The following is a 72,089-nucleotide window of genomic DNA, read 5'->3' as shown; positions in this document are numbered from 1 at the left end:
AAAGGGCAGCGCAGAGAATTGAAAAGTGCCTCGATCCGGCCTTGAACCCGAGGTATTTTCTGCATTCCTGCCTGATGGGAATGTGTAAATATGCCTCCTTTAAATCCACAGTTACCATCCACGCATCTTTGGATAGCATTGGAAGTAGCTGCTGAAGAGTAAGCATCTTGAATTTTGGAATTTCTAGAAAGGTGTTCAGTACTGACAGATCCGAATGGGTCTCCATGAGTTTTACTTCCTGGGAACTAGAAAGAGCCTCGAGTAAAAACCTTGTCCCTTCTCTGCAAGTGGAACCAGTTCTATGGCTTTCATAGCCAAAAGTGCTTCCACCTGGTTTAAGGCCTCTGTCCATTGATGTTTTGGAAGGTCTGGCCATCCGCTTGGTCTTGGCAGGGTATGAAAATGGAATTTGTAACCTCTTAAAACCACATCCAGAACCCACTTGTCTTAAGTTATATGAGTCCAATTTTGATAAAAAAAAAGAGAGTTTTCCTCCGAGGGGGGCTTCCAGGCAAGAAGTTCATGCAGCCCAACAGAGGGAGTCATTGAGTTTGTTTCCTATGAGTTTGTGACCTATCCTCTTCTCCCCTAGGGTGGAAGCAGTCCACTGTCTTGGTCTATAAGAGGCTTGTGTTTGAGGCCTTCCTCTGGAACGTCTATATCTACCCCTCTGAGGCCTGTCTGAAGTGGGAAAGGACCAATTTTTAGAAGGCCAATTCCTGCTAAATCTTGGTGGCTGTACTTGTAAGAAATCTTTAACTGTTTGCATGGATTTCGCCTTATCCTCCATCTTTTTAATCACCTCTTCAGCTTTTGATCCAAACAAAACATTATGCTGAACAGGAGCATCCAATAATTTAGCTTTTACTTGTTCCTTTAGCCATGCATGCCTTCTAATGACTGTACCAGAGGCAGCAGCCCTACAAGTAGCCTCCAAGGCATCAAATCCACAGTGTAAACCATGCTTTCTAACTTGTTCAGTGGCATGCAATAAGTCATGAAATTCCATATCATCTGCACAGGCAGAAATGGAAGTAAGCTTTTGTTTTAAAACCGACAAAAGAAATTGCTGGTATTTCAGCATATGAAACTGACAGTTTAAAGCTCTGATGGACAAAGTAGCAGAAGTGTACACTTTTTTGCCCCATCTTTCTAAAGATCTAGAATCCTTTTCAGTGGGAATGGGGTTTTTGGCAGAAGTGGCCTTAACTCCCTTAGGACCCTGAGAAATGGTTTCAAGGTCAGCAGAAGGGTTCTTGTATAAAAACTGGTGGGAATCAGGAACCCTGTAATATCTATCAGGCTTAACAGGAGCAGGAGGAAAAGAATCAGGGGTTAAATTAGCCTCCGAAAAGGCATCATCCGCAATATCCAAAACAGGAGGAATAGCCAGGGGTCTATGTTGGGGAAGAAGAAGAAAATCCCTTAGCCTTTTCTTAGATTCCGAATACTCTTGTCCTTCCCAGTGGAAATGTTCCCTCATTTCATGCAAAGTTTCCCCAAAAGAGAAATCCTCAGGGGGAGAAGCTGAAGGAATGGATTCCTCAGCATCAGAATCCTCATAAGGAGGGAAAGAATATTCCTGGTCAGAAGAAGAAACTGAAGAAACAGAAGCCTGATCAGAGGAATCATAATAAACATCCTGCCTTGGCCTTTTATCTGGAGGGGGCTGTGAACCCCTAATCATAGTAAGTAAATCCTCCGCCATCTTGAGTAACCGTTTCTGTGACTTGGGAGCCGGTTCAGAAGAGGCCTGTGTTGCAGTCTTTGGTTTTGAAGGAGTCTTTGCCTTTGGCTTTGCCTTTATAAGAAGCTGAGTAGGCCTGAAAACCCCTTCGGAAGCCGGTACCTGCACAGCGGCTCCGGACCCATCCGAAGGAACATCGTCCAAAGGTCCTGCCATTGAAATATTTAAAGGCCTGGTTGGCTCCTCATGAGAGTCCGTTTCGGCCATCGGTTCTGAAATGGCCGACAGGGGCTGCAAAAGCGCCTCACTGACGACGGCCGAACCTGAAGCTGGCTCGCAGCGCTATCATCAGATTTGGACCTCGGAGGCCTGTCTTTATCCTTGCGACATTTGTGAACTCCGGTAGCGGGACCCGTATCCAACGACATTTTGTAGTTAAAGCGCCTACCGAAGTAATGAAAAGCAAAATCGTACCTGCATTTAATTGTACGTTTATTAAATCTAGCACAAAACCGACAACTAACCTCGTCGTGGTCAGGGCCAAAGCAAGGAATACAGTAAGAATGAAAATCCTTATGAGGTATTTGCTTCCCACATGAAATACAATTATTAACTTTTTCTGACATCGGAGTGGAGCAAGAAAAAAGTTTCCCCAACGGGGTACTTAGCTTTGAATGGAGAATAAAGTCTTCAGACTGAAGTATATCAGGAAAAAATTGTCAGGAGTCAGCCGACCGGCACTTGCGAACTGCTATCACCACACGGCAAGAAAGACTGGAGAAGATGGCGTCAGCTGTCAGCTTTGTACTCCTGGTGCTCTGATGTCAGGGAGCATGGTTGAACAGCCGACACCGGACCCAGACTTTGGGATTCTGGCTGACGGAGGGCTGCCTGCCGGCAGGGGAGAACCCTACAGTCATGATTGCAACAGTGAAACACGATGATCATCAAGAGAGGGCCTAGGAGACCCCCTCTGTAGAAGCTCATAGTACCTCTTCTGAACATCAAACCCCTGATCACAGTTCCATTTGAAAAATTCCATCATTCTGGAAATAGTGTCACCAAATGAAATCTCCTGAAAAGGAGAGTCAAGACTGATGGACTCTTCTTCCTCAGAACCATAGTCAAGAAGGAATCTAAGAGGAATATGTCAGGGACTCTTCATCAGAATAATCCTGCTCCTTGGGCCTCTTAAGAGGGGTAGAAGACCAGGGAGGAGCAGGAAGAGAAACTCCCTGTGGTGGTTTAAGAGCCATAAGGGCATTAAGCAGGCCTTGAGTGAAGTTTTGCCAATCACTCTGAGGATCTTTCAGAGCATAGGAAATATCTTTAGTTTTCTGCTACAGCTTTGAAAAATTTTGGAGGCTCTGACCCCTGATGACACTCTATAATGGTAGTCGGAACCTTTTCCCTCACTGAAATCTGAGGAATCCCCCTAGGCCCTTCGGTAGTAACCAGCAGAGGTTCCTCCTGTACATCCGAAGCAGACGTCTGCAAAGTCTCCATGAACATGCATGGAGTCAGATCCATGCCAGTCTCAGAAGTGGTCACTGCAGAGGAATCTGAGGAAGATGCAGGCTTTCACCAGCATCAAGAGACACACCCAGTGGAGGCGGTGCAACCGAAGAATCAGACTGAGCTTTCTTAGCCGCTTTCTTTGCAGGCGGCTGACCCTCAGGCTGGGAAGATACCTCCATGGTGTCTTTGGCCAACAGTGTAAGTAGTTGGCTCTCTCAGTAAATCACAAGAGAAGAAACCAAACTTCACATCTTGGGGACAAAAGCTTGACAAATCTCACAAGACATAAGATCGTGAGAAGTGCCTAAACAGAATAAACACTGTTTGTGATGATCTTTATGGGGAATCTGTCTCCTGCACTGGCATTTCCCCTTTCTGGATGACATGAAACCCAACAACCAGAAACAAGGCCAAACAAAGATAAGAAAATCAAAAAACACCCAACTGGGCACTTACTTGAAAGCAGCAAAAATTAGCAGACTAATGAGCATTCAAGACCAACAATCAAAGATGGCATTTGGACTGGCAGCAAAGAAATTCTGAGGATGGTACATCCAGACATCACCTTTATGCCCTACATCATACACAGGGAGCATGTGTGATAATGGTGTACCCATTACAACCTAAAGGCTTTTGTATACCGTCCAGATGTTGGGCTGCTCTTGGCAGGGGATCTCCAATGTAAAGAATACTGCAACAGTGATATGCAAAGACATCAAATAGCAGCACCATGTACTGAATAGTCCAGAAATCCCTTGTACAGTTCCCAAACACTAATATGCTACCAGGTGTCTACCATCTAGAAGCCCTGCAGAGACAAAAGCTTCAAGGCATTAAAGGGGTCATGTGAAACTTCACAAAGCTAATGTGAAAGTTAAAAGAGCTCAGATTCAGAATCAGCTTTCCCTATTTCATAGAAAAAGGACACTGATGACATTAGGACATGAAAGAAATGGAAGCCTTACCCATTCTGCTTTTGGGATTATTTCAATGGCCCCTTTGTAAGAAAAGCTTGGTTGTGCATTGAGCCACTCCAGCAGCAGCTGGTCTGCATAAGGAGGATGTGTTGGGTTTAAGTGAGCAACTCTAGAATGTTTCTCTTCTGATGATGTACCATGTCTATCTGGCTCAGTAGATAGCTAACCAGGGTAGGGGTGACCTCAGAGAACCACACGCTTCCTACTAAGGACTACGAGTACTGGTTAAGAATGCTGGGAGGTGGCAGAGCTGAAGGCAGCAAGATTACCTTGAAGGCCTTTCCTGAACCATGGGAACAAAACAGTGAATAACTGCAGGAGGAAGAGGAAAAGAGGATTGCAGGTTTCCCCAAACAGAACCCTACCCATAGCAGGTACATCAAGTTTAGCCTTATGCAACAGCTTATGAGAGGACAACCCAAACCAGACTGCTTTGTACTGATTGCCACAGTTCAGGCAGTTGCACCTGCAGCATTAATGGGAGAGCAAGCCAAATGGAAGTCAGCCGAAGCTGTACTAACAACAACCTTCTTCTACATCCTATTGTCTATCATTTGAAATTGGCAGGCACTTTTTTCCAATTAATTCTCCAATGTGAAGCAAACCAGTGGGAATATAGAACAGATTATGTGGATCCATGGACAGAGAAATATCCTCCATTACAAATAAATTCTTCTAACAGGCCAGATATGGAATAACCCAGAGTTCCTCTTCCTTCTTCTTGAAACATCTTGGGGTCAAAATTGACAACTTGAAATTTGATATTCACATAGCCCAAACCATCAAAAAGGTTCACAAGAAAACAGGACTCTTGTATAGAAATAAACAATTTTTTTACAAGAAACACAAAAGCTACCACAGCTCACACACACCTCCTATCAACCCCTGCTTTATGCCTAACTAGTATTAACCAATCTCCGCAAAACTGACAATCCAACTTGAGTCTTGCTATAATAAAAATAGCAAGACTGACAACTGGTGCCTTACATAGCTCACATCACTGTACATCACTTAAACAGTTAAATTGGTTTGAACTCCTCCAGCTTCTAAACTTTAATCAACTAACCTTTGCCCAAAGAATTCTCCACCAATCTGATAAAACCCCTTCTCTCCATATCTCATTCAACCATAGACCGCTGCTTGATCTCTTCACTCCAGTAACCAACACCTTCTAGATATCACCAAAGCCAACAACTTAGCTGGGAAAGCTCTCTTCTCTAACTATATTCCTAAAATATGGAATAAGCTGCCAACCCCAATAACTTCCAACAGCACTATCACACAATTTAAAAAGCTCAAGCCACACCTAGTGGAAACCTGGATATCTTCTTGTAACTCCCCTGGACAGACCTTCCCTAGTTCCCTGACAAACTACTGCCCTTTATTTTATTTTACTCTAACAGCAAGTAGTAACTACATCTGTAGGTAAATAATCCTCTATCATTTTAAATGTATTTGTAGCATTATGATGTATAATGGAACTTCCTTCCATGTAAATAACTGTATTCTTCAACATTATACAACGGTTAGTTGCCTTCAATGTGGTATCTTGAAAGGTTTGTAAACTGCTGAGATGTCTGTAACTGGCACTCTCTGTATACTTTCATATGTTAACAATATGCCTATAACTGTAGCTTTTCTCACTGGGCTATCCACTTAGAAATGGTTTGCTTTGAAATGGCTTTCCCCTCTGCCCTTGCAGCAAAGCCAACTAGCAGCTGTTCAGATTTTCTGAGAGGCTTAGTCCTATCCAAATAAAATCTAAATTGTCTGTACACATCCAAAGAGTACAGTATTCGTTCTCCATTGTTTTGTGGATTCGGGAAAAAGGCAGGCAAATGAATGGACTGATTAAGGGCCACACTAGAAACCACCGTGGGCATAAAGGAAGGATTGGTCCTGAGGGAAACCCTGTCTGCATGGAAGCTAATGAAGGGCTCCACTGCCTTGAGGGCCTGTAATTCAGGCACTCTTCTTGCTGAAGTGATGGCTAGAAGGAAGGCTATTTTCCAAGAAAGGAATTTCAACTCTGCAGTTGCAGCTGGCTCAAAAGGAGGGAGAGTGTGCTTTTCCAATACAAAGTTAAGGTCCCAGGCAGGAGTAGGGACTCTCCCTGGGGGGTGTTAAATTTTTGGCCCCTCTGAGGAATTCCTTTAGCAAAGGGTGAGAGAAGAGGGGTGGTTCAGTATTATAATGTCCTGAAATGGCAGAGGCATGAATTTTAATAGACGAGAAGGATAGGCCCTTGTGGAGCATTTCTGTTAAGTACTGAAGAATGAGGCAAGCTGGTCACCATTGTGCTCATCCCCTGAGTCTGGCTCCAGGAACAGTGTCTTTTCCACTTTTCAGCATAGGATTTTCTAGTACTAGGCCTCCTTGCCTCCAGAATGACATCTAGCACCTGCTTACTGAGGGAAGCTATTGGTGAGCTCAAGGAATTAGCCAGGCTGCAAGGTTCAGGGATTGAAGTTGAGGGTGCAGAATCTGGCCCGCCTGCTGGGACAGCAGGGAAGGGATCTGAGGCAGGTGCCATGGTTCCAGCAGTGTCATACTGCGCAAGAGGGGGTACCCAGTGCTGGCATGGCCAGTCTGGTGCAATCAGTATTGTCCCGATTTGTCCTGTTTGATCTTTAGCAGAACCTTCGAGAGGAAAGGAAGAGGGGGAAAGGCATAAACTGAGAGGCTTTCCCAGTTTCCTTTCTTCTGCTGGAACAGGTTGAATAGCCCTGACACTTAGAAGAGAGAGAACCTGCTGTTGAGCATCCATTTTTCAAGCTTGACTGTGGGAAGTCCTTGTGCAGAATTTGTCCAATTGGTAGTTCTGAGTGGAGGCAACAAGGTCTATCTCTGGGGTCCCCCATTTGTTCCTCAAGAGGTTGAATATTTTTGGTTCCAGTTTCCATTCGTGTGGATCCATGAGATTTCTGCTTAGGTCTGCCAGTGAATTTAGCTTCCCTGGCAGGAATTGAGCTTGTAGGTGCACTTGGTAGCTCAAGGCTTGTTCCACAGAGCCATGGCTAGTCTGCAGAGAGGGTGCAAGTGGGTTCCCCCCTGCTTGTTTATGTACCACATAACCGTGGTGTTGTCTGTCTTTATCAATAATTGTCCTGGAAGGATGTGGTCCTTGAAGGCTGTCAGGGAATTCTGTACAGCTAACATTTCTTTTTGGTTGATATGAAGGTGCATCTGTCTCGGGTTCCATTTGCCCTGAATGCACTACCCTGCCAAGTGAGCCCCCCCATGCATAGTCTGATGCATCTGTTGTTACGGTTTGGGCGGCAGGGGGTAGAGTGAAAGGGAGCCCCTTGTTGTGGTAGTAGGCCTCTGCCCACCAAAGGAACTCTGTCTTTATACAAGGAATGATAGGAATCATTGATTCCGGGTCCTGAGAATGTTGACACCATAGACTTTTTAGATACCATTGCAGTTTCCTCATATGCAGTCATGCATATGGAATTAGTAGAATGAAAGACGTCATGAACCCCAGGGCATGCAGAATTTTCCTTGCAGATAGCTGGGTCTTTGTGGCCAGTAGTTTGAAGTAGGTTGCCAAACTTGTTTCTCTGGAGTGAGGAAAGCCATCTGGGAAGTTGTATTCAAGCTTACTCCCAGGAATACAATTTGTTGGCAGGGTACTAGGTGAGATTTCTTTTCATTTATGGTGTACCCCAGTGAGTTTAGAAGTTTCTTTACGAATGCCAGATGTTTTAAAAGCAATTCCTGGCTTTCTGCCGGAATTAGAAAATCATCCAAGTACGGGTATATTTGAATATTTCTCTGCCTGCAAAATGCAATGGCTGGAGCTAGACACTTTGTGAATACCCTGGGCGCAGTGGATAAGTCAAAGGGAAGTGCGGAGAACTGAAAGTGCATGGAGCCTGCCCTGAAGCGTAGGTATTTCCTGCAGGATTCCCTTACTGGAATGTGCAGGTAAGCTTAAGTCTAAGGTTGCCAAACAGGCATCTTTGCCTATCATAGGAAGCAGCTGTTGAAGTGTTAGCATCTTGAATTTTGGGATTACCAAAAAGGTGTTTAGAATAGAGAGGTACAGGATAGGATGCCAGGAGCTGTCTTTTCTGGGTACCAGGAAAAGTCTTGAATAAAAACCTTGTCCCCTTTCTTCTGCTGGAACAGGTTGAATAGCCCTGATACTTAGAAGAGAGAGAACCTGCTGTTGAGCCTCTGCCCACTGATTTGGGGGTAGGTCTGGCCAACCGTTTGGGGTTGGTAGGGTGTGATAGTGGAATCTGTATCCTTGGGAAACTCTATTCAAAACTCATTTGTCCTGGGTAATGAGTTCCCAGTTTTTTTGCATGCAGGGCGAGCTTTCCTCCTAAGGGAGCAGGCAGCTGAACAGGGCTTGGAGGGGTTAAGGTTAAGTCATTGTGCCATTTTCCCGTAGGGGGGTGTCTTACTACTCCCTGCTTTGGAAGTGGGAGCCCCCCACTGCTTAGGCCTGTGCATAGCCTGAGACTGTAACCTAGGTGGTCTGCTGTTCCTGGGTTTGGACTGAGAAGACCTGGAAGAGGCTGGAAATGACCAGTTCTTTGAAGGCCAATGCCTACTAAATCTGGGAGGCTGTACTTGCAGGAAATCTTTAACAGTTTGCATAGATTTAGCCTTTTCCTCCATTTTTGAGGATGACTTCTGCTTTGTTGCCAAACAGGCGGTCTTGGTTTAAGGGAGCATCCAGTAATTTAGCTTTAACATGATTTGGCAAGTTTTGTTCCTTAAGCCAAGCATGCCTTCTAAGTACAGACCCAGTGACAGCAGCCCTGCAAGATGCTTCTAGAGAGTCAAAACCACATTGCAAAGTATGTTTACCAACTTGTTCTGCAGAATGCATTAAATCCTGTAATTCTTTGTGTTCAGCATAGTCTGGAATCAACATAATTTTCTGTTTAAGTAGTCCCATTACATGCTGCTGGTACTTTAACATATGAAACTGGCAATTTAAAGCCCTAATGGCCAAAGTAGCAGAAGTATATACCTTCTTACCCCATCTGTCCAAAGCTCTAGAATCTCTATCAGAAGGGGTAGGGTTTTTGGCAGCAGTAGCCTTAATGCCCTTTGGTCCTTGGGAAATGGTCTCTGGATCCGCAGTAGGATTCTTGAAGAGGAACTTGTGAGAGTCAGGTACTCTGTAATACCGGTCAGGTTTTCTGGGAGCTGGAGGTAAAGTGTCTGAGGAAAGGCTAGATTCCAAGAAAGCATCATCCACAATGTCCAAAAAGTACAGTTGTGTACACTTACCATAAATGTAGATGTTAGAGTGTATTCACTGTTGCAGTCATTACATTTGGGTTATCTGCTTGCAGTAGCCCTCAATCGGCCTGATTAACAAAGTCTTGGGTCCTGCGTCAGTTGCTGTCCCTTCTTCCATGATGTCAGTTCGTCAGGGGTATAAAACGTGCAGCCGACACCATTACATCAGTCTTTTCCTGCCCCAGATGTCAGGTGCCCCCCTAATGGAAACCAATTAAATCTATAATACAAGGATATACCTCCAACAAAAAAGCAAATACACCAAAAAGCTTTTTGAGCATAGTAAGTGAGAGTAGAGGTATAGCCAAAAGAAGAAAGGGGGCTGGAGGTAGGGTAACCAGGACTGCAACAGTGAATACACTCCAACATCTATATTTATGGTAAGTGTACACAAATGTACTATGTTCTTAGTGTTTCACTGTTGCAGTCATTACATTTGGGTAGATTCCCAAAGCTAAGGGTGGGAGGATGAATTTAAATAGAATTAGGACCAACTATAAGGCCTTGCAAGACTGCAGTGGCAAAACCAGCTCTGGATTTAGAGAAAATTGGCAAATGATAATGCTTGATGAAAGTATGTACAGAAATCCAGGTAGCAGCTTCTAGGATGTCCCTTGTAGGGATACCCCTGAGAAAGACTGTAGAGGTAGATGCAGCCCTGGTTGAATCTGGTCTGATGCCCTGTGGAATAGGTTTTCCATGGCCTTATAGCAGAAATGAATGCAGTGGCCTATCCATTTTGAAATGGTTTGCTTAGAAATAGCTTTTCCCTCTGTCCTTGCAGCAAATGCCATCAGCAGTTGTTCGGATTTGAAGTTTAGTCCTGTCCAAGTAGAATCTAAGTTGTCAGTGCACATCTAAGGAGTGCAGTATCCGTTCCCCTTTGTTCTGCGGGTTAGGAAAGAAGGTAGGCAAATGAATGGACTGATTAAGAGTCACACTGGATACCACCTTAGGCTCCACTGCCATAAGGGCCTGTAACTCAGATACCCTTCTTGCAGAAGTGATTGCTAAAAGGAAAGCTGTTTTCCAGGAAAGGAATTTTAAATCTGCAGTAGCAGCTGACTCGCAAGGAGGAAGAGTGAGTTTCTCCAAGACAAAATTAAGGTTCCAGGCTGGAGTTGAAGCAATCCTCTGTGGTCTTAAATTTTTGGTCCCTCTAAGGAACTGCTTGAGCAGTGGGTGAGAGAATAGGGGAGGCTCTGTGCTATAATGACCTGAAACGGCGGAGGCATTTATTTTGATGGAGGAAAAGGACAAGCCCTTATGAAGCATCTCAGTCAAATATTGTAGAATCTGAGGTAAATTGGGCACTGCTGCGCTCATCTCTTGACATTGGTTCCAGGTACAAAAAATTTTGCAGCATAAGATTTTCTAGTAGTAGTCCTCCTAGCCTCTAAAATGATATCCATCACTGATTTACTGAGGGGTGGTAAAGAAGAGATTAGGTAATTAGCCAGGCTGCTAGGTTCAGGGTTTGCAGCTGAGGGTGCAGAATCTGTTTTCCCTGATGAGACAATAGGGAAGGAGTCTGAGGTAGGTGGCATGGGGCCAAGCATGACACTGCGCAGGAGGGGGTACCAGTGTTGGCATGGCCAATCTGGTGCAATTAAAATCGTCCTTGGCTTGTTCTGTTTGATCTTTAGTAGTATCTTGGAGAGCAGAGGAGGAAAGGCATAAACTGATAGAAGGATAGAGCATCCACTTTCCAAGCTAGTTTGTGGGGAATCCTTGTGCAAAATTTGTCCAACTGATGGTTTTTGGGGGAGGCAGACAGGTCTATATCTGGGCTCTCCCCATTTGCTTGTCAACATGTTGAAAATTCTTGGTTCCAGTTTTCACTTGTGTGGGTCCATGAGGTTTCTGCTTAGTCCATCTGCCAGTGTATTTAGTTTTTCTGGCAGGAATTGAGCTTGTAGATTCACTTGGTAGCTCAAGGCTGTGTTCCACAATGCCATGGCTAGTCTGCAGAGGGGGTAAGAGTGTGTACCCCCTGCTTGTTTATGTACCACATGACCGTGGTGATGTTCGTATTTACCATTAGTTGTCCTGGAAGAATGTGGTCCTTGAAGGCTGTCAGAGCATTCTGTACAGCTAACATTTCCTTTTGATTTATGTGTAGGTGCATTTGACTTGGGTTTCATTTGCCCTGAATGCACTTCCCTGCCAGGTGAGCCCTCCATGCATAGTCTGATGCATCTGTTGTTAAGGTATGGGTGACAGGGGGTAGAGTCCCTTGTTTTGGTGGCAGGCCTCTGCCCACCAAAGGAACTCTAGGCGTAGACAAGGTATGATAGGAATCATAGCTTCTAGATCCTGTGAATGTTGACACCATAGGCTTTTGAGATATCATTGCAGTTTCCTCATATGCAGCCTTGCATATGGAATTAGAAGAATGCAGGAGGCCATGAACCCCAAGGCCTGCAGTATTTGCCTTGCAGATAACTGGGTTTTTGTAGCCACTTGTTTGAAGTAGGTTGTCAAATGAGTCCATTTCTTTGGCGTGAGGAAAGCCATCTGGAAAGTTGTATTCAAGCTTGCTCCCAGGAATATAATTTGTTGACAGGGTACCAGGTGTGATTTCTTTTCATTTATGGTGTACCCCAGACAATTTAGTACCCTTTGAACAAAGGCCAGATGATTCAAAAGTATGTCCTGGCTTTCTGACTGAATTAGACAATCGTCCAGGTATGGATATATTTGAATATTTCTTTGCCTGCAGAATGCAATGACTGGAGCTAGGCACTTTGTGAATACCCTGGGCACAGCAGATAAACCAAAGAGCAGTGCAGAGAACGGATAAGTGCATGTCGCCTGCTTTGAAGCATAGGTATCTTCTGCAAGACTCCTAGGGATGTGCAGGTATACTTCTTTTAAGTCTAGTGTTGCCAACCATGCATCTTTGCCTAGCATAGGAATCAGCTGGTGAAGAGTCAGCATCTTGAATTTTGAAATCACCAGAAAGGTATTTAGAGTGGAAAGGTCCAGGAGAAGATGCCATGTAATGTCTTTTCTGGGTACCAGAAAAAGTCTTGAATAGAAACCTTGTCTCTTTTCCTTTTCTGGTACCATCTGAATTGCTCCCATGCTTAAGAGAGAGTACTTGATTTTGGGCCTCTGCCCACTGATTTAGGGGTAGATTTGGCCACCCACCTGGTGTTGGTTAGGTGTGAAAGTGAAATCTGTATCCTTGGGACACTATATTTAAAACCCATTTGTCCTGGGTAATGAGTTCCCAGTTTTTGGCCTGCAGACCAATCTTTCCACCTAAAGGAGCATTCAGTTGGGAAGTGCTTGGAAGTTTTAAAAGCAAACCACCAACGACCAGCAAAAAACGATAGTGAACACGCAGTAATGAAGAAATAATGATTATTTATAATTCCTTCAAATCCAGACCGGTTTCGGCTATTCAGCCTTTATCAATGAATACAATAAAGTTTTTTTGAATGAAATGAAGCAGCCTGCATTTATACTAGTCTCTGATTACCTGGAAGCAATATTACAGCACCACCCAGTGGCTGGAGTAACAAAGTGCATGTTCCATTCTTGATTAAAGCATATGACCAGTGACATAAAAATGCCAGAGGTGTAGATATTAAGTCATATTTTTAAAGATAAAAATCAAAGCTCTGGAAGTAAGCCATTATATGACATATATATTTACAAGGTAATAGACCAATACCATAGTCACTATTTGTGAATGCATATCATTGTGTAAAAAAGCAGAAAATATATACCACTAGTATATATATATTTTGAAGGGTGATAACCACAAGTTCAAAAGAACTGAATAATAATGAACCAAGTACTGATCATATAATATATTACAAAAATAAGGCAAAAAGAGTATAGTGGCCTCATTCTCAGCTATATTATAGATTATAATAAATTGAAATAATATGCTTGTAGATAATACAAGTTCAACATTGTAATTGTACAATACTCAATGTTTAACGCCAACATACCAGATCTGAATACCAAACCATACATATACATATTCGTATCCTGAACAATTTTTTATCATGCTTTATAGAGTATAATATGAGCGTTGGTAGGCCTAAGCACCATTGAATGGTTCGTACTAATTCTTGATCTATATGAATGTTTGTTGTTGTAACCATGATTATGAAATCCTCCAGTGTTCAGTGAAACTCACAGATGGTCATTCAGACCTGGGGGGAATAAACATCCAAGGTTGGTTATCCAATATTTTTCCTTGTGGTTTAAAATGGTGTGCCAACCCTGTTGGTTGTTCCCATCTCCCTGAATTTTGTCAATGATCATGAACATAAACTGGGCATTGGGATGTTGTATCGTGTGTCTGTATAAAGCATTTGTTTCTTTTTTGTTCCTCATGTCACTACAATGTTCTGTCATCCTTATTCTAAGAGACCTAGAGGTTTGACCAACATAAAAAGCTTTATATTTTTGTTCCTCATGTCACTACGATGTTCTGTCATCCTTATTCTAAGAGACCTAGATTATATGATCAGTACTTGGTTCATTATTATTCAGTTCTTTTGAACTTGTGGTTATCACCCTTCAATATATATATATATACTAGTGGTATATATTTTCTGCTTTTTTACACAATGATATGCATTCACAAATAGTGACTATGGTATTGGTCTATTACCTTGTAATATGTATGTCATATAATGGCTTACTTCCAGAGCTTTGACTTTTATCTTTAAAAATACGACTTAATATCTACACCTCTGGCATTTTTATGTCACTGGTCATATGCTTTAAGAATGGAACATGCACTTTGTTACTCCAGCCACTGGGTGGTGCTGTAATATTGCTTCCAGGTAATTAGAGACTAGTATAAATGCAGGCTGCTTCATTTCATTCAAAAAAACTTTATTGTATTCATTGATAAAGGCTGAATAGCCGAAACCGGTCTGGATTTGAAGGAATTATAAATAAATAATCATTATTTCTTCATTACTGCTTGTTCACTATCGTTTTTTGCTGGTCGTTGGTGGTTTACATTGTTGGCTTGACCCTGCATGCCATCCTTGGTTGTTTGCTGAAGTTTTAAAAGCAAGTCACTGAGATAGTTTTCCATAGGGGGGAGGTGCGGAAACCCTCCACTGCTTAGTCTTGTGTGTTCCCCCGGGACTGAAACCTGGGGTTTCTGCTGTGTCTGGGTTTGGCTTGAGAAGACCTGGAAGGGGCTGGAAAGGACCAATTCTTAGAGGGCCAGGGCTTACTAAATCTAGGAGGCTGAACTTGTAAGAAATCTTTAACAGTTTGCATAGGTTTAGCTTTATCTTCCAACTTTTTAAGAACTTCCACAGTCTTGTTGCCAAACAGGTGGTCCTGATTTAAGGGAGCATCCAACAATTTAGCTTTAACATGATCGGGCAAAGATTGCTCCTTAAGCCAAGCATGCCTTCTGAGCACAGACCCAGTAACAGCAGCCCTGCAAGAGGCCTCTAATGAATCAAACCCACATTGCAAGGTAGGTTTTCCAACCTGTTCAGCAGAATGCATTAAAATCCTGTAATTTGTTATTTTCCGCACAGTCAGGAATCAACATAATTTTCTGTTTAAGCAATCCAATAACATGTTGCTAATACTTTAACATATGAAACTGGCAGTTTAAAGCCCTAATGACGAAGGTTGCAGAAGTGTAAACCTTCTTACCCCATCTATCCAGCGCCCTGGAGTCTCTATCAGAAGGGGTAGGATTTTTAGCAGTAGAAGCCTTAATACCCATGGGTCCCTGTGAAATAGTCTCTGGATCCGCAATACGATTTTTAAAAAGGAACGTGTGTGAATCAGGAACCCTGTAATATCGGTCAGGTTTGCTGGGTGCAGGAGGCAAAGAATCAGGGGCAAAACGAGATTCCGAAAAAGCATCATCAACAATGTCTAGTACAGGAGGAATAGCTAAAGGCCTATGCTGAAGCAGGAGTAAGAAATCCCTAAGCCTCTTTTTTGAATCAGAAAAATCCTGTCTTTCCCAGTAGAAATGCTCCCTTAGAGTATGTAAGATTTCACCAAAAGAAAAATCTTCTGGAGGGGGATGCAGAGGGAATAGAGTCCTCTGCATCAGAATCCTCATAAGTAGATAAGGGCAAATCCAGATCATCAGAAGAATCAGAAAAATCAGAATCCTGTTCAGAAGATTCATAAACCACTTCAGTCCAGGTCTCTTAGAAGGGGGAGGTTGGCCTCCCCTGATTAGAGTTATAAGGTCTTCAGCCATTCTTATCATGTTGTTTAGGCATAGAGGCCTGAGCATGCGGCCTGGGTGCTGGTTTTTTAGGCATGGTTCGAGATTTAGGCCTAAATGAAGAAGGAGGCGTCTGTTTAATATGCAAGCGGCTCCAGACCCATCCAAGGTACAGACATCCTCGGGTTCCATAGTTGAAGCATCTCGCGGCATAACACTCAGAATGGGTCTCAGTAGAGGCCTGCGAATCAGAAGTAGCAGGTATCAGGGGCTGCGAAAGTGCCTCACTGAGTACCAGCGATCTGCTGACTGCTGTCATCGGCAGTTTTGGACCTCAGTGGCCTGTTTCTGTCTTTATCTTTGCGTTTTTTTAAATCCCGGTAGTTGAATGGCTAACCAATGACATTTATGGATTCTGGATTATTAAACAGAGAACCGAAATATTTAGATGCAAAAATATACCGACGGATAGTGTGCTGATTAAATAAAGCATAAAACCAGCAGCAAGGTACATCGTGGTCAGGGCCTAGGCAAGGAATACAGTACGAATGAAAATCTTTATGAGGTATTTGCTTTCCACAAGTAATGCAATTATTAACTTTTACTGACATCAGTAAGGATAAAGAAAAAGTTTCCCCAATGGGGGTACTTAGCTTTAGTTGAAGACTTTGGTTCTGAAACTTGAAAATGAAAATTTCAGGAGTCTGCTAACCGGCACTTGCAAACTGCTTCTGCTTTGGGCACCGCACGGCAAGAGAGACTGATGTTATGGTGTCAGCTGCATGTTTTATACCCCTGATGACCTGACATCATGGAAGAAGGGACAGCAACCGACGCAGAATCCAAGACTTTGTTAATCAGGCCGACTGAGGGCTACTGCAAGCAGATAACCCAAATGTAATGACTGCAACAGTGAAACACGAAGAACATCAGACAGGATAGCTAAAGGCCTGTGTTGGGGGAGGAGTAAGAATTCCCTAAGCCCCTTTTTGGAGTCAGAGCAATCCTGGCTTTCCCAGCGGAAAAGCTCCCTAAGAGTGTGCGAGGTTTCACCAAAAGAAAAATCTTCTGGAGGGGAAGCAGAGGGGGATGGAATACTCTGCATCAGAATCCTCATAGGTAGATATGGGCAAAGCCTGGTAATCAGAAGAAATAGAAATATCAGATTCCTGATCAGAAGAATCAGAAGGAAAATCAGTTCTAGATCTCTTAGACGGGGAAGGCTGGCTTCCCCTAAGTAAGGTAATAAGGTCTTCAGCCATTCTAAGCATTTGTTTTTTTAGGCATATGGGCCTGAGCATGCAGTTTGGACATCAGTTTTCTAGGCGTGGGTTGAGTTTTAGGCCTGGATGAAGAAGATGGCGTTGGTTTAAAATGCAAGTCTGTAGGCCTCAATACACCCTCAGAAGCCGGTGCCTGCACAGCAGCTCCGGACCCATCCAAGGTAGAGACATCCGCAGGTTCCATAGTCGAAGAAGCATCTCACGGCATACCAGACTCCAAATGGGTCTCAGTAGAGGCCTGCGAATCTGAAGTAGCGGGTATCAGGGGCTGCAAAAGCGCCTCACTGAGTATCGGCGGACTGACGACTAGCTTAACGGAAGCGTCGTCGGCAGTTTTGGACCTATGCGGTCCGTCTCGGTCTATCTTTACATTTTTGAATATCAGTAGTTGGATGGCTTACCGAAGCCATTTCTGGATAGTTATACAGAGTACCAAAATAATTTTCTGCAAATATAGATCGACGACGAATAGTTTGGGGGTTGAACAAGGCACAAAACAGACAGCGAGGGACGTCTTGGTTTGGGCCTAAGAAAGGAATGCAGTATGAATGAAAATCTTTATGAGGTATTTGCTTTCCACAGGTAATACAATTGTAAACTTTTATGACATCGGTTAAGAGCAAGAAAAAGGATCCCCAATGGGGTACTTAGCATTTTTGAAGACTTCGGTTCTGAAACTTGAAAACGAAAATTTCAGGAATCTGCCAACCAGCACTTGCGAAATGCTTCTGCTTTGGGCACCGCCTGGCAAGAAAGACTGATGTAATGGCGTCGGCTGCATGTTTTATACCCGACGACCTGAAGTCATGGAAGAAGAGCCAGCATCTGACGCAGGAATCCAAGACTCCGGTATTCAGGCCGGCTGAGAGCTACTTGCAGGCAGATAACCCAAATGTGATGACTGCAGCAGTGAAACACGAATATCATCTTGTCACTGAGTGTATGAAGGTCTGAAGACTGTCAAACATCACCTACACATGGCCAGCCACTAGATGTGTGTGTGTGTGTGTGTGTGTGTGTGTGTGTGTGGGGGGGGGGGTGATGTCAAATCAGTGGCCACAACTCAGACTTTCACTTACCTTGTGACCTACAGGTGTATTCTTTAGATAACTGCAGTGTCAGTCTGCTATTCCATGGAAGGTAATGTGACTAAGATGCCTTTTATTTCACTCAGTCAACAATACAAGGCTGTGGTACCCATGCAATCCACTTGCAGTCTGCAGAAGATATGTCACACAACAAACTCTCACTCAAAAAAAGTCCTAGAAGTAAGGAATCTATGACCAGCACTGTTATAGTACACTTTGTAACACAGCAGTTTAAGCTCAGACTTGGATAGTGAACTTGCATGCAGCCTATCATGCTTCTGCCTAAGACAATGAGAGGAGAACAACTGCCAGTCCCTGTGCAGGTCCCCCCCTTAGTCACTGTTAGGCTGCTGCCATAGAAGGCCTCAAGCCTTCAAAGTTGCTGGACAACAGTAATTCACAAAACTGAAGAACCACTATCTTTTAACAGTCACTCACCTCATGATCTGGACCTACATTTAAAAAGACATCTCCTTTCTGTGTCTTAGCTTGTGACCTGATGTCAACAGCCAGATAGAATGTATATGCATTTTAAGCAAATATGTAACTTTCAAACAATGCATTTTATATGATCAAAACTATGTGAGCATAAGAATGAATTGGGGATCCTATGAGTACACATGCTTCATAATTACAGTGTTGAAATGAAGCATATGAGCCCTACGTGTGGGAACTCGGAACTTAGAAAAGCCATGAAGGATGTCCAAACTCTTTCTTTGGGGAATGTTGTCAGTCCATTAGGTGAAACATCAGAAAGATCTGTAAAAGTAAAGGTTTTGATTTGTCAGGTCCATTGGAGTAGTGGAATAAAGTCCTGAGTATGACCTGGCAGGACTAATGTTGGGGGTGGGGGAGCAAGCTGGGCAACTGCTCGGGGCTCCAATACTCTTGGAGCTTCCAATTACTGGCAAACAGTGGTGATTACTCAGAAAAATTTGCACTGGTGTGTTTGAGGCAATCAGAAGCTCAGTTAACCAGAAAGAAGTTGTTTAGCATAATAAATCATCTTTGTTTCCTATCTGTACAAGCTTGTGGGTGACCTTGGAAAAAATCAAGTTGTTTCCAGAAGTCAAATGTAATGTTTCTCACTGTTTTCAGCCTTGCATCTACTGAGTATTGGGTCAGATACGATCTCTCTCAAGTTAGAAACCTGCAAATAATAAAGTGGGTAAATACAGATGGCATTAAAAAAAAAACAAAGAAAGGCAAGTCTCTAACTTGTCTGTATACACACAGGCAGGGCCGGTGTTAGCATTTTGGGGGCCCCCAGCAAATGTCAAGTTGGGGGCCCCCTAGGCACTTCCAGTATAAGCATCATCCTAACAATGCCATCCATCCTAAGCAACCTTTTATTTCATGCTGCAAACTTTTAGGAGCAGTATCCACAGACAGACCTGCAGCTACAAGCTTTTACATTACAACAGGCCTATGTATCACACTATCACTATGTTGAGCTGTCTAACAAAGGGGCAGTTAGAGTTACTGGCACTTAGTTGCAACAGTGATACATTGCAACAAGTCTATGTACAGGTCTGGACTTAAAGTGAAATGATGACTGGGCCTACATTTCAACACCCCCCACACACACACACACACACACACCAGTCCTCTCCTCTGAGTCCTTCTCCTTTTGGGCTCCCCATACCATCCATGTTACCTTTTTCTTCCTTATCTCACATTTTGCCTTACTCTAAGCTTTTTCAAGAAGCCATAACTTTCTATATGCTCTAAAGTGCATTTTACACAACCTTTTCATCCAATAATAGCTTGAACAGAAATTATGATTAAGGAAAGAAATTCACTGTTGTGGTTCAGCTTTAGTTTTCCTTGCATCCTTCAACACACCTTTCCTGAACAAGACAGCCCAGTAATAACCATTTAGAAAATAACTCAAGTCAGGGCCCAAGAAGCCACAGGTTTACAGATGGTCTGGGATGCATTTTAGAGCATTTTTTAAACATTTTACTCCAATGGTTGCCTAAATAAAAATTATGAAGAAAAAAATAATTTCAGTCTTATTTTTTTCTTTCAAGGCATAATTTGTGCCCAAGGCTTAATTTTCAAAGCTGACAAAATTGTAGCTTACAGTAAACTAACAAGCCAGTAGTTGTGAGAATATTTAAGTCTTATCTGGAAATACTGCCTACCTCCCTAACTCTCTAATAAAGACAAGTCACTGCCTATGCATCCCTCTGGTGTTAGACTGGGATAAAAGCAGAGATTTAAATTGCCTTTGTCATATATTTCAAGTGACTGATGATATACATATACATAGCATGTTCTTCACCCCAGCCGTCAAAGGTAGCCGCATGTATATGTGCCTAGTATGTGATTGTGAGAATGATTTCAGTAATATTCAAATTTGTTGCTCCTAGACAGTACACCTCTCTTACACAAGCTATAGTAACCTTCTTTGTATACCTCTGAGGTCTGTGAGAAACACTGCCCTCAGCTCAGACACAAGCTATAATGACTTCATGTGCACACCTCTAAGGTTTGACTGTGATGAAAATTAAAGATGTAATATCCACACAATCTCTAGCCCCGCATAACCTGTAGCAGCTTTATGTACGCACACATTTGAGCAGGGCTGGTTTTAGAATGGGTGTGGTTGTAAACAGAGGCTATTATTAGCTTTATCCTAAAAGGGTCATATATCAGCACCATTCAGGTTAAACAGCGTATTCAGAAAATTGATACATTTTTCTCCAACAAGCAACAGCTTTGGTGGGGGCCCCCACAGAGCCAAGGATGATAAAGGGAGTCCCCATTATCCATTTAGACAGTCTGGTGAGTGGGGGCAACCAGGCTCCAAGAATATCTAAGTGTCTGAATGTTCTGTGATATATGTTCTGTCTTACTTTCGAAATATAATTACTTGTTAGGTACATTTTTTACTGATACACAGAAGAATAATGTCTGTGTCCTGGCATTATTGGGTGCATGCACAGATAAAAATCATTGATGTTTTTTACACACACACACACACACACACACACACACACACACACACACACACACACACATACACACGCACACACACACACACACATACACACACAACATGCATGCATAAGCCACAGCAGTACTAGTTATGTACTTAATTTCAGCAAACAGCAATGCCTTGTGCAACATTGGTACTGCCACACCAGATTAGTCACTGCTGTTTAGCAGTCATCAAACAGCAGAAGCAGTAAGATTTATCCCATTGAGGAGTAATGCATACTTGTCACTGTCCCTACTTTCACAGACCTTCCCTGATTTTGTTCATACTTTTGCTTTATCCTTCGTAAAAGTCTGATTTGCTGGTAAATCATTCAGGATTACAAACAGTCAATTAATCCAGACATCTGAGTTTTATACTTATTGTCCAAAAATAGATGTTGATGCAAAATATGTTATTCTAGTAACTTTATAAGTGAATTAGATAAATATTTAAACATATTTATGATTCTGAGCATTTATTCTATTATTTTTGGGATTGTACTGAATTCTTAAGCAAAGAAATTGAGTTATATAATCAGGTGTTCTGGTATTAGTTATAAAACTACCTGAAAGAGAAACTATCCCTGATGATCGGAAGCATCAGCTCTTCTTAAAATCCAAAGTTTGCACTGAGGTAAGTCACTCTGGGCTGCTGATCCCTCTAGTGCTTATATTGTTCATGTTCATTATCATCTTCATCCTAACAGGGTCATATCACAGCCCTGTTCATGTTAAAGAGGATAATTAGGAAATTAATGCATTTTTCATTCCTCATTTTTCCCCAATCAGCAGCAGCTTTTGTGGGGCCCCCACACAGACAAAGATGATTAAGGGGGGCCCTGCAGCCATGGTTTTGCAGGGACTAAAAGCTGGCTATGTAGTTAGTTTTAGTGGAGCAAATGTCCGAAAGCAGGGTTTAACTAAGCCAGGAGCACTATGTCAGTAGTAAAATATTTAATGGCATTCTGATGCCTGCTACTTGACAAAACACCGTTACTACAACCAGAAATATCTTTGAATTTTAAGGGAGATATAAATAAGAGTTATTACCCTCATAGTTTATTAAGTATGCAAGACTGCTGCACTAGCTTTTGCTGGTTTTACAGATGTGACAAAATATCAGGATAAGATAACTTGCTGTGGTTGGGGGCCCGCAGGGAACAGGGGGCCCCCAGCGACCGCAGGGTTCGCTGGTGCCTAAAACCGGCTATGCACACAGGTAGGACACGCATCAAAAGTGTACAGCATGTGTCTCTCTCTTTGTGGAAAGATATCTGTGAGAGCCAAGGGCAATTAACATGATCACTGCTACATCTGTGGGGGAGGGGACATTCATGCCTCAGAGTACTATAGCCAAAAAATAAAAAGTTCCATAACAATTTGTTTCATACAGACATTTACTAGGACAGGGATTAAACATTAAAACTGTTAATTAACACATAACTTGCATGAACTGTACATTTCCTTGACGTACTTTAGCATAGATTCAACTGCTTTATAAAAACAGACTATCCTGGCTTTTGATTCTGGACATGTTATGTCACATCTTTACATGCCGAGAAGTGGATGAAATCATAATATACATCTTGTATAACCTGGTATTGGCTGTAGTTCCTTCTTTGTGAAGTCTGCATGCTCTCCAAGTGTCTATGTAGGATTTATGCAGGTGCTCAGTTTTTCTCTAATACCCAAAAAGACATTGTAGGCAAACTGGTGTTCATTCAATTTGCCTGTAGGTAAGAATGCAGTGTGAGTGTGCATATGTGCATCTTGTGGTGTACCTGGCTTGTCAGGGCAGTATCAGTATATGCATGCACATAAAAAATAACCACCAGTTTTGTATGTAGATACACATACACATGAGGGGTGCTACACATAAACCTTTTGGGGAGTAGTAAATAAAATGCCTTTCAAAAAATAAAACCTAAAATACATCACTGAACATCCAGATTATCAGAGCTTCTGGAGGTCTAGCAGCCCCCAGACCACCAGTTAGAGAGGAGTACTTTGAACTAAATTAAGTTGGGGCCACATCCACTCTAAAACTGCCCCAACCCGATCTGCCTTGGTTTGACTAACAGCTTAGGCATGGAGAGGATGAGTGTGTCCATCCTGGGAGGTGGGGTGCACTCCAAATAACAAGATGCCATGATCCCCTTGTAGGAGAGGTGAAGAAGTCCCGAGGCTTGTACTCTCAACTCACCAAATCAGAAATGATGTAGCCATCATTCTGGGTGTACTGCAGTATGTACTCCCATGGGGAAGGCACAGTGGCCACCATGGTCTTGTAAGGTTGCAAGTCCTCCATCTAGGTGAGGGGTAAAGGGCTATAACAAAGTCCTCATTGCTGGGATGTCAGCAAGGGCAAAGACCACCACCATGGCTGCCCAGATGGCCTATGGATGGCATTCAGCTGCATCCTGGGATACCTCATACAGGAAAATGAATGGTCTAAAGTCCAACAGGGGGAGACCTGATGGTCAGCAGGCATGGCGGTAAAAAGCAAACAGAAAAAAAAATTCCCATGTAGCACTTAAAATTCTTTTTGCATTAAAACACCACTGAAGCAAAACATCACTATACTTCAGCAGTGAGAACAGCCAAGAGAGACAGCAAGATGCAAGTTATGAAGACATTGACTTTGAAACGTGGCAGCTGGAGTGAGGGATGAAATAGGGACTGGGGAATCTTAGTATATTGGCCTGATGCATTCACTACCTGCTGCAAGAATGTCTTCAAAGCAAGATTTATGTGAATGTAATAGCAAAATGTAGAGGTCTCTCACAGCAATATTATGTGTTCCAAAAAGCCACATTACAAAAATTAAGTCTTTGAAGTTACACAATACATTTCTAATCTAATGTTGTTTATTTACCCCACCTCCTGACTGACGTCATACAGAAAAATCAGCATTTAAATGAGACATGAAAACATAGCTGTCAACCTCTTACCTCCAGAATCAGTGAAAAGCCAAAAAATAATCAGGCTCATTTTTTAAATATTAGCACTACTGACTTACAAAGTTGATAAATAAGAGGACTTGGATTACCATGTACTTTCTGAGGTAAATGAAGTCTGTAGCTTTAATAAGCATCATTATTTGTTGACTGCAATCCACCACATTTTGGTAAAGAACCACAAATTTAGAGAAAGTGAGAGAGAAAACAAAAATTTTGAGTCAAAATCAGTGACATTTTAAGAAGTATGCACAAAAGACACAACATAAGCATCAAAAGTACATAGAAAACAAGCACCAGATATTAACTCTACAAAAACAATATGTACACATACAAAAATATTCTTTAAATAACTATGCAATTATCATAATATTATTGCTAATCATATTATTAAGGTCAAAACAGAATCTCAGCTGTGCCTGAGACTCTTTAAATGCAGTAGTACTCTTTCAATAATGCACTTATCTTCTGAAGTAAAAAGAAAGCCAAAAGCTGTCGTCTCCCAAAGCAAAATAAAGCAGATACTCCTTTAGTCAACAATGCTTCATGTTTTTTTAATGTCCTTCCAGTCATTAAAATGTCCATACAACATGCTACAACTCCATTGCTTGGCAGAACTTTCTTCTAGGGTCTTTGGATAACAACTTGAAATTTACCTGAGGGGGGAAAAAAGTTAAACCATCAAGCTATACACATTATTGCTAGGTGGAATGCTCAGGATAAACAAAGATCTAACATTAATATCAATGGAACAAAACACAATGCACATCTGTTTTGGATGTTTTATGTACATTGTCTATGTGTGATTCCTTTTCAAACTTTTTTAGATGGTGTGTTCACGGGATAGACGCACTGGAAAACGATCTACTACAGACTTAGCAAGGTTAATGTAATTAATCTAATACAGAGCACCTAATACTGTGGGTTTATAGTGCTGTTAATTATGTAGCACATCAGAAGGCAAGAGGAGCCCAAAAAGGAGAGGATGAAGTTGTCCAAACCAAGATCACCTCTGCCTTTTTTGAAGCCAAAACTGAGAAGACCTCATTCCTCAGAACAAAACTGTACTGTACTTTTTCCACTTGTGAAATCTGTATATAGGAAGGCCTGTGTTTGTGAATGAAACTTTTTCTTCTGCGGAGAGTGAGAACAATATTGTCAGTGACACAAGTAGGACCACTCACCATTGGTGCTGAAAGATCATAAGCTGTGAGGTTCTTTGGTGAATAGAAGTAGGCACAGGGCAGATCCTTGTCAGACATCTACTGAGACTGGAAGAAAAGGAGAGAATTGGTTCTGCCATTTTACAGATTCTGATCTACTAGACAGGTAGCTGTGAAACCATGTAATGGTCGGTAAGGACACCTTATTAGGGAGTTTTTGATGTGAAATGATGTCAAAGGCCTTGGACTGCTCAAGGAATGTAACAAATGCAATTTGCCTGCATTCCTGTTTTGATTTAGTGTTTAAGAAGCAAAGTAAAGTTGCAGTTGTATTATGGGAGGGCCTAAAACCAAGCATAGTGGGGGATAGGAGGTTTCAGGTGAGTAGGAGGTTTCAGGTGAGTAGGTAGTTAAATAGCTATGAATGAAAACACTGAGTATTTTGGATACAGGAGGTAGGATGGCAATGGAGTAGAAGTTGGAGTGGTCTGCAGAATTTCCACCCTTGTGTAGGGGAACAATATAGGATTGTTTCCAGATGGAAGCATAAGATTTCTGAATGGATCTATTAATGAAAATAGATGCAAGATAAGCCAAAGCTTCTGCAGCAATGTTAATACATTCTGTTTGGAGACTGTTCACTGCAAGTGTTGTAGGTTGGGACACTAGACTGGAATACAGGGAACTGTATTGGTAGTTAGTGTCAGAAGCCAACAGGTCCCCCGGAAAAAGAAAGAATGTTAACAATGCTTTATTCAAGCATAGCCTGACGTGTGATGGAGCAGATTTCAGTTTTTTTTTTTTTTGTAATTGAAATATTGCCCCTTGATCCAAGTGGTGGTCCTGGGAGACTAGATTGGAGTACAGGGAACTGTATTGGCAGTTAGTGTTAGAAGCCAACAAGTCCCCTGGCTTGAATGATACTGTCTCTCTGGCACCAGTTTTAAAGCTCAGATCAGCTTCTTCTTTCGGCTTTTCCTGGTCAGGGGGTCACCACAGCAGATCACCTGTCCGCTCATGATTGGCAGTGGAGTTTTACGGTGTCGAGTTGCCAGCCCAGCACCCAACCTTCCACAGAAGGCACACACACACACACACACACACACACACACACACACACACACACACACACACACACACGCACGCACTCACACCTAGGGCCAATTTATTGTGTCCAATCCACCTACAGCAGGTCTTTGGGATATGGGAGGAAACTGGAGCACCCAGAGGAAACACACACAACCACAGGTAGGACATGCAGACTCCACACAGAAGGCACCCCAACCGAGGATCAAACCGGAGAACCTCTTGCTGTGAGGCGACAACACTAACTGCTGCACCACAGTGGCCGCCCACAGCTCAGATCAGCTAAACTTGTAACATATCTTGAAGAAATGTTCATAGTTTGGCCAGTAGATGGTAGTGTTGGGCAACTGAACAAGTGTCATACAGAAGAAGTGCTTTTTTATATTTTGTTTTTATTCTTAACATTTTTAATTATTTTTTATTACTAAATGTGTCCCCTTTGAGCATGATTATTTATAAAATGAATTGCGTTATACAACAGTTTTACCTATGATCTTATCAGTTATCTTAACAGTCATTTTACATCACTGAAATAACAGTTTTCTTGCACAATTGATTTTTTTAACTGGTAAATTGTAATTGGTTAATTGGTGAATTTGAGAGTCAAACCTACTTATTTAAGTTGGCTGTTTGATAAGCTCACAAAGTTTTTTAAGATGAAAATGCGGTGACAATCTTAAGCGTTTGTGTGTTTTATTTCTGTTTGGACTGTTAACACTATTAAAATTTGGATTTGGATCGTGGCTGTTCCTCCAGTGTGCCTTTTTTCATGTTTATCAGTATATAACCATTTGGCACTTTTATCCACTTCATTTATTCGGTTTTAGTTACTTTTGGTGGTTATGGAGGGACTTCTTGATTCAAACTTGGAGGAACAGAGAAAAGGAGTAGAAATGGGGGAAATTCGTAAGCTTATTGGCCAGCTGATCCATCTGCTGACCCCAGTGTGCCAATCCATAATCTCCTTGACGTCTAATGGATCACTGCCTGAAAATCAGGAAGCAAACAGAGGCAGACACGGTAGCTGCGGCAATGATGAAGTTCCTAGTGCGGGCAGAGCATATTCTGTCTGTAATCATGGATTTAATGACTTAATGACAGTCTTGATGGTTTTCTCAACATTTTAAGGAGTCAAATGAATGGCTAAAATGGAAGGAACGGTAATGCCCCTTGATCTAAGAGGAGGTCCTAGGGAGACTAGGGAACTGTATTGGCAGTTAGTGTTAGAAGCCAACAAGTCCCCTGGTTTAAATGATACTGTGTCTCTGGCACCAGTTTTAAAGCTCAGATCAGCTAAAATATATCTTAAAAAGAAATGTTCATAGTTTGGCCAGTAGATGGTAGTGTTGGACAACTGAACAAGTGTCATTATACACAATAATTCTTTTTTATATTTTGTTTTCATTCAAAACTTTTAATTTTTTCTTACTAAATGTGTCCCTTTGAGTATTATTAATTATAAGTTGAATTCTCTTATACAACAGTTTTAACTATGATCTTATCAGTTATCTTAAGTCATTTTACATCACTGAAGTACCACTGTGTTCTTGCACAATTGATTTTTTAACTGGTAAATTGTGACTAGTTAATTGGTGAATTTGAGAGTCAAGCCTCCTTATTTAAGCTGTCTGTTATTTGGTACACTCACATCTGATGAAATTTCTTAAGATGAAAAAGTGGTGACAATATTAAGCATTTGTGTGTTTTCTGTTTGGACTGTTAACACCATTAAAATTTGGATTTGGATGGTGGTGGTTCCTCCAGTGTGCCTTTTTTCACATTTAATCAGTATGTCACTGAGGGTACCGGAGATGGAAAAAATTGTTGTGCTTAGAGGTGAGGATACAGCCTGTAGCAGATTCTATTGGAAAAAAAAGTACAGTTGTGTACACTTACCATAAAATGTAGATGTCCGAGTGTATTCACTGTTGCAGTCATTACATTTGGGTTATCTGCCTGCAGGTAGCCCTCAGCCGGCTTGATTATCAAAGTCTTGGTCCTGTGTCGGATGCTGTCTCTTCTTCCATGACGTCAGGTAGTCAGGGGTATAAAGCATGCAGCCAATGCCATTACATCAGTTTTTCTTGCTCCAGATGTCAAGTGCCCCCATAATGGGAAGCAATTATAAATATAAGGTTACACCTCCAACAAAAATTAAATACACCAGAAAGCTGAAATTCACTAATCAAGAAGCAAGGTATAGCCAAGAGAAGTCAGGGGGCTGGAGGGAGGGTAACCAGGACTGCAACAGTGAATAGCACTCTTATTAACATCTACATTTATGGTAAGTGTACACAACTGTACTGTGTTTCACTGTTGCAGTCATTTGGGTAGATGCCCAAAAGCTACAGAAGGGAGGAGGAAGTTAGAGAGCCTTAGGACCAGTTATTAAGCCCTGCAAGACTACAGTGGCAAAACCAGCTCTGGATTTAGAAAAAATAGGCAAGTGGTAATGTTTGGTGAAGGTATGTACAGAGCTCCAGGTAGCGGCTTCTAGGATGTCCCTAGTAGGGACACCTCTGAGAAAGGCTGTAGAGGTAGATGCAGCCCTGCTAGAATGTGATCTTATCCCCTGTGGGGCAGGTTTTCCATGGTGCTTATAGCAGAAACGAATGCAATGGCCTATCCACTTAGAAATGGTTTGCTTTGAAATGGCCTTCCCCTCTGCCCCTGCAGCAAAGGCAACTAGCAGCTATTCAGTTTTTCTGAGAGGCTTAGTCCTGCCCAAATAAAATGCAAGTTGTCTTTGCATGTCCAAAGAGTGCATTATTCGTTCTCCTTTGTTCTGTGGATTAGGAAAAAAGGTAGGCAAATGAATGGACTGATTAAGGGCCACACTTGATACCACCTTGGGCATAAAAGGAAGGATTGGTCTTGAGGGACACTCTGTCACCATGGAAGATGATGAAGGGCTCCACTGCAATGAGGGCCTGCAATTCAGACATTCTTCTTGCTGAAGTGATGGCTAGAAGGAAGGCAGTTTTCCAGGAAAGGAATTTCAACTCTGCAGTTGCAGCTGGCTCAAAAGGAGGTAGAGTGAGCTTTTCCAATACAAAGTTAAGGTCCCAGGCTGGAGTAGGGGATCGCCTGGGTTTTCTTAAATATTTGGTCCCTCTGAGGAATTGTTTCAGCAGGGGGTGAGAGAAGAGGGGTGGCTCAGTACTATAATGTGCTGAAATGGCTGAGGCATGAATTTTGAGGAGAAGGAAAGGCCCTTGTAGAGCATCTCTGTTAAGTATTGAAGAATATGCGGTAAGCTGGGCACTGCTGTGCCCATCCCTTGAGTCTGGCTCCAGGAACAGTATCTTTTCCACTTTTCAGCATAGAATTTTCTAGTACTAGGCCTCCTTGCCTCCAGAATGACATCAAGCACCTGCTTACTGAGGGATGCTATTGGAGAGCTCAGGGAATTAGCCAGGCTGCAAGGTTCAGGGTTTGAAGCTGGGGGTGCAGAATCTGGCCCTCCTGCAGGGACAGCAGGGAAGGGGTCTGAGGCAGATGCCATGGTTCCAGTAGTGACATACTGCGCAAGAGGGGGTACCAGTGCTGGCGTGGCCAGTCTGGTGCAATCAGTATTGTCCTTGGTTTGTCTTGTTTGATCTTTAGCAAAACTTTCAAGAGGAGAGGAAGAGGGGGAAAGGTATAAACAGAGGCTTTCCCAGGTGATGGACAGAGCATCCACTTTCCAAGCTTGACTGTGGGAATTCCTTGTGCAGAATTTGTCCAACTGGTAGTTCTGAGGGGAAGCAAACAGGTCTATCTCTGGGTTCCCCCATTTGTTTCTCAAAATGTTGAATATCTTTGGTTCCAGTTTCCACTCATGTGGGTCCATGAGATTTCTGCTTAGTTCATCTGCTAGTGAATTTAGCTTGCCTGGCAGGAATTGAGCTTGTAGGTGCACTTGGTAGCTCAAGGCTGTGTTCCACAGAGCCATGGCTAGTCTGCAGAGAGGATACTAGTGGGTTCCCCCTGCTTGTTTATGTACTACATAACCGTGGTGTTGTCTGTCTAACAATAATTGTCCTGGAAGAATGTGGTCCTTGAAGGCTGTCAGGGAATTCTGTACAGCTAACATTTTTTTTTGATTGATATGCAGGTGCATCTGACTAGGATTCCATTTGCTCTGAATGCACTGCCCTGCCAAGTGTGCCCCCCATGCATAGTCTGATGGATCTGTTGTTAGGGTTCGAGTGGCAGGGGGTAGAGTGAATGTCAGTCCCTTGTTGTGGTAGCAGGCCTCTGCCCACCAAAGGAACTCCATCTTTGTACAAGGAATGATAGGAATCATTGATTCCAGGTCCTGAGAATGCTGACACCATAGGCTTTTTAGATACTATTGTAGTTTCCTCATACACAGTCTTGCATATGGAATTAGTAGAATGCAAGAGGCCCTGAACCCCAAGGCTTGCAGGATTTTCCTTGCAGATAGCTGGGTCTTTGTGGCCAGTAGTTTGAAGTAGGCTGTCAAATAAACTTGTTTCTCTGGCATGAGGTAAGCCATCTGGGAAGTTGTGTTCAAGCTTGCTCCCAGGAATACAACTTGTTGGCAGGGTACTAGATGAGATTTCTCTTCGTTTATGGTGTACCCCAGTGAGGTTAGAAGTTTCTTTACAAATGCCAGATGATTTAGTAGTAAGTCCTGGCTTTCTGCATGAATTAGACAATCGTCCAGGTATGGGTATATTTGAATATTTCTTTGCCTGCAAAATGCAATGATTGGAGCTAGGCACTTTGTGAATACCCTGGGCACAGTAGATAAACCAAACGGAAGTGCATGAAGCCTGCTCTGAAATGTAGATATTTCCTGCAAGAATCCCTTATTGGAATGTGAAGGTAAGCTTCCTTTAAGTCTAAGGTTGCCAACTAGGCATCTTTGCCTAGCATAGGAAGCAACTGATGAAGTGTTAGCATTTTGAATTTTGGAATTACCAAAAAGGTGTTTAGAATAGAGAGGTCCAGGATAGGACGCCAGGAGCGGTCTTTTCTGGGTACCAGGAAAAGTCTTGAGTAAAAACCTTGTCCGCTTTCTTCTGTTAGGACAGGCTGAATAGCCCTGATACTTAGAAGAGTGAGACCCTGCTGCTAAGCCTCTGCCCACTGATTTGGGGGTAGGTCTGGCCAACCATTTGGGGTTGGTGAGGTGTGGCAGTGGAATCTGTATCCTTGGTAAACTATATTTAAAACCCATTTGTCCTGGGTAATGAGTTCCCAGTTTTTTGCATGCAGGGCGATCTTTCCCCCTAAGGGAGCAGGCAGTTGGGCAGGACTTGGAAGGTTTAAGGTTAAGTCATTGTGATATATTTCCATGGGGGGTGTCTTACTATTTCCAGCTTTGGAAGTGGAAGCCCCCCCACTGCTTAGGCCTGTGAGTACCTTGAGACTGTAGCCTAGGTGGTCTGCTGTTCCTGGGTTTGGACTGAGAAGGCCTGGAAGAGATAGAAAAGGACCAATTCTTAGAAGGCCGATGCCTACTGAATCTGGGAGGCTGTACTTGCAGGAAATATTTAACAGTTTGCATAGATTTAGCTTTTTCCTCCATCTTTTAAAGGACTTCTACTTTGTTGCCAAACAGGCGGTCTTGGTTTAAGGGAGCATCTAGTAATTTAGCTTTAACATGATCTGGTAAAGTTTGCTCCTTAAGCCAAGCATGTCTCTGACCCAGTGACAGCAGCCCTGCAAGATGCTTCTAAAGAGTCAAAACCACATTGCAAAGTATGTTTACCAACTCGTCCAGCATAATGCATTAAATCCTGTAATTCTTTATTTTCAGCACAGTCAGGAATCAACATCATTTTCTGTTTAAGTAGTCCCATAATATGCTGCTGATACTTTAACGTATGAAAACTGGCAGTTTAAGGCCCTAATGGCCAAAGTCGCGAGAGACGTTGTGGTCTGGGCCTAAGCAAGGAATACAGTACGAATTAAAATCTTTATGAGGTATTTGCTTTCCACAGGTAATACAAGTACCCCATTTGTCCAAGGCCCTGGAATCTCTATCAGACGGGGGTTGGGTTTTTGGCAGTTGTAGCCTTAATGCCTTTAGGTCCCTGGGAAATGTTCTCTGGGTCCGCAGTAGGATTTTTGAGGAGGAACGTGAGAGTCAGGTACTCTAATACCAGTCAAGTTTCCTGGGAGCTGGAGGTAAAGTGTCTGGAGTCAGGCTAGATTCCAAAAAGGCATCATCTACAATGTCCAGGACAGGAGGGATAGCTAAAGGCCTGTGTTGAGGTAGGAGTAAGAATTCCCTAAACCTCTTTTTGGAGTCAAAGTAATCCTGGCTTTCCCAGCAGAAATGCTCCCTACGAATGTGCAAGGTTTCAACAAAAGAAAAATCTTTCAGAGGGGAAGCAGAGGGAATGGAATCCTCTGCATCCGAATCCTCATAGGTAGTTAAGGGCAAATCCTGGTAATCAGAAGAAACAGAAATTTCAGAATCCTGATCAGAAGAATCAGAAGGAAAATCAGTTCTAGGTCTCTTAGAGGGAGAAGGCTGGCCTTCCCCTAATTAAAGTAATAAGGTCTTCAGCCATTTTTATTTGTTTTTTAGGCATATGGGCCTGACCATGCAGTTTGGACGTCTGTTTTCTTGGCGTGGGTCGAGTTTTAGGCCTTGAAGAAGATGGCGTTGGTTTGAAATAAATCCATAGGCCTGAATACACCCTCAGAAGCCGGTGCCTGCACAGCGGTTCCGGACCCATCCAAGGTAGAAATATCTGTAGGTTCAATGGTCTAAGAAGCATCTCGTGGCATACTGGACTCCGAATGGGTCTCAGTAGAGGCCTGCAAATCTGAAGTAGAGGGTATCAGGGGCTATGAAAGCGCTTCACCGAGTACCGGCGAACTGGCAACTAGCTTAACTGAAGTGTCATCGGTGGCTTTGGACCTATGCGGTCTGTCTCTATCTTTATCTTTTTTTAGAATGTCGGTAGTCGGATGGCTTACCGAAGCCATTTCTGGATAATTAAACAGAGTACCAAAATAGTTTAATGCAAAAATGAATAGACAACGAATAGTACGAGGATTGAATAAGGCACAAAACTGACAGCGAGGGACGTTGTGGTCTGGGCCTAAGCAAGGAATGCAGTACGAATGAAAATCTTTATGAGATATTCGCTTTCCACAGGTAATACAATTGTTAACTTTTACTAACATCGGTTTAGAACAAGAAAAAAGGATCCCCATCGGGGTACTTAGCTTTTTTGAAGACTTCGGTTCTGAAACTCGAAAACGAAAATTTCAGGAGTTGGCCGACCGGCACTTGCGAAATGCTTCTGCTTTGGGCACCGTGCGGCAAGAAAGACTGATGTAATGGCATCGGCTGCATGCTTTATACCCCTGACTACCTGACATCATGGAAGAAGAGACAGCATCTGACGCAGGACCCAAAACTTTGATAATTAGGCCAGCTGAGGGCTACCTGCAGGCAGATAACCCAAATGTAATGACTGCAACAGTAAAACACAAAGAACATCAAAAGTTATGTGGTCACCAAATGCTAGATCTGTGTTGTCTGTCTCCATTCTTTCTTCAATGGATGGGACTCTGATCTGATCCCAGCTACAGCCACTTCCAAGCTTTGGATCTGGTGCTAAGGCTCCTCCCCCTACCCATAATCCCTGTGAGAAGAGTGAGCTACCTCAGACTGAGTTTACCTATCCAAAAAATGGTTTTGGAAATTCTAAAATATAGGTATGGGCAACCTAAGAATGCAGCTGGCTTAAATACTGATAACCTGTATAAGGATAGAGAGAGAGAGAAAGAAGGACAGGACCTTTAGAAGCCAAAGAAAGTTCAGTTACATCCATCTCAGAAAAAGTACATTGTATACAAATTATACTTCTATAAAAATAAGTAGGGGGATGGTGGTGTAGTTGAGGAAAGGACAGAAACAGACAAAACAGATCTATCTTTATGATGAGTACATAACTTTCATATCTGATATTGTCTTTTCTGTCCATTCTTCAATGGATGGGAGAGAGTCCCAAGCTACTTTTATACCTGGAAGGCCACATGGAAGGATATTCCAGAGCACAGCTGAACTAAAGAATGCCCTAGATCTGGACTGCATATCCAATTTGTAATGTGAGATGAAGGTATGAACAATGGACTACATACCTGCAGCGCCCAAGTCATCAATAGGAACACTGGAGAAGAAGGCTGTAGAGGAAGCCACTGATCTGGTAGAATAAGCTCTTGGGGATGGAAAGAGGCATTCCCTTTTTTTACTAAACAATAATGCACGGAGTTAACCAGGGTAAAAGAGTGACTTTAGACATTGATTTTACCAATTTAGCAGTGGAGAAGGACACAAATAACCGATCAGATTTTATCTAAATGTAGATTAAAACACAACTCACAATGAAAGGCCCAATGAGAAATTTGGGAAAAACCTGGAAGATTTATGGACTGAATGATTAATGGAGGATTCTGAAGCCACACTGGGGAGAAAAGAAGGGTTGGTTCTCAGAGACGATATGTCCTTATGAAAAATTAGGTCTTGAGGATAAAGCATGTAGCTTCTCCTGGTAGAAGTGATAACCACCAAAAATGAGGTTTTCTAGGATAAAAACTTTAGGTCAGCTTTAGCAGCAGGTACAACGGAAGGACCATTCAGGGCCTACAAAACAATTGTGATATTCCATAGAGGAAATGGATTCCTAAAAGGAGGCTGAAGTACACATGTACCTCAGAGGAAGGCCCTGAATAACCTAAGCAAAGCTATGAGGATGGGATTTTACCCTGTGTGGAAAGAGAAAATTGCAGCTAACTGTACTTTATTACTGGAATAGTTGGCACCACCTTGAAAGAGATGTACAAGAAGTCCATATTTTTTTCCACAGTCCAAATTAAAAGCCTTTTCCATTTGCTTTTATAAACCTTCCTAGTGGAAGGTTTCTGTGAAGAGATCAATATGTGGGCAGCTCAGTGGTGCAGCGGTTAATATTGTCGCCTCACAGCAAGAAGTTCTCCTGTTCAGTTCTTGACTGGGTTGCCTTCTGTGTAGAGTCTGCATGTTTCCACTGGGTACTTGTGTTTCCTCCCACACTCCAAAGACGGGTCTTGAGTGTTTTGCCCTGGACTTCTGCTGAAAATAGGCTCTGTCCTAGTCGGACTTTCCCAGTCAACAAATGTTAAATAAAAATAGAATAAATGTGGACATTTGGAGATGACAACTTGGACTGTTGAACCATCATTGGAATTGGAATTGGAGAAACCATGCAATTTGAGGGACTGAATGTTTCAGTAAGAAAACGCGATGGGTGAGAAAGTAAATTTGGATCTGCGCCCAGTACCCAAGGTGGGTGAATTAGAAGAGGCCAGAGGAAAGAAAACTACACACATTAAAGCCAGCAAAGGGCTATGAGAATCACCATGGCCTTGGTCACTGATGCCTTGTATAGGAACTTTGGAATCAGGGGTGTCCACAGAAAGGCATAACGGAGTCCTGGGAGCCAAGGCTGCATTAGATCATCCGGTGGTGACTCCCCCTCATACGGAATTAGAAAGAAGAAATTGTTGCACTTGCTGTTGTGGGGAGAGGCAGAGACACTGCATTAATGTCATCCCCAGCAGCTGAAAACCCACTCCATTACTGATGAGTTGAAGAACCATTCATGAGGAAGCAGGATGGATCTGCTCAACTTGTCTGCCAGTATGTAGGATTTCCCCAGGATATGCTCTGCAATTAGGAAAGTGTTGCCCATGACCTCATGACACAAAGGATAAGATCTGGTTCCTCCTTGTTTGTTGGTGTACCAAATGACTGCCATGCTGTCTGCCTGAATGAAAATCAGCCCTAAGGAGAGAGACAGAGTCCTGAAATGCCTACAACACAAGGACTGCTATCATCTCCAATATACTGATGTGAAGACTGGCCTGTCTGAGACCACATGCTTTGGACCGTCTTTCCCAGATAATGCCCCCCAGCACAGTTAGGCAGCATCTGTGGTCACTGGCTAGGGGTGAGGAAGAATGAATGGATGTCCCTGTGGAACTTGTGCAGATTCCGGCCACCACTAAATGTGGATTCTGCAAATGTTGAGTTGAGTAGACTCACTAGAAAGGATAAAGGTTGTTTTCTGATTGACCACTGAACTGCCACAGTCCACTGAAGAACACAAATGTAATATGTGGCCAGTAGTGACTGAAGCAGCCACAGAAGTTCAGGTATAGGAATACTCAGAAACCTTGTAATCATAGATGAGCTGCCACCATTGCTGTGGGGCTGTGGTGAGTCCAGAGAGTAATGCACTGAATTGGAAATGACAGTCTCATAGCAGGAAGTGAAGGTACTTCCTGGAGTGTCTCTCCATCTTTATGTGGTAGTACGTATCTTGAAAATCTATTCAACACATCCAGTCATCTTTCCTCAGCAAGGAAAGAAAGGGCTGAACTGTGACCATCCAGAATTGCGTTTGTAAAACAAACTTGTTTAATCAGCTTAGGTCCAATATTGGCCTCAGGTCCCTGCTTTTCTTTGGCACTAAAAAGAATCTTGATTAAATTCCAAATCCTTTCTGATCTGGAGGGACCTCAGATGACACAATTTTTTTTAACTTTCTTTACTTCTGTAGCAGCTGCTTCCCTTTGTTGGCATGAAACATCAATAATTTTTTCCTGAAATGATGGGAAAGTAAGAAAAGGTAGGACGTAGCCTCTGGTCACAAACCTCTGAACCCATTTGTGTTGAGTGAGAAGTGTCCAGGTTGCTGAGTACAGAGGCAAGACCCCCCCCCCCACACACACACACAGTCTCCAGAGTATGACAGTCAGGAGCACTGGAAAGGCTCATCTGAGAAAGAACCTGTGAAGCCTTCGTTTAGCAGACAACCTCTGCCTTTTGGGTGACGATAAAGAGAGATTCACCCTCTACTTTAGGGAGCTTTTTATCTAGAAATGTCTGACAAAAACCCTTGGGATTTCCAAAACCAAATTCTCTTATCTCCCTTCTGATTTCTGGAGAAGTTCTTTTGAGGCATAGAGAATTTAATCCATGTGGCACAAAGGGATTTGCCATCCTTGTCACTTCTGGATATAGTTTCTTTGACTTTGGGACTAAACATGGTTGCCCCATCATAAGGGGCTTTGATGAAGGACAGTTTGAAATATTCCACAAAACTGCAAAGCCACAGTCAGACAAGCTTCCCGATGGAAATGCCTCCACCGGCTGCTCTAGGTGCACCCTCTATAGCATTAGAGGTAAAGCACACAGGTATTGAAAAGTGATTGATGCATAGCCAGCTGTGAATCACCAGCTTACTTTTGATCCACAGATAAGGTCCCAGGGACAGATTTGGCAATCTCCTTTGTCAAATCTCTCTGAAGAAAAAAAAAAAAACGTGTGGCAGGTAATTCAGTGCTCCCACTAAAAAAATAGATGAGGTAAATACACACTTCCCAAATCTGTCAAATGCATGTGACTCCCTGTTTGGTGGATGGACAGAGGAGCTCTCTCTTCTGCAAGCTTCTTCTTACTGGCCGCCATGGAATCTACTGTGGGAACCTTGCCCCAGTAGGAAGAATATCTTTAAGGGGGTACCAAAAATTTATAGGACTTCTTGGGGAATAGGTTCTGCCATATCCGTCTATTTCAATCCTCAGGATGAGATCAGGTCTATCATCTAAGTCAGCAGGGGGACCACCCAAAAAGTAGATGGGCCAGAAAGTACGGTTGTTCATACTTATCATAAATGCAGATGTTTGAGTGCATTCACTGTTGCAGTCATGACTTGTGGGATTTCCTGCTGTGAAAGCCCTTGGCCGGCCTGACTACCAGAGAAAATTCTCCATCCTCCTACAGTGGGCAGACGCTCTGACCAAAGTCAGTTCATTCTGGTATAAGGGGAGTCAGCAGACATCATGATCACAGTTTTTTCTTGCCCCCTGAAGTTAGGGAGCCCTTCTAGATGGAAGCCAAAGTCAAGGGTCTTTGACAGAGAATTTAAGCAAGGAAAGGGGCAAGAGGAGAGACCTCGAGTAAAGATGAAGCTTGTTCAAGCCTACCCTGTAGGCTAGGGGGGGAAGGAGGGATGGAAAGAATACTGCAACAGTGAATACACTTGAATATCTACATTTATGGTAAGTATATACGTCTGTACTATATTCTTCATGTTTCACTGTTGCAGTCCTGACTTGTGAGGTGATTCCCAAAGCTGAGAAGAAGGGTGGAATGTGGATCAAGGTGAGGAAAGGATTCCCTGCAGAATAGCAGTGACAAATCTTGCTCTGGACTTGGAGAAGGCTAATAAGTGGTAATGTTTGATGAAGGTATGCACTGAAAACCAGGTAGCAGCCTCCAGGATGCCCACGGTGGGTACCACTTTTAGGAAACCAATAGAGGCAGCAGTTGCCCTAATAGAGTGCGTCTTGACAACATCAGGTGGCTTCTTACCATGATGGCTGTAACAGAAGATACAGCAAGAGATCCATTTAGAAATGGTCTGTTTGGAAACTGGTTTCCCTTCAGAACTGATGGCAAAGACCAGAAAAAGCTGGTTTGATTTTCTCAAAGTCTTTGTTCTGTCAAGATAGTAACAGAGTTATCTATGCACATCCAAGGAATGAAGAATTCTTCCTCCTGTGTTTTCTGGTTTGGGGAAGAAAGTAGGCAGATGCATGGCTTGATTTAAGGAGGTGGTTGTCTCCACTTTCAGCATAAAGGAGGGATTAGTCATGCGAGAGACTCTGGAAGATGAGGAAAGGTTCCACTGCCATGACTTCCTGCAGTTCAGAAACCCTTCTAACAGAAGTGATAGCCAACAAGAATGTAGTCTTCCATGTCAAGAATTTTAAATCAGCGGAGACGGATGGTTCAAATGGTGGAAGAGTAAGATTTTCCAAAACAAAATTAAGGTCCCAGGGTGGGGCTGGAAGCCTTCTGGGTAGCATGATGAGGATCACCCCCTACGAAAATATTTCATAACAGGGTGAGAAAAGATAGGGGGTTGAGCAGCAATGTGGGCCAAGTTTGCAGAGGCATGAATCTTTACGGAGGAGTAAGACAGGTCTTTGTCAAACAGACATGACAGATAGCACAGGATGACTGTGATTGGCTAGATGAGTATTTTGAGCATGTTGCCCACACCAAAGGGAGAAACTCTTCCATTTAGCCAAATAAGATTTCCTGTTTGTCCAGGATAGGATCCCTGCAAGATGTTAAGGCATCCTCCATTCTGATAATTTGAGAGTATGCAGGCTGGGGTGCACAAAGTTTCCATTGCTTTTTGTCAGAAGATCAAATCTCTGTGGCAGCTGCCATGGTTTTGCACTGGTTAAGCTGAGCAGCAGAGGGTACTACTGCTGCCCAGGCCTGTCTGAGGTTGTGTCAGCCCTGGCCCCCTTCCCTTATCTTTAAGAGCACCCTGGAGAGCAGAGGGATTGGAGGAAAGGCACAGATTAAGAGGCCTGACCATGGCAATGAGAACACATCTGTCTTCCAGGCTGAATTTGTGTCCCTGGAGCAAAACCTTTTCAATTGAGCATTTTCCCCAGTGGTGAAGAGGTCTATTTGAATCATTCCCCACTTTTTGGCTATGCTGAGAAAGGTTTCCCAATGCAGTTGTCACTCATGGAGGGTCTGACAGACTTCTGCTGAGGTGATCTGTTAGTTGGTGTGCACACCTGGCAGTTACTGTGCCAAAAGGTGCAACTCCATGGAGTGTGCAGTTTCCCAAGCATCCACTGCTAGGTGACAGACAGGGTAAGAGTAAGTTTATGTACTACATGACTGTGGTATTGTCTGTTTTCATCACTAGCACCCCTGGTTTCCATTTCTCTCGGAAGGCTAGCAGACCTTTTTGTACTGCCATAAGTTCCTTTAAATGTATGTGTTTCTCTCTGAGGTTGTGGTCCCACTTCCCTTGCATCTGGAAGTGGCTGAAGTGTGCTCTCCAGGCTACCTCTGAGGCATCTGTGGTCAGTGTTTGCTCCTTGGAGGGGAATCTGAAGGGGAGAACCAGGTTGAGAAAGCAAGCCACGGACCACCATGCAAATTTCTCCTTTTGGCAAGGAATCAGTTTGATCTTGGTTGAGAGTGTTTGTGCATGCTGACACCATGCATTCTTGAGGTACCACTGGAGTTTCCTCATATGTAGGTTGGCCGAGGGAATCATGAGGATGCAAGAGGCAATGTACCCCAGAGCCCTGAGGTACTCTCTGGCTGCGAGAAAGTTCCTGTCCATGATTTTTTGAAAGTACAGAGTCAGGAAGGAGACCTTATCCAGAGGCAAGAAAGCCTTTTGGAGTGTGGAATCTAGCAGGGCCCCTAAGAACACAGGTTCTGGGTGAAAATCAAGTCTGAGCTATGTTTTGTCAAGCCTGTAGGCTGGATAAGGCAATTGTCCATATAGGGGTAAATTTGCACCCCCCCTTTGTTCTGCAGAAGGCAATTAGAGGAGCTAAGCATTTTTGTGAAGAACCTGGGAGCAGTAAACAAGGCAAAGGGTGGAACACAAAATTGATAGTGCCTGGTACTTGCTTTGAAGTGCAAAAGATTCTGTGCAATTCCTCTATGGGAATATGCAGGTCTGTATCCTTTCGATCTAGGGTAACCATGAAAGCCTTTGGAGAAATCATGGGCAAGAGTTTTTGAAGGGTCAACATTCTTGAATTTTGGGAACTGTAGGAATTGGCTGAGGGCATACAGGTCCAGTATAGGCTGCCATGTGCCTTCCTTACTGGGAATTAGGAAGAGTGTGGAGTAGAACCCCCTTCCTTTTTGGTGTTCTGGGACCATTTCCACTGATCCCTGGGCACGTAGACTCTCTATCTGGGAAACAGCCTTTGCCCTTTGGTTTGGGGGAATGTCTGAGAAACCTAATGGCTTCAAGGGCTGCTTGAATTTGAGCTTGTAGCCCCTTGAAATGATTGTCAGTGTCCACTGATCTGACGTTATGAGGGACTATTTCACTTGGAATAATGCTAGCCTTCCTCCGAGTCAGAGAGGGAGGGTAAAGGAGGGGGAACTATCACGTAAGAGTCATGATTGTTCCCTACCAGGGGCCTGTGGTCTGGAATTCCCTGGCCTAGACATTTCTAAATGCCATTGCGTGGGTCTTTGGTGCTGCCTCTAGCACTATTTGCCTAGCCTTAGATTGGGAGGGAAAGTACCAATGCTTGAAATTATAGCTTCTATTGAAATGAGGGGGGCTGAACCTGCAGAAAATCTTTAACAGTCTGCACAGACTTGCCTTGTCTTCCATTTTTTTTTTAGAGCAAAGCTTCTGCTTTGGGGCCAAAGAGGAATTCCCTGTCTAAGGGGGCATCCAAGAGATTTGATGTGACGTGCTCTGAGATGGACTGTTCCCTCAGCCTTGCATGTCTCCTAATTACAGAGCCTGTAGCTGCAGCCTGGCTGGTGGCTTCCATAGCATCATATCCACAGTGGAGGGAATGTTCTGCCATCTGGGAGCTGGAATTAAAAGGTCCAGTAACTCCTGAGAGAGCCCCTTGTTCTCTAAAGTCAAAAGCTTCCATCTCATCTGAGCCAGTAAAAGTCTCCTGATATTTTATCATGTGGAATTGGCAGTTTAATGCCCTCATCGATAAGGTGCTAGAAGTATAAACCTTTTTGCCAAATCTATCTAGGACTGTGCTTTATCTGTGGGCAAAGGATTGCTGGGGATTCCTTTGGGCTGGTGGTCATTACCTCCGGGTCAACTGCAGGATTCTTAAAGAGATGTTTATGAGAATCCAAAGCCCTATAAAATCTGTCAGGTTTTCTAGGGGCAGGAGGGAGGGAGTCTGGCTTCAAGGAAGAGTCCAGAAAAATATCATCCACAACCTCCAAAACAGGAGGGATGGTGAGGGGTTTATGTTCTGGGAGGCGGAGAAATTTCTTTATCCTTTTCTTGGACCAAGGGTAATCCTGGGCTTCCTACTGGAAATGTTCCCTCAATGTGTGCAGAGTTTCCCTGAAAGATAAATCCTCAGGAAGGGAAGCAAAAGTCAGATTTCTCTTCAGAGTCTGAGGCTTTAAATGATTCAATGGACAGGCCCTCTTCAAAAACAGAATGCCTTGGTCAGACTCCTCATCTGATTCACAGTGATCAGAAAGGACTTCTAGGAGGGGATCTCTTTCTTTTTACTAGGGAGAATACAGAATGGGGTTGCCTGCCTCCACCAATGGAAATAAGGTCCTCTGCCAATCTCACAAGGTCCTGCTGATAAACCTGTGAATGGGAGCCAGTAGGCCTTGGCTGGGGTTGAGTAGAAGCCACTTGCCTAGAAGTAGCTTACATTTTAGGCCCTGGTGATGTCCAAAGCACAGATGCTAGTCTCCCTCAGAAGAATGGTCGATGTCAAGATCTGGCGCCACGCAGCATCACCTGTACTGTGGTCGTCTGAAGCTGAGACCTGCAGAGCGGTCCCGATCCTGACTGACTAACTGAGACCCAAGGCTTGGGTAGATGTCGAGGGACCCAAAGGCATCTTGGACTCCAAATGGATTTCAATAGAGGCCTGTGCCACCACGTCAGTCGTGGAAAGAGGCTGCAAAAGCACCTCACCTTCTTCAGTTTAATAAGCCTGGGAGAACTGGCCAACAATGAGCAGACGTCATCTGAGGCCATAAGCCTGGGGTGGTTTTCCTTCTCCCACTTACGCTTAGATAAACTGGCTTTGGATAGACTGGCAGACACCATAACATGTTGTCTATCTGACACTTTTCTGAGGTGCCTAGCTAAAATCTTGGCCCTACATCTAATACTTCTAAAATTGAATTGGATGCAGATCTGGGCCTAAGCAAGTTAGACAAAAAGAATGGAAGTCTCAGTGTGGAATCTGTTTACCACAACTGAGATAATTTTCTCAGACATGGACAAAAAATATAGAAAGTGTTCCTCAAAGGTGTACTTAGTTTTCTGAAGTCTTCTCTCTGGTGCGGACCAACTGACACACTGAGTCTCTGCTTCAGGCTCTGACTGAAAGAAAGAACTTAGATCATGACGTCGGCAGACTCCCCTTATACCTGAACATACTGATGTCAGTCAGGGTGTCTGCCGGCTATAGGAGGAGGGAGATTTTTCTTTGGTAGTTGGGCCAGCTGAAGGGATGGGAAATACCACAAGTCAGGACTGCAAAAGCAAAACAAAAAACATCTGAAAGCTCTGAGGAACATTGATCCCTCTGGTGAAGGATCTTGGGAAGACCTGCATCTGCCCAAGAAGTTCAAGAATCTTTCAGAATGAGACGTCCTCAACAGGGATCTAGGATAATGCTCTCCTTTATCAAAATCAGCGTCATTGGTTGAGGATTCCATGGGGGGAGAATCTAAATGCCTCCTGTTACACTCATGTTTCTAGTGAACCTCTACTCTGGGAGGTTCAGGAGAAGACTCAGAAATGGATATTCTCTCTCTAGAGAGAACAGGCTCAAAGCTTTCAAAAACTGACTGTCCAGATAGGACAGGGAGAGCAGGCTTCAAACCCTGGAAAATCTTCTGGGGATATGTTTGATCCAGCTCCAAAAGGGCAGATCTTTCTCTGAGTGTGCCCTTTCTTGAAAGCCTTGAATGTCAAGCTCGAGATGTATCCAGGGAAACTTGCTGAAGAAGCAGAAACTTTTAAAGGTGGCTCAACCCTGGAAGTCATCCAACTAGGAACACAGGTTGATACCAGAGCCAAACTATCAAGCACCACTGCTCCTAAAGGAAAGGAAAGAATCTGAAGACCTTGGATCAGATCCCATCCTAGTGGAGTCACAGCCAGCAATCCAGCTCCAAGACTCAGAAGGCTCTGACTGTGCCAGAGCAGACCTCATCAAAGAACTTAATTGGGGTTGAGGAAAGTAATGCCAGTTCTACTTCAGACTCACCCTGGGCCAGGAATCAATCCAAGAAAAAGAGCTATTAAAGATCAAGGGGAAGAGACTTTCCCTCCAGATGAGACAGTGGCTGGCACAGAGAGCATCCCCGACTGGAACAGAGTTTGAAGGAAACACCTCATCATCTTGTCAATGTCAGCTTCGGCAAGACTCTTAAGAGGATCTAGCTGATCTTAAGGAAGAAGCAGATGGAGGCCTGGATGGATATCTATGTCCATCTTGTAAAATAGGGGGAACCACAGTCTAGGGCTAACAGGCTCCGGTGAAAAATTAGGTGGTGTTATAGATCCAATAATTATCAGATCTGAAAACAGCACTGGCTCCAAAGGTTTACATATCTTTGCTGGAGGAGTCAAAGCCAATGAGGGTGTCGAATCCAGAGATCTCATCTTAGAATATTTGATCTTTTTCTATCTTTCTTGTTTTTCTTTGGTTTTGATTGCCTTTTTGGAGGAGGAGGAATGGTAAGTAGTAGTCGCTGACTTTACTAAAGAGGATAAGGTCTTTTTTTTCTGGGGTTGGCTGTAGGCGACCCTTTAAAATAAGATTATTCCTCCTCTCCACTATGGCTCTTTGCATGAAGGCTTCACCAATCAAGCATACCACCTCTAAATGAGAAGGCCCCAAGCAATAAATGCATTTTTCATGCACATTTGAATTTGGAAGCTTGTGAGAACAAACAATACACAAACCCGGATGGTTTAGCCAACATCCTGATCATCACAAAAAACATAAAAAAAGACTATAAAAGAAAGAAAGTTTACTATTATTACACATAATTTTTATGGGTCTATATTAAATGAACGAAAATCCATTACATCGAATACCAAAACAGTGACACGTATTACTCGAACTGCGAAAATACCAAACGCACTAAACCGCGAAATTTAAAATGTCGAACGTTCATAGTCGGCCAACCCCACCACCTGCTACATACTACCTACCCAAACAAAATAAATAAACCACATACATACACTAACCAAACCCTACTCCTAACCCTAAAGTAAAGCACCAAAACTCAACTTCTAACCCTACACTAAACCCCACATACACCACTATCTATGCACTATCCTTAATCCCTCCCTAACCCTAAGGTCCGTAACTACCGCACACTTCCCCTACGGAGATATACCCAAACAAAATAATACACAAATACATTTAACAAAACCCTACTTCTAACACTACATTAAAGCTTACACACATTACCTATCTATACACTTACCTTAACCCGCACCCTAACCCTAAGGTCTGTAACTATCGCACACTTACGTTACGGAGCTATACTGCAGATGGGCCAACCAAAACACTTCGACATTTCGAATTTCGCGGTTTTGCATGTTCGAAGATTACATATTTCATGCAATACGTGTCGATGATTTCGTATTCGCGTAAACTGAGTTTCGACAATCTAATAGGAACCCATTATTACGTATATAATTGTAACAAAAGAGATAAAAAGTTTGCCTATAACAGAATAATAAAAGATGCATCTTATTTTAAGTGGAAAACCCCAAATGTAAAAGTGGAGAAAGACAAAGTGGGAGGGTATATGTAATGAAAAATAGAAGAGTAAACTTTACATTGAGGAATGGTTAGAAGAAAGACATCAGATCAATTATTTGGTCTGAAAAAGGAGATCTGGGAAATCTGAATCACTCATTGACTCATTTCCTTTTTATTATACTTCTTCAGTACCTTAGCTGCAGAAAGGCCATACAGAATCTCCTTAACTAAGGGTGAGATTTCAGTCTCAGATTTAATATACTCTGGAAGACTTTTGAAAAAGAAGCCAACAAGCAAAACTCCTTAAAAACTATCCAAATGCAGCAGCCCTACAGGAAAAAAAGCTGCTACATCATACACAGATTTTAAAATATGCTTAGACACCTTAGAAACTGTTATATAACTTTTAATATTACAATGTTACGCAAGTCAAATTCACAGCCTATTAAAGCCTTCAATGAATTTGCCTCCATACAATCTAAGATTAAAAGACCTATCACCCGCCAAACTGTCCAATCCTTGCTTAAATTGGGAAACAGTATTTAATTTCTTAATTTTTAAAGGTAGTGTATTCCACCAACTACCAGCCCCAAAATAAAAACAGTTTTCCATTACTCTTGAATTACACTTTCTAATGTCAGCCATATAATTATTTTTTCTAGTATCAATTGAATGTTCTACTTTAGCAGCACCCACACTGGTATCATACCAATCAGGAAAAACATTTGTGGATTATTATTAAGTCCCCCTAAATAATCTGTATTTAATAGAAAATAGGGAAAATGGTTTCAACCAACTTTGATAACCAATATCTCAGAAAAAGTAACCTTAACCACTAACTTCTGCATATTCTCAAAAGACACAAGTAAGAACTTCAAACCTATGAGCCTGATGGTCCAAAATCCTGAAGTACTAAAAGAATACATTTTCTTCTTCAACGTATCCATTGCTTTTCCATCTTTGTCAGAGGGGAATGGGATTAGTAAGAGTAACCTGTTAAGAGGCAGATTTTGACAGAGAAATGACTGCTGGGTCTGCTCTAGGATTAGAAAATGGGTGTGTGTGTGCCAGAGGCACCTTATATAACTTGTCAGTCGTCTTAGGGGCAGAAGGTTGTCTGTAAGGAAGACTGGATGCAGTGAGAAAATCATTCTCCTAAAGCAGGCAACACAGGAGGAACAGAAGCAGATTCTTCCATTCATAGCTGTAACAAATCATAATGCATTTTCTGTGCCACAGGAATTTTGTTCTGGCTCTCATTTTTGGTATAATAGAGCATAAACAACATGAATGCAAGGGAGGTTTTTGGGAGAACAAGTTAGAACTTAAGAAAGATGCTTTGGCAGCTCAAGATAGATGCTACTACACCCCCTGGTTTAAATGACACTGTTTCTATTGCACCTATTTTAAAAATATGTGCAGAGAAGTAGTGATTTAATAGGGAAGTATTTTTTTGTTAATTTTTTTCATAATTCTCTAACTTTCTAAGTTTGTTATGGTCTTTCTATTACTGTTTCTAACATTTCTATTCAACACCTGTTCTATGTGGATTTACTACACAAAAGGCTTATACATTTATTGATATTATAAAATCATTAAAAAGTCACTATATGACTAAGTTTCTAATGTATTATTTTGGTTTTAATAGTTGTATGAATTGGTTGGACTGTAATGATCTTTTTGGGTTCTATCCCTTCAAAAATGGTTTCAAGATCTGTGGTCTCTCTAAAAACTGTGTTTTTCTACTTATTAATCAATTTGCTAGTGTTAATTCAATAATTAATTAATTTTGGTAATTCCATTTAAAAGAATGTGGCATTTGTTTAATTTCAGTTCCAGTGAAATCCATGTAATAAGAGTGAGCAAAAGCGCTTAATAAAACAATCCAAAGAATAAGTTATTAATAAAAGAGTTTTTTTTTTTTTTTTTAATTATACAGTGGTTTCACTGGATCTGGGTGTCTGTTTTAGTCCATACCACACCACTTTTCTGGTTCTTGTGTTGTTTCAGTGGTGAGGGACAGCTGTGAATAGTTTTAATTTTATTCTGATCCTGCTGAAATACCTTTCATACTAAATGAGTCAGTGAAAGAAATTTCTTTGGCAGGAAAGTCTGAAACTATACTTTTCTCAGAACTGGAATACTCAGACTTAGAAGAAACTCCCGGATGTACCCTTTTCTCTTCCATGACTGCTCTTGTGACTGAAAAGTTATATTATAATGAGAAGGAACTCTTTTCTTTTTTTTTTTTTAATTAAAGATTGCAAAGATGAGGAAATAGTACTAATCAGTTCCTTGGCAAATCCCAAGTAAATCTTCCTAAAAAAAAAACTTCCAGTCACCTGATTCTAAGCACATTCTCCCCAAACAAAGTCAGACCCTTAGCCACACAGGACTTAGCATCCACGACTCCACCCCAGTCAGGTAAAGACCCTTTACTGTCCCTTCCCCAGACAATGACAGCAGTGTCTCTCCTTTGCCTTATAAGGGCATCCCTACAGCTGCAGAAGACATGGCTATCCAGTTTTTGATGGCTTGGAAAGCTATGCCAAGAGAACCAGGGAAACAAGATGGGTGGTCTGAGGTACAACAATTGTCCACAGAAGAGTCATTCACCATCATCTAAGTCAAAGCAGGAGTCAGTCTGACCCTTGAAGACTCAGGTTTTTTTTTTTCATTTTGTGTGCCAGGAAAGGTACAACTGTGGAGTCAGACTGCTCAGTAAACCAGAGAAGAACTCTAAAATATGGGTACTGAAGCCTTGAGGAGTTGGTAAGGAGAATATTAGAAAACAAGTAGTTCTGAGGTAAGTAAAACAAGTCCCCCATAAGCAAAATATCCAGACCCAAATATAAAAAACTTCAATAAATATAATAGTTTTTGGTCAAAAAATCATCTTTTTTTCTCACAAAAAAGTTTAACACAAGTACCAACATGACAACTCCATTATCACAATACAATGACAGCCCAAGTCACTTTGGTTTCAAAACTATGTTAATTTATCAGACAAAAAAGTAAAATTTTTTCTCATATAAATAAAACAAGAAGTCTTTCCCTAAAAAGGACTCATTTTCTCAGCTCTTGAAAAATTGCTGCACCTGACAAAGAAGCACTCACATTGGTGGCAAAAAAGCTCTGGAGTATTTTGGCTCTTATATATGGAGGACTTCAACTGCTCCTAGCAACTGAAGTACATGGAGGGTATCCAAAGGTCTGGGAAGCTGGCCAGTGCAGGGGGCAAGGCCCAATGAGCTTAGGCTAATGCAGTGATGATCCATGTGGTGAACATCTTATTTACAGAGAAAGATATTTACATAAAATTGCTTCATACTCAATAAATTAGTTTAACGATACATCATGAACTTTCTTGCTAAATCGACCATCTCCTACCCCTTTGCCAGGCAGAAATTGCATCTTTCCATTAATATACTTGGACCAAAGTTGTAAATATAAAGAGCAGGAGGAAGGACAAAGAATCCAATATCCCAGATGTATTCACTCTCCATTCCTCAACTGTTCTGACAGCTAATTAAACATCATTTTTCTGTATTATATCATATACCAGGCTAATGTCTACTTTAATATCAAGAATCGCATTCATGTCTATAGCCTTTTACCCTCGTGTCCTCATAACTTTCCAATGTGTCACCCTGTTCATCATACTCCTGGAACTCAACAATCCTTTCCCATCACGTGATAACACCAAAGACATGCATCTTAATTTTTCAGCTAAGTCCTCAAGCTCAACCTACTAACCTGAAGCAGCTGAACACCAAAGCAAAACTGTACACATCACGCACTAGAACAGTATGCCATAATCCTATTTTCTCATACAATACTTTGCTGATCCACTCTTTTAATACACCAAATGAAGAAAAATTAAAAGGCTGTCATCCTAGATTAAATACTACATCTACACAACACCTATTTATATATATATATATTCTATTCTATTCTAATTATCAGTCTTTTTTACACTCTTAGATCAATGTTGCCTAGACAGCTCCATAATAAGGAGCAGTTTAAGTAATAAGAGTTATTTATTCACCTTGAGCAGTGTCGCTACTCTATCCACTATTCAATTATAAAGAAACATACAAGACATTTAATACATGTAAATCGCCTTTCCCTTTGTCACAGTTCAAAACACATTACATTGCTTACCAAAAGATAAATATCGATATACGAACAGTGTCCATAACTCCAGGCCTACTGATCTTGCCAAATAACATCTCTCTTCCTAGTACATACCTTTAAATAAGCATGTTCAGTTGGCCTCACCTTCGCCTTGCTCAGGCTCCTGCTCCCAATCATAGCCCTATAACTTAACTTTTGCACTTGTAACAGGTTCCATCACTATTGATTTCCTCTCTGGCATAATCCAGTGATTGTCGCAGCACTGTGCCCTGTCCATTTGGAGAATAAGCTGCAGTAGATAATCTCCATCCCATTTGGAAATTACACCTTTAACATTACAAAAAATAACTTTTATTTTATATTATGCCATCAGTATACATTTATGACAGCCAGAAACTATACCCCCTTTTACATGGTTGCCGCCAAGAAATTATGATCCACATAAACTGGTAACCCACAAACAGTTATTCTTTCACCTGCTCATTAAGGCTGCAACAATGTTCCAGTATAACTCTGAATTCTCCATATGCTCTATAAACCACAGACACTGTCAAATCCATATGCCTTTCAAGTGTCCAACAGTCCTTTAGAGTGGCCAGTCCATTGCACCTATCATGGTTTCTGCAAACTCCAAGCAACTAAATCCATCCTCAACTTCCAAAGTCTCACCCAGGAGCAAAATTTCCTTCCCTCCACTTCCTCTAATGTAACCAGGCTTGACAGACTACTTCACTGCTCAACTCCACTGATTTGTTTTGTACATCCATCAAAGTTTTTTGGAAAGGCCACACTGCATCATACTGCTCCCTCAAGAAGTCACAGAAAACATCTGCTGTGGGATCATCTGTTTGAAGTAACAGCTCTACTCCCAATACCACCAACTTCTGTCCAGTCACTTCCAGCATACCTTCTGCAAAATGTTTTCCACAGCCTCGTGATCATTTACTTATTACTCTCCTCACATTAACTAGGTGCGTTTCAGCTTCAGGTTGCGCCTCATAAAATACCACTTGTTACCAGTCATTTCCTAATCTCCTGAAACCAAAATTACATCCCAGATTAAACTCTAAACACTAAAGATACAGGTTTATTCAAACATATTGGCACAAAGGATTAAGGCTATGAGCTGCTAATGAGTCATTTCCTGTTATCCGGGGTTAGATTCTCTTAGCTTCCACTTACCTACTGTACAACTCTGAACAAGTCAATTAACAGCGCTCTGGAGCATATGGGAAATTGGGAAAGGCTCCTCAGTGGTCTGCTGGATTACACACCTAGTGACTACCTATGAATCTTGACAGACTAGGTTAAGAGTGACCAACCTCTTGAAGCAATGCATAATGTCCCCTTGTTTCTGCAATTCTGAGCCATAATTTCACATGCTTGTCACTTGTCATTCTGCTTTCCATCATTTTATCTTTTTATAGGTTCATAGGTGTTTACTAGGCTAACGACCACAAGGGCCTTTTTAAGCATAGCCATGCATCCCAAACCTCTGACAATTTCTCATATCCTTGATAAGTGTAAGCAGGGGTTTGGGAGATGACCCATCTACATGTTGCCCGTGTCCATTAGAGACGTAGGTGTCAAACCAGGGATGAATTTCCTGCTCCCCATCCAACTGTCCAAGTTGCACTTGAATTGGGTTAGAGAGGAACTCTGCTTCACATGGATGGGGAGCTGTTCCACTGACAGGGTAGTCTCTGGGATACATATCTCTCTCTCCAGCACAGGCAAGGTTTAAGTCTTTAGAACGGGAAATTCTGGTGCTGTTTGTTTTGGGGATATGCAGGAAGTCCATAAGAGTGAGGTTCGACAATGCCCTGTATGCCAGGCATAGCTCTCTCCTTAAAATCCTGTAGGAGACAGAATACAGGGATAGGGCCTTGAGGCAGTCTGCACAGGACATTTTACTTATGTCCTGTATACTTTTAGTAAAGAACCACTGTGGACATTCCATTTGTTGGATATGCCTGGTTATGTACATACCAAAGGGGGCATTGTACTCAACGATAGGTCTTATGAATGCTGAATACAGTGGAACAATGACTTCCTTGGACTTGGATGCCATACCTTTGTTTATAAGTTTCGCAACACAGAATGATTTCCTCACTACTGTAGACACGTGATGGTCAAAGGCTAGATTACTATCTATTTGTGCCCCTAAGTCCCTGACTACTGGGTCAACTCTAAGGGGTGTGTTGTAAATATGATAATTACCGGGGATGAATGACTTCCTAAAGGATACTATTATGCATTTCTTGGCATTTAGTTTTAGTCCATGTCTGACACCAGTTGTTTGTCTGTGTCAGCTCTTCCTGGAGAACATTTGTGTCAGTGGGAGATTCAATGACATCTCCTAATTTGCATTCATCTGAAAATTTAGTCAACCAGAGACCACTGACATTGGCCTTGACTTCAGAGAAGTAAATGCCAAAAAGGAGCGGTCCAAGGACTGATCCCTGAGGGACTCCACTTGTGACTGGCCTCTTTGTAGAGGTGGACTCCGCATGTCTAACTTCCTGGGTCCTGTCTGTGAGCTAGTTGGGTATCCACTGGGTGACGCATGAATTTGTACCCAACTTTTGAGTCGGTCAACAATGCCAGAGTGGAGTGCTGTGTCAAATGCCTTGGCCAGGTCAATGTAGGCAGTGTGAACCATTTTACCCTCATCCACTGCTTTTGTTACCTTCTCAAAGAAGCCCCCCAGGTTAAGTAGGCATGACCTGCCTTTGATGAAACCAAACTGGGTTGAGTCCAATGTCTGGAGATTTAGTACATCTCCATTGAACATTTCCATGACAATTCTTTCTATGGCTTTACATATAAGACTAGTGAGACATATGGGTCTATAGTTTCCAGGGTCAGTAGATGGCCCACCTTTGTGCAGAGGAATGACTCTTGCTGTTCTCCATTCATGAGGCATGAAGCCTGTTTGGAGGCTACAGTTAAACAGTAATTCCAGAGGCCCTGATAGGTCATGTTTCTTCCTATTTAGAAGGCATCCTGATTTTTTTCATTTTATAATATGAAAATTATTGCAAGTCTGACTAATATACAACTTTTTCTTCTTTCGGCTTTTTCCCGGTTAGGGGTCGCCACAGCAGATCACCTATCCGCTCATGATTAGCAGTGGAGTTTTATGGTGTCGCGTTGCCAGCCTGGCACCCAACCTTCAACAGAAGGCACACACATGCACACTCTCACACCTAGAGCCAATTTAGAGTGTCCAATCCACCTACAGCATGTCTTTGGGATGTGGGAGGAAACTGGAGCACCCAGAGGAAACCCACGTGACCACAAGGAGGACATGCAGACTCCATACAGAAGGCACCCCAGCTGAGGATCGAACCGGAGAACCTCTTGCTGTGAGGCGGCAACGATAACCGCTGCACCACTGTGGCCGCCCTGACTAATATACACCACTGATTAATATTTGCATATAGCATTTTCATTTATGAAAACAAGAGAAAAAAATCACTGCTTATAGGGTTAGCTAACAAAATATGCATGCCGAGTACAATGAGGCCTTTCAAGTTAAACAAACTGCTCAATAAAGTGGACAACTAGAAGACACAAAGAGAGAAAGACAGAGACAAAGTTCCATAGCAAAGGCACACAATATCCAAATAGAGTGACCTTGGCAAAGGAGCACCACCTGCACAAAAAATACTTGCAATGAATCAAAGTAGAAATGCACATTTCTCCTACAAATGTGTTTCAGTGCACTTATTACTGGTGTTTATTAGAATGACAACTCAAGGCCAACAAGAAAGACTCCAGTAGCTACAGACATGTTTCATCCTTGTCTGAGTTCATCAGTAAACAGCTGTGAGAAGATTACAACAGAACAACTTTAAGTATAGAAAGAGGAAGAAAATTATAAGAGATTAATCTGGGATGAGTTTAAAAGTAGAATATTATATTAAAACATTTACTAAAAGTAAGCATTGTTGCCTCACAGTAAAACGCTGTCCGGTTCGATTCTCAGCTAGAGCGTCTTCTGCGTGGAGACATGCGTGAATGGGTGTACCTTCGTTGAAGATTGTGCATCAGGGCTGGTAACTCGGGATGTAAAAATCAACTACCAATCATTAGCGGACCGGAGTTCCGCTGTGGTGACCCCTAACCGGGAAATGCCGAAAGACACAAACAAACAAACTAAAAATAAGGGGAAATGAAAATCTTATTCTTTTGTTAACGGACAAACATTCTGCTTCCACTGACTTTTTGCTTGCAAAAAGTTATCCAAGTGTTTTATTTGTGCACATGCTTAATTTAAAATCCATCATTTGATGACTTCAGCAATGAAATAACTAGTTTTTTTAAATCACCTGTACGCTTTCCTTTTGTAATCCAACTCTTCATTCATTGTTGCCAAGTAATAAATATACATATACATCAATCTACAGTCAAGGCAGTACACTGATAAACTGATTAATATGTCTGTCTCAATGCTCCAAAATTGCCCAACAAAAACTACTAAAACAGAAAAATATTTTCAGCTGAGATCTAGTAAACATACAATGCAACTTATTATATAGCTGCTACTGTCATTTTCTGTAAAGTTTTTGCATGTGCATACACAATCCTGTACATACTTACAAGATGGCACTGCTGTGACTTCTGCTGTTACTGTACTGCAGATCCCCAGATTTGACAAGGCTCCTCTTACAAGTCCACAAGTATAAGCAAGAAACTGAAACAAGAAGTTGTAATGCTTGAATAAAAGAATTAGTCTAACACTGCCTGGCAAACAAGAATTTCAGTTTGTAGCAGATATCAAAATGCTTACAGTAAAGTTCAATGGTCTTACACAGAAAGTGACATTTTTTCTAGATACAGATAACATTTAGCAGCTGCACTGTATGAAGACAAAGCTGCAACTCATTCTGTAAAACAAGAAGTCTGTATTGTGTTTTTAATGTTTTACATTCCCAGATGCCATCTTCTCTGTGCACACCTACTTGGAATGATGTCATGTGACATATCAGCTATAATTCTACTTGTAGTAGCAAAGCATTCTGCACAAACACAATATACTTCTTCATATGTGAAATTATGGATTTATATTATGGCTTCAGTCTACATCATCTCATAATGCCAATGACAGTTTACGGTGGTTAACATGCAATATCAGCAATACTGACAGTTTTTAAGATAGTTAACATGCCATATCAGGAATACATCTTAACAGGGAATATGGGTGTCCTGGGGTTGTAGTCAACACAGTAATACACTAGCTTGTAGATTTCATGATCCTGAAAGTTTCTCCAAATAAAAGGCCTACAGTACAGTAGGCAGAAAAGAAGAGCACTATACTTACCCACTTCAAGATCTGGGACCCCTGCCCCTTCTGATTTACCAAACAATAAATCAGAAGGGGTCAAAATGAAGGTCTCCACCAGCTGTATTTACTTTCATTTCATTGCTGGGATGGTTGGGCTGGGCAGAGCCCATTTTCAATGAAATCATGGGAGAAAAGTACCATATACATATGCATCATTGCATAGTCACATTGTATAGTCACATTGCTAGGTCCAGGCCGGATGAACTACACTGCTCTGGAAAATTGTTTTAGCACACAAATAGCAAAAAGATTCATCATGCAAAAGATATTATAAAAGCAGCATAGCATAACATTAACAGTAAGGTATGTCATGACATGTTGATAAATTTGATGCAGTACAATGCAACTGAGAGTTATAAAACGCAAAGACTGAATCATATAAATGGAAATTGCACAGAGTAAATCATAAAGACGAGGAAAGATTATAGAGCGTTTCCTTTTTTTTTTTTTTTTTTTTTTTTAATACAGCAGTTCTATGTACAGTATACAAAGAAATGCCAGATGCAGAAATTATATGTTTTATATAGTAAGAAAACCAGGATACAAGACAAAACTACTTTATAGTGGAAGAAACTATTGCAGATAAAAGATGAGGTGAAAGGTAAACAGTCTGGAGAGTACAACAACACAGGGAAAAGGAGGGCAAAGGAATGAAGAGAAAGAAATGAAAAAAGTGGCCAGAGCTTCAGTATAAACAGGTAGCACCTCTGTCTGGGAGGGGCGTCAGGATAACGTTTTGGAAGTGCTGCAGTTATATCATCAAAAAAAGATGTAAATAAAATAAAATGGTAGATGATGTAATGCAAACTGCAAATCCAGTTATTAGTAAGAGTTTTTTACTGGTATTTTTAAATTACTAAACCTAGCCGATTTTCTAATTTCAAGGGTCAGGATGTTCCAGGTTTTGGCCTACATAGCATATCTTATACTAAGGCTGGAAAAGAATTGCTCCTAAGTCTACTAGGAATACAAGGATCAAGTCTCAGCAAAAAATGGTGCCATCATCCACCTTACATGCATCTCCCATAAAGAGACCATCTGAGGAAACCCACTCCAGATCTGTAACTTTGAACCATGTCAGCAACAGAAATGTTTTAGTGATGGATAGGATTGTTAGGTGCACTTGTCACTCACAAGGCTGGACAAGGAGAAGGTTACAATAGGATCTCTGACATTAAAAGAGCCTTAATGTTTGACAAATATGACTACAATATGGCAGTGGGACATGCAAGAGTGCATGAGGTAAAACACAAAACCTTGAGGAACATGCAGAGACATGTCAGAACTTTCCATGCATGTTGCAAATGCAGGTAAGGCACTAGCCCTGAGTGGAATCCTTCTTTCACCTTAAATGATTTCTAAATACAATGAAAAGGTAAATGACGTCAGTAATTAGTTAAATAGCTGGTGTAATATTAGGTGGTATCCAGTATATGCTAGCATGTGACAATATGATCGACAGTCCAACTTACTGGCTATGTATGACCTGCACCTCTTGCTTAAAGGCTTCTGAAGACTGGCTAAAGCCTTTGCTTTAAAAATACCAGCAGATGATTAATAGTGTCCCTCGGGGCACAGGGCTGATGCCTCTTCTTTCTGGCATTCACTTCTCAGATCTCCAAGCAGACAGCCAAGACCTCTAGTTAAACTCTGCAGATGGATAGAAAGTGGGGGTTGTTTTTTTAAGCCACCCTCTGGCAACCCATACTCCAGAATGAACTCTCCTTGGTGATATCTTCAGAGATGAAAATGTATCAACACTTTTGGTAGACAACCCCCTCTCCTCTGCATTACACTGTGTAGGCAAAAAGCCATGAAGAAACGAAAACATAGTCAGGGACCTAGGAAACTGGGATAAAAAGTACAGTTGTATACGAACTTAGCATAACCGTAATGTCTGACTTATCACTAATGCACTACTAACTACTTAAGGGATATTGGATTTGCCAGTTTTTATAGGTTTTTTTAGACCATAACACAGTTTAGGTTTCCTCCTCTCCATCCTCATAGAGATCTTTGAGAATCTCCCATAGGTTATTGATAATGCAACAGTGATCATGGAACGACATAGTACTGTTGTGTAAAAACTTACCATAAGTAGAGGCCTGAATGATCACTGATGCAGTATTGCATCCCGTTCTCCTTTTCCCCTTTCTTTTTCTTTCATTTTACTTTGGAAAAGTTGGGTTCTTCCTGTTTTCCACCTCTTTTTTGACTTGTACACATGTACACAGTTGCCTCTGCTTCTGCTTTAGAGGTTTATCTGAGCAAGAAAGTCCTGCTGTAGTTTGTGTTTGTATGTCCTTTACATACAGGGTTGCCAAACGTCCCTATTTGGGCGGGACTGTCCCGAGATCAGCAGCCTGATCCCGAGTCCCGCCCTGCCGGTTTGAATCCCGGCCAGCCTCAGATTTGTTTATTTTTATTATTTTTTTTTTTTTATTGGCCCGTATACCTGGCAATCAAAAATCGCTAAACACGGAGCTTCTTGTGTTCCGCATTAAACAGAAGTAGCTCCTTGTTTAACTAATTTTGACTGGCCCGTATGCCGGTATACGGGCCAATCAAAAATCGCTAAACACGGAGCTACTTGTGTTGAATGCGGAACTGCAATGCATTAAACACCAGAAGCTCCATGTTTAGTGCAGAGGAACTCTGATCCTTTTTTTTTTTTTTTTTTGCTCTTCACTTGCCGTGAAAGACTTTTTTTTTTTTTTGTTGTCCCTACCTGGCTGGTTGGAAATCTGGCAACCCTGTTTACATACCACTGCTTCCACTGGGCTGAAGGCATACATCAGAAGTACAGCATTAGGAAAAGGTTTATAATCTTGTTATGATAGTTGAACATATGGCTGTCCTTGACAGAATATCCCATAGGTTATTCATACCACAACAGTGAGCCCAGAATGATATTTCACTCTCTTTTGAACATCATGTGACAGTGTTTGTCAGGAAATCCTTTCATTTAGTATAGCTAATTGCCAAATGAATATTAAGTTCTAAAGAGGTAATCACTCCCTTGAACTTAGCAATGATCAGACCAGTTACGGAGTACAATAAACTCTTTGGGATGTATCTCTCTAAACATATCAAACAGTTAGAAAGCTCTCAAAGGTTCCCAAGCAAAAAAAAAAAAAAAAAAAAAATGACAGGCCTACAGTCCTTGAGCAACCAAGACAGGCTGAAAGCCCTTTCCCTTTATTCAATGTCTTACAGACTTTTGAGGGGAGATCTCTATCTCACTTACTGCACCATTATTGACCTGATTGTTCTGGACCTCTTGTATCTCTGCAAGTACAAAATTTCCCCCAATGCTAGAACTACCTACCTAAACCTTCACATAAATAAACAGTGGGAGGACAGGTTTATAACCCAGCACTTCCCAAACCTCTGGAATAAACTTCATATACATGTTAAACAGTGCAACTCACTATCCTCCTTAAAATATAATCTAGCTGACTGGGCAGACAGCCAGAAAGTTACTCTGGGATTGATTGGTATAGCCCTGCTGGAGAAAAGAGAGAGGAAATGAAGAAGTGGACTGGCATGGCATAAACAGCTGTAAGACTTAGAGGTCTTGGAATATCTATGAATATATAATCTCCATGGTGATTCACAGAACGTTGGGGTTTGATAAGATCCTGAGATTCAGAAGGCTGGACATCTTTCAGAGTAGTAGAGTATTTGGTGAGAGATTTTATTTAATGTGAGGGCAACACTATGAATACATCCTAACCAGTGTAATTTCTTTACTACAGAGCAGTGACGGGGTCTAGTTGGAAGGTCAGTGGCAAATTTTGGTATTTTACCACAACTTTGCTCCAGGTAAGGAAGCTGCATAAGTGTGGAAGAGTGGGGAGACTTAATGGTAGGTTCCGGCAAGCTGTGATGACCTGTGCATGATCCAGTAGAAATGAGTAAGACTTAGAATACACCAACACCCTGATTTTTTTATATAATTCTGTTCACATGCTGATAAACTCAAATTTTGATAGATGACAATACATAAAATGTACCGCATGGCACCCGAAATGGATAGTGTACAAAGGTCATATGATAGCACTGGATCATAAAGTTGTACAACTGCTGAAATGGCATTCTCAAAATTGTACATAGGTAGGCAAGCAATGTCTGAGTTAGACAGACTACATGTTGTGCAACAAATAGTCATCTTATCCAGAATAAGTTTTAATGCCTTGTACCCAATGGCTGATGGAAAAGGTGCTGGCATCCCCAAGACCGTGCCAAAAATAAAGCAGGCTATAGGAAAATGTATAAAATGGAAGCAGCAGTCTGGTCACTTGTAAGCAGCATGGCATTCATTTTATTACCATTTTGAAAAAAAATCTAAGTGAAAAAACAATCTTACGTTTTAGAGGACATTTACAGGACATCTGAGGTGGACTGTCAACTTCAGCAATAAGTTAGCAGGATTTATTTGTTATTTGGTTGGCCATGACCTGTACCACTACAGCAAGACGGGTCCTAATGAAGAGCTGAAAAGTCAGCAAGCAAAGGAGAATAGTAGTGCTGAAACTGAATTCATCCTCAAGTCTTGGTGAGTACCTTTGTGAGGTGGACTCCGTTTTTCACAAAATCTCACCAAGGTGGCACTGATATATAGACTGCATTTTTATAGCATATATCATGGACAGAAGTAAATCAAAAACAAAAAAGGTACCTGGATGCACAAGACCCAGGATAAAAAAGTGCACAATCCTGGTAGGTGCACTGGTGCCAGGACTGGAAAAAATGACCGTGTAGAATCCTCAAAATACCAAAACATTCCTACAATTGGGTCAGGCCAGGCCCAGGGGGAATATGGCACCCTTGTTGTAGAAGGAAGTAGCAGTACACAAATATCACAAAAATTGATTGGCCAAAGAAGAACCATAAAGACAATACAGTGGACTATTGAGGATAAGAAAGAAATTATGTATCATTATTATGTAAAAAGCCCAGAATTTCCAGACACAAAATATACAAAATGATTAAGAGAGAAATTAGAGGAAAGAAAAATACTTCCGCAAGAAAAACTGTCAGAAGCTTCAAATAAAAATTTGTGTTCATTAATGCAACAGATTTTTGAAAAACAGTATATAGATCAAGAAACTTTGATTTGTTTGGAAAAATAAGCATGAGGAAGTGCGAAAATATAAAAATGTAGGTTTTGTAAAACCAAACTGGAAACAGTCACACACCTTGTTGCTGGTTGCGACACACTAATGGCAGAAGGACTGTATACTGAAAGGCATAATAATGTGACGAGACTGTTGCACTGAGGATTGTGCAAACATTATGGTATTGAAGTGGCTGAAAAACACTGGAAACATGAGCCACAAAGCATCACAGAAAATCATGAAGTCTATATCACATGGGATCACCCATTACCAACAGTCCAAAAGATAGATGCTAGAAAACCGGATATAGTGGTCCAAGAAAAGAAGACAAAAGTAGCATTGATCATTGAAATTGCCACACCCAGTGACTAGTGTCTTGCATACAGAGATACAAAGTCATAAGATACCAGAATCTGCAGGCAGAAACGAGAGCTATGTGGAAGAAAGATACCCAGACAGTTCCAATAATAGAAGGAGCAATGGGTCTTATAAAAAATAATTTACAATCATATTTGGATACGTTACCAATCCATGTAACCCCATACGAATTGCAGGAGTCATTACTGGGCACATTGCGGGTGCTGCGAAGAGCACTTTTGGCTGACATCAAAGACTGAAACAATACTAATTTCATGAACTTTAATCATACTTTGACTTAGGAATGGGGTCCATTCTAATCATGTTATTAGAAACTCAAAAGACTTGGAGAAATTAAAAAAACAAGACAAATGTGTAGAATCATCTGGGTTACTAGAAGGGGTGAGCTGAATGGAAAGTTGTATGTACTGTGTTCATTTTAGAAAGTAAGGAGCCCAATATGGGCCCTTGGGAGACCCTGACGGGACAGGTTTAGCACTTGATAAGAGCTTCCCCAACTGCAGAGATGTAGTATACTCAAGAGTTAACCTGTAAATTTTGTAGCTTGCTTTCTTATTTATTGCAATTTGTTAACCAGGTTGGTGGGCTGGTCCAGAGACCCTTTTTGGCCTTAACCTGGGCCCCTAAGGGGCTGAAAACAATGCATAAATACATACAATATTTAACAAATTATATCAGCATTGAAGCACAACACAGAATCACAGGGAGCAATCATAAAATGACATGTAGTAAACTAAAGCAAATCAATGTTAGCAGGACTTTTCATTTACAATAGTTACATCGTTAGAGAGAAGTCGCAATAACAAGATGTTTCTTAGTCTGTCTCTCTAAAACAATTACAGGTTGTTTCTATTATATTCTCCTTTGGTTTTCTTTTGAAATTTTGTAGAGATTTTTCTCTTCTCATTTCAGAGAGAAGGTGTCTCCAGATAGCTGGGGCAGTTTTTGAGAATGCATGCTCTTTCCACTATGACGGATATTAACCACTGCCTTACAAAGTGTACTCCCTCTTCTTCTGCGTTAGAGTGTATAAGAAATGTCTTTTACTAATAGTGTGTTTTTCAGAGGTGTACAATGCTCTACTATGAGAATTTTAAAGGTGATGGTACTAAGCATCTGCAATGCCCTGCACTGAGCTGAACTGGGAGCCATTTGAGACATTTACGGAGGCACAGTGATGTGTGTATTAACTGGCCAAAAGTGAAAAATGACAGATTATTCTCTGCTGCTTTAAGATTTGGGCTATTTGTGATACAGTGAAGGCATTTTAGTGGTAATGTGTAGTCCAGTTTAGGAATAAGCACATTTTTGGCAAAAGCTCCCCTTGCTTTAGGGGACAAAATTATCCAATCCCTGTTTAAACTGCAAAATACTATTCAAATTCTTTATTTTTAGTGGTAGAGATTCTACCGCCTGACCCTAAAATGAAAAGAATTTTGTTTAACTTTTGAATTATGGTTTCCTATCTTAATCATATAGTTATTGTTTTCAAGTAACCAACAAATGATGTAATTTTGCAATGTCCACAATGGCATCATAATCGGAAAAAAAGCATCCTATGTATTTCAATTTGAGGCATCATAACAATCAGAAAGAAAGCATTTATGCATTCCAGTTTGATCTCCACTTAAAAACTTGTATTTAATAGAATATAAAGATAATGATTCAACTGTCTCTAGTATCTGATGCTCTTTAATCCTCTTATTTGGAGGGTAAAAAAATCTTTGCATCCTTACTCTACATACACACAGATCTGGCATATTCAATCACAGGTCTTACTACCGTCTTGAAAACTAGTAATACATCCCTATCCCTAAATCCATCCATCTGTCCACCCATCCACAACCCCTTTTCCCATTTCTGTACATGGGGTCGGGGTGTCACTTGAACACTGAATCATCTAGAGCCAAGGTTTACACTGCCAGGTGGTTAGCCCTGCCACAGACCATAACCTTTAATATTAGTAATTCAAAATAACACATTCTTATTGTTTCCATTAAATGGAGATCAAAATTAAATCCTTTGTCAATATAAAATCTTAAATCCTTAATACCATTCACCTTCTTGATGAAACGTTTAGTTATCACATTGAAATATCACGTTATATCACACTGTGATATAAACAGAACCTGCTGGAGAAATGGGTATATATCCCAGAGACTACCCCATCTATGGAACAGGCTCTCCATCTATGTGGAGCAGAGTTCCTCCCTAACCCAATTCAAGTGCAACTTGGACAACTGGATGGAAAATCAGAAATTCATCCCTGGTTTGGCACCTATGTCTCTAATGGACAGAGGTAACCTGTAAATGGTTCATCTCCCAGGTTCATGTTTACACTTATCACAGGTATCAAAACTTGTCAAGATTTGGGATGCATGGCTAGGTTTAAAAAGGCCCTTGTGGTTGTTAACCTAGTAAACACCTATGAACCTAGGGAAAGCATGGATTACTCAAAGTGTACGATACATGTTTTTTTCAAGTTAAATTACATATTAATAGTAGCCCAAGAAAATAACTCCTCTAAATACCGTTGTAGTCTATCCTGATCTTCAAGTTTTGTAATAACTAAACAAACTTCGGTATTATAAGTATAAGCAACTTCGGTATTATAAGTATATTTACTTATCCATAACCCACTATAAATGGGAAATGATGCCATGAATAACCCAATTAACGCAGACCCCAGAACAGATACTTTAACAACAGAGTAAACTAATGTCATTTCTGAAAAAAGTATCTTAAATTGTCACCCAAGTTCCCTGGAACAATCACGTCTTTACCCACCTTATGATAATACAGTGACTCAAACCATATTTTACCTTTAAAGAAATTATTTGATGATGGGGAATAGAAATTTCACAATTATCCTTGACTGTAGTGTAGGAAGGGGGGAGATGTTTTGTGTAGTACCAAACAGAATGCAACTAGACTTTTTGGGTTGATCAGTTTATTATTTACCATTTGCAGGTAGAGAGAAACTTATGTTTTATATTTTATAACAGAAGGATAATTTCAGAACAGATTGGAGGAGAAGAAGATTATCTGCATATATTACAAGGTTTGTATTAGGATGATCCATAGTGAGATTGTTTAAAAATAGGGAGAACAGTATGGGGGGGACCTAGTACTTATCCTCGTGGTACACCAACAGTGAGGGTTACACATTCTATCCTTATGGAAGCTTTAGGAACAATATCAATTTATATGTGCAGTCAACAAAAGGGAGCAGACTACACTAACTGGTACAGAAAGGGCAAGAGAGACTTAACTGAACTTAGCATGTACACACTCAGCAAAGCTAGATGGGAGGGCTTTATACAGTGCCTACAGTGCAAAACGTTTGTCATTCCAAAGACATTGTGAATAGTGTCATGTGCTGTCAAGGTGGCTAGCTGTTTACAGATACATTGTTCTGAGAAGAAGGTAGAGTAAGACTGTCAGAAGCCGATGGAAAGATCAGAGGCTATGTCATCTTTGTGAAGCCAACATTGATGGAAGGTTAACAACTAAGGGATGTGGTTTCACTAAAAGATCTTCTAATTAAAAACACAGACTGAATAAATGATCACCCATATACAGGTAGTCAACAGGAAGATTATACAGAGTTAGTGATTTAGATTTAAGTTTGGACAGTAGCTTTTGTATTGTGAAGCTGGGACTAGACGGAGGTGAAAGTAAGTGATGGTTTGTCAGAAGCGTGTCAGTTTTGGAGTATGGACACAACAAGATGGTTCGTCAGGGGAGTGCGTCAATTTTGCAGTATGGGCAGAGCAAGATGGTGATTGCTGCCCCCAAGACAGTGCTAACTCTGGTTGCTTGCATAGGTTCATACTAGGCTATCTGCTCTAGGGCATTTATAAGCCTAGCCAGAATGTGTTTGGCTTTCGCCACCCATTTTAAATTTATTTTGCTATGCCCTTTTTCGAGGTTAGTATACTGTGCCTCTGTCTAACAGTGACACAGAAGTGATACTCGGGGTAAACCTACAATCTCCCATCCACTCATCAAGATTCCTCTTGAAGAGAGTCAATGAGAGACTCTGCCTAACCTGGACTGGGATTCTATTCCAGAGTGAAGGGAGCCTCTAGGTTATGAATCTGTCCCTCCAGCATGTCCTATTTATTTCAGTGCTGAGGTTCAAGTCTCGAGCGTAGCTCGATGGGATTTGGATTTTCTGAGGTGCAGCATGTCCATTAATTCCGGGTTGGACATGGCTTTATACGTCAGGCACAGATCGCCTCTGAACAGGCGGTATGCCACTGAGCAGAGCTGGAGTTTCTTTAACCGGGCAGCATATGGCATCTGTTTGAGCCCTTTGATCCTCTTGGTGAGGTACTTTTGGGGTCTTTCCAGTTGCTGCAGGTGTCTGGTAAGGTACATCCCCAAAAGGGGCATTGTACTCAATTATGGGCCTGATGAGGGATGAGTAAAGAGGCACGATGACCTCCCCTGATCTAGATGTGAATCCCTTCATGATTAGGTGGGCTATATAAAATGTTTTTATAACCACTTTGGCCACGTGGTTGTCAAATGAGAGATTGCTATCAACTTGGGTCCCCAGGTCCCTAATTACTTCTTCTGTACTTAATGGATTACCACCTATGTGGTAATTTGTGGGCACTTTGTTTTGCCAAAGGGGATGACTATACACTTTTTGGCATTTAGCTTGAGGCCATGGCTCTGGCACCAGTTGTCTGTTTCTATGAGGCCCTTTTGGAGGATGCTTGTGTCGGCTGGAGAGTCGATTATGGTGCCCAGTTTGCAGTCATCTGCGAACTTGGTCAGCCACAGTCCTTCTGTGTTGGCCTGTACCTCCGAGAAATATATACCGAACAAGAGAGGTCCCAGGACTGAGCCTTGTGGGACACCACTTGTAACTGGTTTGGAGTCTGACATGGCTCCAGCAATTCTAACCATGTGGGTTCTGTCCTTGAGCCAGTTTGCAATCCATCTAGTGACATTTAAGCTGGTGAGCTTATCTATAATGCCCGAGTGGGGTATTGTATCAAAGGCTTTTGTGAGGTCCAGGTAGGCTGTGTGGACCACCTTCCCCTCGTCAATGGCCTTGGTGACTGTTTCAAAGAAATCAACCAGGTTTAAGAGGCAGGATCTGCCTTTAACAAAGCCGAACTGGGTAGGATCCAGTGTTTGTAGGTCCCCAATATCTTTATTTATGAGGTCCATGATGATTCTTTCCATAGCTTTGCAGACCAAGCTAGTCAGGCTTATGGGGCAATAGTTTCCAGGATCCGTTGAGGCACCACCTTTATGGAGAGGGACCACTGTTGCTGTACGCCACTCTTTGGGCACATATCCTGTAGTAAGGCTGAGATTGAACAGTAGTTTTATGTTTGGGTTTAGCTCTTCTTGGAGTTCATGTAGGACGCGGCCCGGGACACCATCTGGTCCCATTGATGCTGTGTTTTTTGCTTTGGAGAGGGCTGCTCTTACCTGAGCATCTGAGATGTCAGGGGCAGCACTCTGCTGGGATAGATATTTGCCCTTTTGGTGGGAGGGGAGAAGTTTACGCTCAACCTGTCAGCTAGGATGTTGGCAATGTCTGTGGGTTCGGTGTATTTTTTTCATTTTGGACTAATTCTGAGCATATCTGGGAATTACCACCCAGGTTCCTAACATAACTAAAGAAAGCCTTGTGATTATCCTTAGTGTCCTGTGCAATTTTTCTCTCGAAGCTGGCCTTAGACAATTTTATGTGTGCCCGTAGTTTTTTGCTAATACTGATCAGTGATGCCTTCCCTTTTTGGGATTTTGCTTTATCATTTAGTAGCTTCCTCCTTCTATTGTATAGTTTGTTTATGGCTGGGGTCCACCAGACAGGACGTCTGCCTTTGGAGGATTGGGTCTTGGTTTTATTTGGGATCGCATGATCCATGCATTCCTGAAGGTGTTCATAGAATGCGTTTATAAAGGATTCTGCGGTCTGGGTCATATTTTCCACAGGCCCGGGGGCTTTGAAGGATTCCACCTCAGTTTTGAGGAGTGTAAAATTTGCTTTAGAGAAGTTTTTCACTGTGGTTTTCTGGGCAGGGGGTGGGGTCGGGATGTGAATATCCAGTGAGATTAGTTTATGGTCTGATCTTACCAGTGAGGGATACACTTCTGGTCTGGAGCATAGAGTCCCCATGTTGGTGGTGATCAGGTCCAGTATGTTTTCCCCTCTTGTGGGAGTGGTAACAAGTTGTTCCATAGCATTTGAGTTTATAAATTCTAGGAACCTTTGGGCTAGGGTGTTGGAGCTAGAGTAATGCTCCCAGTCTGTTTGGGTAGTTGAAGTCGCCCAATATAATGGTGTTTGGAGAGACCTTCATATTTTCCAGTGTTCTCAGGAAGGCCGAGTGGGGTTCCTGGGTTTGGGAGGGTAGTCTGTAGCAGGCTATAAACTGGAAGGCAGTTTTACCCACTGTTACTTGCACATGGATAGTCCCTGATGCTTCGTGCTTTGCCACCAACCTGGAGGTGTGGGTATCTTTGATGAATATCGATACTCCCCTCCTTTTGTGGTTCGGTCCAAGTTTTGGGGCCGAAAAGCATGGTATGAGGTATAACCTGGTAGTGCTGGGGTGCTCTCGGGAGCCCTGAACCAGGTTTCTGTTACTGCACAGATATCGATGTTCTCCATGCTAAGGAGAGTTTCGAGTGCGTGCATCTTGAGGTTTAGACTTCTGGCGTTGAGTAGCATTACTCTTAGTTTCTTATCCCTTGTGATACCTATGGAGGTGGGTTTGTCTTTTGAGCCTTGCCTAAAAAGGCACTATGGGGTAGCAAGAGCCTTTGCCAATATCCGAAAGCCCAGGGTGACAGGTGCAAGCCATCCCTAGCAAAGCATCGTGGCTTGTCGAGCATATCATCCCAAGCTGACAGGCATTGGATCCCCTTTGAATGACACCAGTACTTAAGCCAATTGTTGAAATTGATCATCTTGTCTTCATATTGTGGCATCATTCTTGGTGAGGGTAAGATGCTACTCAAGGTCAGGGTCATACCGGCCTGGGCTACATGCTCAGAGAGCTCCTTTATGTCTCTTTTCATGTAGTCCAGGGAGGTACGTCTCAGGTCATTCACACCAGCATGGACAATGACCGAGTCATATTTGTACTTGCCTTGGAGTGACCTGAGTGCTTGTGTTATGTGGCGGATCCTAGCGCCTGACAGGCTGCTCACCGTGACCCTCTCCTTGTTCAGCCTGGTGAGCGGGACGTCAGTGTGCCTGACGATACAGTCACCTATTACAAGTGTATCAGGTGCGTTGTTTAGTCTTAAGGGCTGTGACTGTTTGGCACACTGGCTTTGTGAGATATGTGTTGCACGTGTTTTGTTTTGGGGTAGCGGCTGCTTGGGTGTCTGCTTTGGTGGTCTCTGCTGCTTCGGCAGATCTTTATTTAGAGCCTCCGAGTATGTTTTTGTGTGATTATGTGTTTGGTTTGCTGTCGTGGTAGGTCTATGTGAGACTGGAATTGTAGTGAGTGTGGTTTCCTTCTCCTCCTGACTGGTTATGCCAGTACTGACTTGAGAGAGCTTAGCCTCCAGTTTGGCTATATGGTTGCATCTCTCACATGTGCTTTACCATGTCTTAAAAGGCTTGGCCAGCAGGGGGAAATTGCTCCAAAAAGCTTTAGGGTTGTCATCAACATGGCAACAATGCAATTCTTTGCCAAATGGCAACAGAAATATTGAATTTTTTTTACATTTTCCTGTCATAGGTTCATAGGTGTGTACTAAGCTAATGGCCCTGGAGCCTTTACAAGCCTAGCCCATAGGATTACCCTGGCATCGTGCCACCTGACCCAGTGCCTCTGTCGAGCAGAGCTATTGGAGTGATCCTCAGGGTAAATTTTCTATTTCCAAACCACTCATCAAGATTTCTCTTGAAGAGGGCCAGTGAAGTGCGCTGTTAGATATGTATGGGATTTTCACTGATTTTAGTGAAGCATTTCACTCCAACCACCACATACTAAACTCTTCAGCATACTCCAGAACTGGTTCCTCCAACACTGAGTGGTCCTATAACTATCTCACAAACAGAACGTTGATAGTCAACAATAACAATGTCTTAATCACCACCACAAAATGACTATCAGAGTTGACTAAGGATCAGTTCTAGCCCCTACTGTGTTCAATGAATTTATACGCTTCCTACCAACATCCTACATGCAGACAGTCTTGTGTTCGACAAATCTGTCCTTAACCACAAAACGGTACAAAATGCGCAACATATATCCGACAAGCTATACCAGTGACAAACTAAAAAGTAACATACTTTAGACCACAGAGAAATTAAAAAAAAATCCTCTTTTGAATTCCCCAAAATTTCCAACTACCATCCCTAATCTCTCCCCTACCCTGCAACAACCAACCCGCAAGTCACGATCTTCAAAATCTTAGAGCAAGGTTAAATGTGCCCCTTTTCAACAATAATCCAAATGCAAAAATAAATTCTGCCCTACCTGGACTCAGCAGAAACTCTCACTAACTTACTCCAGGAGGGAGAAAAGCTACAGGCAAAAGCATTTTACAGCCACAATTAGGATACGGCATGTCCTGTACTTATTTACATCTCAAAGAAGAATCACAAAAAACAGTAAAGCTGATCAAACAAATTCTACTGTTACTTTACTCTCATCCTACACTAAACACTTTTGTTTGCAGTCTAATGAGCAAAATGACCACCAATAAAAAGAATGTGTCAATCTACTACTTTATTTCTTACACAAAACCTTAGAGAGAGACACCAATCAATCACTTGACAACAGATAATTACGGACAGTATCACATACCAGGTGAGCTCCTAAGTTAATAGTGCCCTGTCGTATCCAGACCCATAACAACCTTAATCTCTACAGATAATGTTTTCTCAGTACTTGGACCTAACTTATGGGACTCGCTCCTTAATGGAAGTCTAACATTCTCACATACAACACATTTAGAAAAAAAAAATTACTGAGTTTTGTGTAAGGACTTCTTATTCAAGAAGTACACTTCTGAAAGTAAAACTTACCATAACAGTAGATGTTCGAATGATCACTACTGCAGTAGTTTTAGGTATATGGGTTATAGCCTGCCAAGGATGCAACAGCTGGGCAACTTGCCAAGCTTTAGAGCACTTTCCACATGCAAAAAGTCAGGTGGTTTGAGCTGAGGTCACTAAAAGACAAGTCTAGGCATGAAGCCCTTCAAAGCTTTCCTGGCAGCAGAGACAGGGAGGCTGAACCCTGAAAGAGCAATGTTAGGAACAAAAAATTCTCCACACCCTGGCAAAAACAAGGGGAGGGAGGAAGCAGCTACTGCAGCAGTGACCATTCGAACATCTACTGTTACAGTAAGTTTTACTTACACAACTACACTATGTTCATATATTGAGCAGTGCTACAGTACCCTTAGCTATATGGGTAGACTACCTTAGTTAACTACATTTGAAAGGTGGAAGGAAAAAATCCAAGAGCCCCTACAGAATAGTCAGAGCAAAGATTGATATGGACCTAGAAAAGAAATCAAGCTTATAGTGTTTTTTGAAAGTATGCAGAGAGGACCAAGTAGCAGCTTTTAGAATACTTCTAGAATCCAACCCTTTCCAAAAAGCCACAGATGAAGCCAAGGATCTAGTAGAGTGGGCCTTGAGCCTGCCTGGAAAAGTTTTGTTACGATGAATATAACAAAAGGCAATAGCCTCTAGCATCCATTTGGAAACTGTCCGTTTTGACACTAGCTGTTCCTTCTTACATTCACAAGGAAAGAACAATTGATCTGAAGACCCGAAAGATTTAGTTCTGTCAAGATAGCACCTGACATGTCTGTAGGCATCCAAGGTACAGAGTATCCTTTTCCCTGCAATTTAGGTTCAGAAAAAGATTATAATATGACAGATAGTTTGGTTTAAAGTAAACTCTGATACAACTTCAGGCATAAAAGGAGGATCAGTTTTAAAGAAAACTCTGTCCCTATGGAAAATGAGACAGGGTTGACTCACCATAACAGCTTGCAACTGAGCGCATAAGAGCTCTGCTTCTTGCAGAGGTCAGAAAAATCAGTACATTTTTTTTCCATGTTAAAAGCCTTAAGTCAGCAAGATTAGCTGGTTCAAATAGAGCAAGTGCTTGTTTCTCTAAAACAAAATGAAGATCTCAAGGAGGAGTCATGGGTTTTCTTGGAAGCCTCTTATGCAAACCCCTTTCAGGAACATTTTGACATGAGACTGCAAACAAACAGGAAGGTCCACAAGCAGACATGCTGAAATGTCCAGTAAATGAACCCTTATAGAGAAGTAAAAAAGGCCATAGGATAGCAACTCACACAAATATTGCAGAACCACAGAACAACTAACCCTGAATGGGTGATGGTTATGTTGCTGGAATCAACTAGAAAACCTTTTTCCATTTGCTAATTTATGCTTTTCTAGTAGCAGGCTTTCTTACCACCATCAGTACCTGCTGCACATCCTTAGTAAACAGGTGCCTAAAAGGAATTAAGACCCTATCATCCATGCAGTCAACTAAAGTTGATTGATGTTTGTGTGCATCAAACATGCCTGTTCTTGTGTGAATAGATCCAGTCTGTAAAGAAGCTTGTGGTAACTGCTCGCGGCCATTTCCAAAAGAGAGGAGCGAGGACAGTAAACACTCAGTTAACCAGAACTCACGCAACTGGCACTCTCAAGCAACCAGCAAAAAAATATCGAAGAAATACAGTACAATTTTCATGTGTTGCACTTTGCCCCCCCCCCCCCGCAGAAACATACTTTATGGCTTCAGAGTTTTAAAAAGGAAGCTAGGAATAAATTCCCTCTCTCCCCAACCTGAGAACAAGTCAAACCAAACAAATAGTGCAGGGTACAGTATTAGTCAGGCCTACTTTTAATAGTAACTCTTAAGCAACCAGAAACTACAGTTATCTGGCATCTACCAATCCCCATGGGAGGCCGTTAACTGAGAATTTACTGTACAGTTGTGTAAGACCTTACCATAACAGTAGATGTCTTACTGACTGGTGCAGTAGTCCTGACATGTGGGTTGTCACTGCTGACATCCAACTGGCATACCAAAGCTTTGCCCTCAAGAGGTCATATGTCTAACACATGGCCTCATCTCCTAATCATACTGGTCTATAAACAGACATACCAGTGTATACCTCAGACCATCTCCAAGCCAGCAGCCTTAAGACTACTGAGAGGGAGACTGGTTAGTTGGGGGGTGGTGGAGCTCAAACAGGTAAGCAAACTCCCCCATTTCATATCACAAATCAACTAATAACATCAATGCTGTCTATATTGTTAAGTCCTTTTTACTTTATGCTGTTTATAACTGCTGAAGATATAGCCTGAAATGCTCTGGAATCACAGAGCGCTGATCAAGTCAATCAAGATGTCAAACCACAGAAAGGACTACTAGACGACAAGACAGCTTAGCCAGCTTAATTTCTTAGATACTTACTAACACAGCAGAGATTAAATCAACAGCCATTCATAAATAAAAGGATATCAAAGTCTGGGTTTCAAAGATTGTTTTTTGGTAGATGGCTATCTTACTTCATGCCATATACATTGAAGAGTTGATACTGGATCAGTAGGTGAC

General features: G+C 41.9%; 1 long non-coding RNA gene across 1 annotated transcript; it reads right to left on the bottom strand.

Annotated features, from left to right (window-relative positions):
- Positions 1 to 24,040: 24,040 nt before the first annotated feature.
- Positions 24,041 to 54,352, bottom strand: LOC122803359. The gene is made up of 2 exons (XR_006365110.1): positions 54,259 to 54,352; positions 24,041 to 24,600 (listed from the first exon to the last, which is right to left on the bottom strand). It is a non-coding gene; the product is annotated as an uncharacterized LOC122803359 (long non-coding RNA).
- Between the last annotated feature and the right edge of the window lie 17,737 nt (positions 54,353 to 72,089).

This window comes from Protopterus annectens, chromosome 5.part1 (genome assembly GCF_019279795.1).
Source record: "Protopterus annectens isolate FY-2018-M chromosome 5.part1, PAN1.0, whole genome shotgun sequence".
Lineage (NCBI taxonomy): Eukaryota > Metazoa > Chordata > Ceratodontiformes > Protopteridae > Protopterus > Protopterus annectens.
Note: the sequence above shows the minus strand (reverse complement) of the source record. Positions and strands in the feature narration are given on the sequence as shown.